The sequence below is a fragment of the Lactuca serriola genome, chromosome 4, assembly GCF_051521515.1.
Source record: "Lactuca serriola cultivar US96UC23 chromosome 4, Lser_US96UC23_V15, whole genome shotgun sequence".
Taxonomy (NCBI): domain Eukaryota; kingdom Viridiplantae; phylum Streptophyta; class Magnoliopsida; order Asterales; family Asteraceae; genus Lactuca; species Lactuca serriola.
This window is the reverse complement of record NC_136411.1, coordinates 121,647,518-121,719,606: the sequence shown is the minus strand read 5'-3', so window position 1 is coordinate 121,719,606 and position 72,089 is coordinate 121,647,518. Positions and strand designations below refer to the sequence as shown.

The following is a 72,089-nucleotide window of genomic DNA, read 5'->3' as shown; positions in this document are numbered from 1 at the left end:
GTGTGAGGTAAATTTTCTCACTATACTATGTAGGATGTTAGACTGTCTTTGTTACTCTTGCATGTATATTGGGTGGGCCCCATTATGCATGTTGGGTGGGGCCCGTTATGTGAGTTGTGTAGGCCATTATACTCTTGGGTAGGGCCTATTATGTAGGTGGGCGGGGCCCATATGGTTTTGTCGTATTTTAGGGAACTCACTAAGCTTGTACTTACGGTTTTATGTTTAAATGTTTCGGGTACTTTTGGTTCCAAAGGGAAGGGTCCAACTTGATCGCAACGCATCCCCTGTAGATTTATTTCCGCATTATTTACTTATGATTTTACTTTGATGTTGTAGAACACATTTCACTGTGATTATCTTGAACAAATGATTGAATGGTTTTGTTGATTGAAAAATTAAATTTTACTTGGTATATTTAGGACGTTACATTATGCCTTTTCTAGTCGAGCATATAAATATTGTGTTGTTTGTTAACTTTTTCTTATTAGTTGTTGATATAACACTTTTAAAAGCTGGTTATATTTGATATAAATCTATATTTATGTGGTAATATAATCATAATTAAATACAAAATCGGAACCTTACATCACACAATGAAAAATGCCATGGCTCGTAAAGCATGAGGCTTAGCCATGCCGCCACGCCATGCCTCACATTGTTTAGAACCTTGGTCCTAGGACCCACCTTGGTATATAATACATTCTACCTTGCTTATTTTCATGCATGCTTTCTCGTATTTTGTTATTTTGCATAAAAACAACTTTTAAAGAAGCTTGTCTCTAGTGGTGAGTTTAAAATAGACAACCATGTGGTTCCTAAAACACGTTCAACCGAGCTCATTCAAGAGAAATCAGGTTCAACCAGAAAAAAACTAGTTCAAGATATATAAAAATGGATGGCTAAAGGATCAACCCCAGATCTCCCATTCCTTAATTTGTTTTTTACTAAAACCACCTTAGACTTGGAGTAAGCAAACCAAAACCAAGGCCAACAAATTTATGGTGTGTAAGAATCTATTTATAATGGAAGACCTCCTCGCCATTTTTTTGGAGTCGTTGTGGAACTTCTTCATGCCATAAAGTATGATATGTCCTCGACTGTTTAGGTTTATACATATTTTCCTTCCTATATTTACAATGTTTTTTTATATATTACTTGGAAATTTATTTTTAATTTAGGCATACACTAGCCTCACCTATGATTATCCCACAATGATACCCCCACTGTTGAACCTATGAAAGGTGAAGGAAACTATAACATCCATAAAAAATCATGCCAAATTCAAACTTTTTAAAACATTTAAAACCATTAAGTTATTACATATTGTTTTCAAAATAGTTTAAACATCAGAGTATCCCTAGAATCAAATCATGAAACTATAAGGAGGTGCACGAACACACCTTTGCCTTCCCGCGATCATCATAAGTACCTGAAACTAAATCAACAACTGTAAGCACGAAGCTTAGTGAGTTCCCCCAAAATGCCAACGCTATACAAATATAACCATATCATATAAACAAATACAACATGCATAATGAGCCATCGGTCTGCATGGACCACCTCACAATTCATCAGTCTATCTGGGCTGCTCTTCGAGCCGTCTGCACGTCTGAACCACCTCTCAGGGCCTTCAGCTTATCCGGACCGCTCGCCGGGCCTTCGGCCTGATTAGTATGCCCTAACCGGGCCTACAGTATATCCGGTCCGCCATGGGTATCTTGGCCTACAACACAAAGTAGGACCCGCCTCAAACCAATCCCCCAAACAAACATACATGTTCACATAAATATGATATGCTAGCTAGCATGTACAGATAGTCATATAGATCTAATAGATCACTAACATGGCAACCATACTACAACCAGGACACCGATCTAACCGATCACAAACATAGCAACCATCCTATAACCAGGATATCGATCTAACCTATCACTAACATAGCATAGTCCTATAACTAGGATACTGATCTAATCAAATCACTAACATAGCAACCATCCTTTAACCAGGATACAAATCATAAAGCATATCATGCAATAAACTTGAATACAAATATGAAAGGGCCGGCATTGGTGCCTTAGACCCCGTTGATATAGTGAGAATAACTCACCTCACAAGTAGCTGGAAGTGATAAAGTCAAGCTCTACCAAATGCAGCTCCAAGTCCTACACCTACATCCACTAATGATCCACTTCCATAAACTCCCAAATTACCAAAATACCCTAGAAGTCAAACAAGTCAAACCTTGGTCAAAGTCAAAGTCAACGGTCAATGTCAACAGTCCATGTTGACCCGAATCGTCGAGTGCAACTAGCAACTCATCGAGTTCCTTAAGAACTCAAAAATCACAAAAACCCTAATTGACTCGCAGAGTTTCCAACCAACTCGTCGAGTCAATGCGTGTCCAGATGTAGGGGAAAACCCTAACTGACTCATCGAGTCCTCTTACTGACTCACCGAGTTCATGCATAATCAAATATGGGCAATCTTCATCCGACTCGCCGAGACGGCTATGAGACTCATCGAGTTCATGCATTCCATTTCTTATCCATATGTTTTAAGCCACCCCAAAGCTCCATATTGTAGATCTAAGCTCGTAGGGCATGGTTTCCACTTAAAGTTACAAACTTTACGTACATACATGGTCCTAAATGCCAAAACCAAGCTAAGGGAAATGTTTAACCCCAAGAAAAGGGCCAATGCTTGCTAAATTTGCTGACTTTATGAGTATAGGGACCAAGAGGAGTCCAAATCTAAAGTTACAACTTTAGATCATGCCCAAAACCCGAATTGGCTCACAAATATGATATAAATGACCCTAAACCTAAGCATGAAAAGATATAGCTAAGGATAAGTCAAGGTAACGACTTAAGCCCTTCAAAATAATGCCAAGATGAAGTAGAGTCAGATCCATCAGCTTCTCTTTGCCCAAGCTCCTTATATCTCAAGCCTTCTTCCCAAAAAGCACCAAAAACACTCTTTAATCCTCACAAACACTCAAGAACAAGATATAGGATGACTAGGGTTTCTTCTGGCCGTCAAGAGGTGATAAAGGACTGGAGGTAAGGACTTAAGGTCCTTCAAATGCAAACCCTAAAAATTAGGGTTTCATCTTCCAGCTCCTACTTGTTGAGTCCGGGTCCTCTGACTCATCGAGTAGAGCCAAGAATCCACACGGGCTAACCCGCCTCTACACGACAAGTTGGGGGCAACCAGCTCATCGAGTAAGTCCATAAACGTGTACAAAATGCTTTAAAACTTATACCTGGGAGTCGGGGAGTTACAATTCTCCTAGGGCTATGCGACTCGCTGATTTCATGCAGTATGTAGACGTTTTTAAGCCAACCCAAAGCTCCATATTGCAGATCTAACCTCCTAGGGCACTGTTTCCACCTAAACTTGCATACTTTAGGTACATGCATGGTCCTAAACTCCAAAATCAAGCTAGCGGAAAGGTTTAACCCCAAGAGAAGGGCTAATGCTTGCTAAATTTGCTAACATTATGTATATAGGGACCAAGAGTAGTCCAGATCTGAAATTACAACTTTAGAAAGGGAAAAGGACAAAAAGCTCCCTAAAACCCACCACCAAAGAAGAAGGCAAAGGTTTATAAATACGATACATGATTTGAGTGTGGTGTTGTGGGCACTGGAAAAGGAACTGTCCAAAGTACCTTGTTGAGTTGAAGAACAAGAAGGATGGGGAAGGCCCCTCAGGTATATCCATTTTCATGATTAAAATGAGACTAGTTACTTTTTCATCTAACACTTGGGTTTTATATTGGATGTGGAACTCATATTTGTAATTCGTTGCAGGAGGTCAAAAATAGTAGGGAACTGAAGACAAATGAGATGGTATTGCATGTGGGCAATGGAGCATGAGTTACTGTCCAAACAATAGGACATTTTGATTTATATTTAGCATATGGTTTGTATTTAACATTAAACAATGTGTGTTTAATTACTTCTATCACTAAAAATATTGTATCAGTTTCCCGTTTAAGAAAATTTGGTTTTAATATTCAATTTGTTGATGATAATATTAATTCCTTCTTGAATGGAATATTATATTTTAAGGCTAGTCTAATAAATGGAATTGACGAATTGAACCTAGATGGTGTTGGGTTTTGAGCATTCTAACACTCCTAAGTGCACATGCAACCCTAAATACCTTGGATCTATGTTTTCTCTATTATACATGCAAATAAGAATATCCAAGGTATCATCCTAATCTATCATACAAAACATGAATATAACAAGATAGAATACATACCTCTTTGATGTAGAAAGTCCTCATGAAGCTTGAGTGCCTAGCCCCAATAGTGTGGAAGCCTCAAATGGAATCACAATCATCAAAACTCTTAGAATAACTTGAGAGAGTCCTACACTTCATGAAATCGGCTAGCCCTTTGTTACACTCTCTAGTGGCCGATTTTTGTCAAGAATAAGATCATTATATAGTGTTACAATTAGGGTAAATCCTTAATTGTCATGACTTTCCATTTCCTTGGATCCATGGGTTCAAATACACCATGGAGCACCCATGGACCATCCTATGGGTTTTAGCCCAACTTGATTATCCATGGAGCATTAGCCCACTATATAAGTATGGATGATTTACACAATCAACCCATATATTTAATTAGTCTTCTTTTGATCACTTAATTAATCCTAGATTAATTCTTGATCAATACTAATTAAATAATCTTATTATTCTTATTATTAATATACTAGAACTTATAATATATTAATAACCATAAGTGTCTTATTTCTCTCATTATAGTCTATCCAAGTGCATGATGGTATGCAACCCAAATGGACCATGCCGGGTCGGGTCAAGTCTTACCAATTATAGTTATGGACTTAGACATTAATCCAACAGTCTCCCACTTGGATAAGTCTAAAACTATTATTGCGTATGACTTCAGGAACCAACCGACAATCGTAGCTCTCAAAAGCTTCTGTCGAACTCTGACCTTGTAGATGAACTCTGATCTTGTCAATGACTTGTCCATTAGATAAGGGATCATATAATCCTCTGTTCTCATGATATCAGCCGGACAAATACATGGAACAACGTCGTACTTATTGTCCAGCAGTTTGTTTCCCGATTTTCGATTTGTTTGACAAAGAACTTAATCGAACACATCAATTCAGTTCTGACCGGCCGGTACATAGGTCACAACAAAATCATCGAGGGGCCCAGATATCGCTTCTATTTCTAGAAGGAACAGATAAACTTCGACTCATATGCTTGTTCTACTACTTGTTGAATTGTACACAAAGGCACGTTTTATAACATCAAGTTACTGATGCGTTTACGTGCAATCAATGCACAACCAACTCATAGGTAACAACTCATATCTCTAGGTTTGAAGATTTATATGATATTATCGTCTCACGATCACTCGAGATAAATTCCATGAAGTGATACAAGTGAGCGTGGGTTTATTCCAATACTCATAACTTATGAGTACTCATGAATGTTGTAGCAACCATTGCCATGACTAAACTCATTTAGCCATCTACAAACCCGATTCATGACAGTCTTGATTCATACCTACTTCCAACATATGAACGACTGTGGAGTGTTTAAATAACTTAGTCATCCGGAAAGAATAACCTAGCTATTTTGGAAGTCAAAACATGCAAAGTGAAATACAATCATAATCGAATCTAATATGGTCTCAGAACCCTTTTGAATATAAATAAAACCACTTTTTATTTATCACCATATTGATTACACATTATTCAATGTTTCAAATAATCAACTTAAGACTTGAATAAAAACAACAGTCGTCCCATGCTCCTAGCATGTACACTTTGTTTTTCTAAACAATAGTTATGCCATACCCCAAGTATGCACACTATGTTTGTCTATGATCCTTACATTGTGATGTAGATCAATTAAACATGATTCCAATGATACTCATTTCACAATCCCAAATCCTTATTGTAAATGCAAGAATTCCAAATTTATGTCATTTACTGAAATCTGTTAGATTCTAAACTTATATGCATTGATCCTCTTGTAATGATTATGCACAAAGTCAGAAAGACTTGACAACAACCATTACAGAGCATTCCAAAGGAGATCAGCTCCTTGGGAACATCCTTTTTGCATTAAGTTTCCTAATCTTACATAGATTGAATCACTTCCACCTATGGAGACATTTCCATAGTCCTATTTGACTATCACTTCCGAACAAGAGTTACCTCTTTTCAGAAAATGTCGATATGGTCCTACCAAAATTAACACTAGACTTCCAAATGTCCCTGAGCAACCAATCTTTGGCGAACCTCAGATTGTCCTCGACAATTGCTTAATCACTTTAGTCATATCCAGTTCTAGACTTTTCCCTTCTAAATGCCTTAAGCATTTGGAAAATTTAGAAAGGATGAATATTATAGCACATGAAATCGATCCTATATCCGAAGCATATGGGATACTATTCATGATGTTTGACATAAAGACATGACACTAGACCAGTCTTTTGCTACAATATTTTTTATTTGCCATGTTTTCAAAATTTAACTATGAAGAGGGATGCCGTAATCATAATCGAATTTTGAAAATGCAATATATATAGAATTTCTTCAAGTTGAACCATTCCAACACAAAATTCACATATATTCTTGACTAAAGATGATTAAAATCTCAATCTAAGCTTTAGAATTGACATGAAGTATAATTTCCTCTCCCTTAATTATAGCAAAACAACTTTTCAACCCCTGCAACTTCACGGATTGAAACTTTGTTTTCTATAATTAACATTGCTAGCTTGCAATACTAATCATAATAGTCATGCTCCCACTAACATGATGATTATCAGCATAACACTTATGCTCCCACTAGCTCTGACACATTTCCAGAAATCTGTTGGACTTCTGAAATTTAGATTCATACACCCTTTCTTAGATAGCTCACATGTGTGTCTAAACAATTTTCAGAACTATGAAAAGGGATGCCGTAATCATAGTCTCAATTGCTTAGGCATTTGCCATTTCTCACAAGTCCATGTTAGTGTGCCGGTTAACCACACGCGCTCCACTAATGACTTTTGAAAATGCAAATGACACAATTGATATCTACTTAAAATCTATTTAGTGAAAGCATTTCCTCACCATCATTTTCATGAATCGGAGAGAAACCTTATGACACTTAGATTTAATAGTGTATGAGTTCCTATCCATGCGAATTTGTCAAAACCATAATCACAAGATAAGGTTAGTGACAAATTCAGCCCTACATGGATTAAACTTATTCAATCTTAGTTTCTTGTCACCTTGGTAACACAAGGCCCACCAATGCTTCCAAGTTGAACTCTGATAACTCACATGTAAATTCAACTTATTTGAAGTAGGTACAGAAATAAGAATTATGTCAACACGATAGGTTGAAAACCTTAAGTCGTGTGCTAGTGATAAATTACAGGTTTTACTCTTGATTAAATCTTGAAACTCTTTCAGGATCTTTAAGGCTCCCACTGTCCTCTTGACATATAAGTTTTTCTAGTCAAGAACCATTCCTTGATAAAACAAATATTCAAGGGATAGTGCGGATTCTTATCAAGACTAACACTTCACACAATTGGTCTTAGTTGGTCTTTGTCTCATCCAAGACATCACAACTTACCAATCTCAAATGTACAAGAGTAGAAAACATTTTACTCTTACATTTGATAAGTGTTTTTAAACCTTCTTTAAGACATGTCACTCAAATTACAATCTTGGAGTATGACTCCAAGACTTGTATTGGAACGAAGTATGATTCATCTTCTTGATTTAACCATTTCAACAATTTCAAGATCCCTTCTTCTTAGTCATAAGAATGCACTAAGACTTTCTTAGAGAACAAATTTTGATATGGTTTCTTAATCATTAAGATGATCACAAAGCTGATACTAAAGTACTCTCCCGTCCTTTCAGATTTGAGAAACTTTTATCTTTCTGCCTAATTTGATTCTTCTTATTCGTTTTCCAATGTTACAAAATTATACTTAACCTTATAAGTATAATCATATTTACTAATCTTTAGTAAATCATGACAAATCAATCTTTGTGGTGGACCTTGACCAGCGCACACCCAGTGTACCTAATTCCTTAGTCCTTCAATTGACTCACATATACATGTGATCAAAGAATTAGTCTTAATTTTTCAAAGATGAAAATTCTCATTCATCATACAATACAACTTGTATGATTCCAAGTTTCTGTCCAATTGAAACTTGGGTGATGAAAAACTTTCTTCATTTGGTAAATTCAGACACTACCACAAATGAAAGAATCAAATCCACTTTCCAATATTGCTATTACTGGAAACATATAAGCAACAATTTTCCACCGATGCCATTGTAAGGATATTTTTAAAATAAATAAAATTAAAACCTTTTTTTCTTTTATTTTAAAACTTTGCGGAAAAACTTATCCTTACAATCCACATGAAAACCTTGTTGTTATCTATTCACAAGCAATATATTATAACTCTTAAGCAACAGCTCAAAATTCTGATTACCGAACCATGCGATCGAAACCCATCTTCGCAATCAGAATCAGCATATACTTACTTTAAGCTTCCTATCTTTTCTTTGATTCTTAAAAGACATCAGCATGTGACCCATTCACATTATGTAATAAGAATCTCCAAATAGGAACTTAACAGAGTTATACAGTGTATTTTACCCGAAGTAGAGTCAAACCTCTTGACTTGATCAACCTTATGACCTTTCAGGTAAATAGGGCAGCTTCGCAACCAATGCCCCTTTCTTTGGCAATATAAACATATGGAGACCCTTTGATAATGGCACATGAGACTATTTCAGACTTAGCCTTTCTCTTTACCATTTGGTCAACCGAGTTGACTATGGCCGATCCCTTTCCATTGGGAAGAGAAATGCTTTTCTAGATATCCAATGCTACCATTGCCAATGTCCATTTAAGGTTTGGGAAGTTGATCTTCTAACAAAATTTGCTTTACTAGTGTTCCAAATCATTGCTGATTCCACAGCACAAAACAAATAGATAAGATCATTAAGGCTCGTGTCATAGTCTGTCTCATAGTAGTCCCAAAGTGACCCGCTATGTTACTAAGAAAGTGATTGAACATCCAACTTTCACGAGACTTTGACACCCAACTCTCCCGTCTTGTCAATATGTGACTACATCTCCAAGATGTGACCACACCAAGACCTTAACTTGCCAATAGGGCTTGAGTGACTTTAAACTTTTCAAGAACTTGTGGGTGAGGGAGAATAATTGGAGGAGATAAAGGAAGTGAAGCATGATGTTGAGGAACATCATCTTCAAGAGATTTGGGAAGATCATAAATGTCTAAACCAGACATGTTTTGGGAGATATTCAAGATGGTTGATTTAAAGTCCTTAATATGACACCCAATATGAAATATTAAGGCTAGGACCCAACAAACTATTTTATAACTTAGAAGAGGGATGCCGTAATCCAAGCTATAAAATATTTGAAGGTAGGCGAATGACGATTCACCAATTTCCACCATGAAAAACGAAATAATTTATTAGGTTTTAATTGGATTTGAAATTCCTAGATCTTTTGAGATTCATTGAAATTTTCAATGGCATGTTTCAATCTCGAGTGTGCCCTCTCAAATTTTGTGACTGGGATGCCGAGGATCACAAAACAAGGTGTGAATAACCATACCAATTCACTTGGTATCCTTAATATTATCACCTAATCAATGTGCCGGTTAACCACACACGCTCCATTGATCTATGACAAACATTAAGTCACCCTTCGTGGTCCTTACTAGTCCAAGTTAGTGTGCCGGTTAACCACACACGCTCCACCAACGACTTGGTAAGGTACAAAGTGTGAATTCCATGGGTTAGCACCAAATTCACATTTTTCCTAAAGTAACTAAGATTGGGAATTATTAAGATTTTAGTTACTTTAGTATTTATCATTAATACTTTTAATGAAGGGAGAATTTAAAGTCATTGTCCTACCCGTTCGGCTAACGACCCTCCACCAGTCAAGCAAGCGGTGGGTGAGAGTAGACACCCATTAAGTCGCCATTTTATAGGCAACAACCTTATACCCACCTTATAGACCGGCTTCGTGAATGAGGCCTACTAACGGTAAAACGACTTGTTCTTATACATATATATAATAATTAACCATTAATGTTATAAATAGTATAAGTGTTGAATTTTAACCTTTTTAAAATTCTAAGGGCTAACTTGGAATTAAAGTATTCATAAGTGAAAACTTTTCAAATTCCAAAACTTGAGGGCAAGTTTTGAAACTATTCAAAACTAATTAATTCCATAACTTATGTGTTTAAAGTAGTTTTAATCCAAAAACTCTTCAAGTTCCATAACTTATGGAAGACTTTAAACTAATAAAAGAATTAATCTTTTCTTTATTTTTATAACTTATGGAATTAATTAAGGTTACACTTTATTTATTTATTTATTTATTAATGAAGTGACTCTTGAATTTCCATAACTTGAGGACAAGTTATGGAGTCATAAAAAAAAAAACAATGACACAAGACTCTTCATTTTGTAACCATTACCAACTTTTATGAGTTTTATGAGTCTTTAATGTGACTCTTCATGTAACTTGAGGACAAGTTACACAAACACATTTTGTACTCAACTCTTAGATTAAAATGGATTGAAAACAACTATTTCAATTAACTTTTCTATTAATCTAAGCAACTCATAAGAACAAGATAATTCATATCAAACTTCTTCATGTAATTAGTCTAAACCTTAAACTAATACAAAACATGAATCTATTGACAATTATCTTTGAAAATGGATTAGCATGAACATTACCACATTAAAAAACAAGTTTATAAGTTCAAAAACAACGTAGGGTAATGTTCCTAGTCCATTTCTAGCCAAAAACCTCGAAAATATGCTGTCTGGGGTCCAAATCGTCGAGTGCATGAACATAACTCGGCGAGTTGGATGCATTTTGCCTTGGACTCGTCGAGTCCCTTCATGGACTCGGCGAGTCTGCTGGGCTGACAGCATCAAAACTCGATTTTTCAGCTTCTATTGCAAGTATAACAAGAAAACAAACCTGGCTCTGATACCACTGTTGGGTTTTGAGCATTCTAACACTCCTAAGTGCACATGCAACCCTAAATACCTTGGATCTATGTTTTCTCTATTATACATGCAAATAAGAATATCCAAGGTATCATCCTAATCTATCATACAAAACATGAATATAACAAGATAGAATACATACCTCTTTGATGTAGAAAGTCCTCATGAAGCTTGAGTGCCTAGCCCCAATAGTGTGGAAGCCTCAAATGGAATCACAATCATCAAAACTCTTAGAATAACTTGAGAGAGTCCTACACTTCATGAAATCGGCTAGCCCTTTGTTACACTCTCTAGTGGCCGATTTTTGTCAAGAATAAGATCATTATATAGTGTTACAATTAGGGTAAATCCTTAATTGTCATGACTTTCCATTTCCTTGGATCCATGGGTTCAAATACACCATGGAGCACCCATGGACCATCCTATGGGTTTTAGCCCAACTTGATTATCCATGGAGCATTAGCCCACTATATAAGTATGGATGATTTACACAATCAACCCATATATTTAATTAGTCTTCTTTTGATCACTTAATTAATCCTAGATTAATTCTTGATCAATACTAATTAAATAATCTTATTATTCTTATTATTAATATACTAGAACTTATAATATATTAATAACCATAAGTGTCTTATTTCTCTCATTATAGTCTATCCAAGTGCATGATGGTATGCAACCCAAATGGACCATGCCGGGTCGGGTCAAGTCTTACCAATTATAGTTATGGACTTAGACATTAATCCAACAGATGGCACATTAAACGATTAGTCCCTTTACCATGTTAACACCAAAAGGATCAAACAAGGTTTGAACCAAGCATATCTATGGCATTTTCGCATTGGATACATAAACAAGAAACTCATATCCCAACTCCAAAAGAGTGAAATTTTGGGGGCAAATGACATTGAGTCATTTGACATATATGAGTCTTGCTTATGTGGCAAGATGACAAAGTCCCCTTTATCTAGAACTATTGAAAGGGCAGGTGTTTTATTAGGCAACATACACACCGATGTATGTGGTCCTTTAAAAACAATGTCAAGATATGATGAGAGATATTATATCACCTTCACTAACAAATTCAGTCGATTTGTTTATGTGTATTTGATGAAACATAAACATGAAGCATTTGAAAAGTTTAAATTGTTTCAAAGTGAAGTTGAGAATCAACTTGATAAAAGATAAAGGTGGCGAGTACTTGAGAAAAGAGTTCCAGTATCATCTTAGGAGTTGTGGGATTATCTCACAACTCACTCTACCCAGAACACCACAGCTTAATGGTGTGTTTGAGAGGAGAAATCGGACCTTACTTGATATGGTTCGATCCATGATGAGTAGGAGTATTATCCCTTTATCCTTTTGTAATTATTCCTTACTTATCGCAACCAGTATCTTGAATATGGAACCAACTAAGAAGGTAGATAAGACACCTTATGAGATATGGTATGGAAAAGCTCCATCCCTGTCTTATTTAATAGTTTGGTGTTATGAAGCCTATGTTAGACAAGAAGCTTCCAGAAAACTCGAGCCTAGGTCTACGAATTGCATCTTTTTAGGATATCATAAAGATAAGTCAAGGTAACAAATTGATACCTTCAAAATGATGCCAAGAAGAAGTAGAGTTAGATCCACTAGCTTCTCTTTGCACCAAGCTCCTTATACCTCAAGCCTTCTTCACAAAAAGCACCAAAAACACTCTTTAATCCTCACAAACACTCAAGAACTAGATATAGACTGATTAGGATTTCTTCTGGCCGTCAAGAGGTGATAAGGGACTGGAGGTAAGGACTTAAGGTCCTTTAATTAGGGTGTAAATCATAGAATTTAGGGTTTCATCTTCCAGATCCTACTCATCGAGTCCGGGTCCTACGAGTCATCGAGTAGATCCAATAATCCACGCAGGCTAACCCGCCTCTACACAAAGAGTTGGGGGAAACCAACTCGCCGAGTAAGTCCATAAACATCTACAAAATGCTTAAAAACTTATATTTGGGGGTCGGGGTGTTACAATTCTCCCCCAATTGAAATAGACTTCGTCCTCGAAGTCTACTGCAGCGAACAAGTTTGGGTAGTGCTCCCGCATTTCTGCCTCCGACTCCCATGTCTACTCAGATCCCCTACTTTTCTCCCATTGTACCACTATCAGAGGTACTTCCTTGTTCCGTAGAACCTGTACCTTCCTCTCAAGAATGGCTATTGGCCTCTCCACGTAATTCAGGTGCTCATCGACCTGATATCGTCTAATGATACCACTTCCCCCTCATCTGTTATGCACTTCCGCAACTGTGAAACATGGAAAGTGTTATGGACCTGACTAAGCTCCTCCGGGAGATCCAGTCGATAAGCCACCTTGTGAACCCTGGCAATTATCCTGAATGGCCCAATGTACCGATGACCCAATTTCCCCCTCTTCCTGTAGCGAATCACACCCTTCCAGGGTGAGCCTTCAGGAGTACCATGTCACCCAACTTAAACTCCATTTCATATCGACGTCTGTCAGCGTAACTCTTCTTCTGACTCTGAGCGGTCTACAACCAATGTATGATCTGCTGAATCATCTCCGTAGTTTGCAGAACTAACTCTGTCCGTCCAATCACCCTATGACCGATCTCACCTTAACAGATTGGGGTGCGACATCTCCATCCATACAACAGCTCATATGGTGGGGCACCAATGTTGGAATGAAAGCTATTGTTGTAGGAGTACTCTGCAAAGGGGTAGGTAGGAGTCCTAACTCCCAACGAAGTCCATAACGCAGGATCTCAACATATCCTCGAGAGTCTGTATGGTACGCTCACTCTGACAGCCTGTTTGCGGATGATAGGTTGTGCTGAAGTGCAGCCGCATGCCTAGTTCCTCGTGGAACTTCTACCAGAAACAGGAGGTGAACCGAACCTCTCGGTCCGAGACAATAGAGACCAACACCCAATAGCGAGCAACGATCTTGAGGATATACAAGTCGGCCAGCTTCTCGGCGATGAACTCTCCCGTATCGCTAAAAAGTGGGCGTTCTTGGCCAATCGATCCACAATTACCTAAATAGTGTCGAAGCCCTTCGCCATCCTCGGCGGCTTGGTGATAAAATCCATCATGATCTGTTCCCACTTCCACATGGGAACCTATAGAGGCTACAACTTGCCATGCGGCCTCTGGTGCTCGACTTTGACCATCCTGCAAGTCAGACACCTCTCTACGTACCAAGCGATTTCTTGCTTTATGCACGACCACCAGTTACTAGATCGTACATCCCGGTACATCTTGGTGGCCCTCGGGTGGATAGAGAAGCGAGACTTATGTGCCTCCTCCAAAATAGTCTGTCTGACCCCCCAAACATCGGAATCCAGACCCGACCACAATGAGTCAATAATCCCTGGCTATCATGCACAAACCAGGTGTTCTCACCCCTAATCCCCTCAAGCTTCCAGTTCTCCTGACGCATACCCTCTGCCTGAGCTTCCCAGAACAAGCTCATAAGTGGAGAATCCACCGATATCCTCATACATGTCACTGGGGTAGACGATCAAGCTAACTTACGGCTCAGAGCGTCCGCAACGACGTTTTCTTTAACTGGGTGGTAAAGGATCTCACAGTTGTAGTCCTTGACTACATCCAGCGATCTGGGCTGTCTCATGTTCAGGTTCGGCTGATCCATGATGTGTCTCAAAATCTTGTGGTCTGTGTATATGGTACATCGGACCCCGTAGAGGTAATGTCTCCAGATCTTGAGAGCGAATACCACCGCTCCCAACTCCAAATCATGAGTAGGGTATCTCGTCTTGTGCGACTTCAACTACCACAATGCGTAGACTATCACTCATCCTCTATGAATGAGGACCGCTCTCAATCCTGTGATGGATGCATCACAAAACACTACAAAATCATCAACCGCTTCCGTGATCCCTTCCGGGAGAGTCAAGATTGGAGCCTTACAAAGTCGTTGTCTGAGGGTCTTGAATGCCCTTTGCTGCTCAGGGCCCCACTGGAAATCCACCCCTTCCTCGTCAGACGAGTGAGGGGTATTGCAATCTTGGAGAAATCATGTATGAATCTTCGGTACTACCTTGCCAATCCTAAAAAGCTCCTAATATCCGAGGGAGATTTCGGAACCTCCTACTGCATAACCGCCTCAATTTTGGCCGAATCGACCAAAATCCCATCCTGGTTAACGAGGTGTCCAAGGAACGAAACCTCCCGTAACCAAAACTCGCACTTTGAGAACTTGTCATATAGTTTTTCCCGTCTTAAAACTCCCAATAGTTCCCGAAGATGCTCCTCATGTTGTTCTTGGGTCTTGGAGTACACCAAGATATCGTCTGTGAACACAATGACCGAGCGATCGAGCATCGGTCTGCATACCTGATTCATCAAGTCCATAAATATTATCGTCGCGTTGGTGAGCCCAAACAGCATCACCACGAACTCGTAATGTCCATAACGAGTCCAGAACACGGTCTTCTCCATGTCCTCCTCCCTAGCCATGAATTGATGGTACCCGGACCTCAAGTCTATCTTGGAGAACCAAGATGCTCCTTGTAACCGAACGAAAAGATCATCTATCATCCGGAGTGGATAACGGTTCTTCACCGTCAACTTGTTCAACTCCCGGTAGTCAATGCACATCCGGTGTGAACCATCCTTCTTCCTGACAAAGAGAATCGGCGCTCCCCACGGAGAACTGCTCGAACGAATGAACTGCTTGCCCAACAGTTCCTGCAGCTGTGACGACAGCTCCTGTATCTCTGGTGGTACCAACCGGTACGACGCCTTGGCAATAGGGGCCGCACCTGACATTAGGTCAATCCTAAACTCGACCTGCCTCTTTGTAGGCACTCTGGGTAACTCCTCCGGGAGCACGTCAACAAACTCCCTGATCATTGGAACCTTTGACACTGAAACCTGATCCCTGACTTGCGTATCCACCACGTACGCTAGATAACCCGCACACACGTGCTGAATGTTCTATCGAGCCCTGGAAGTCGAACAAAACCCTGATCCCAATCTGGTTCCCTTGCCGTAAACAATCAATTCTCCCCCACATGGGGTTCGAACTACCACCCGCTGACCCTTGTAGTCGATCTTGACACTAAAAGGAGTAAGTGAGTCCATACCCACAATCACACATACATCCCCATGGGAATCGGGATCAGGTATATCGGGAAAGATACCCCGAAGATCTCCAATACGCAACCCCAATAGACCGAAGAAGCGGAAACCCCGTGTTCGTTGGTGATAGATACTCGCAATGGACACTCTAGCTCTCCTACTGGCACCCCGAACTCCCTAATGAATGACTGAGAAACAAACGACCGAATCCCCCCCGAGTCAAATAATACCAAAGCAGGTAAGGAGCTCATTAAAACGTACCTAATCACAGGCACAAACATATAAGCATAAAACAGATATAATCAGTAAGATAAGGGATAGAACATACCAACAACCACGTCTGGTGTTGCCTTAGCCTGCTGTAAGCTGGGAGGCATGTACCTGGGCTCTCGGGGGTGCTGCTCTACCCTGACTCCCATCAATAATCCTCAGTGTAGCCAGTGCTGGAGCCTGCGCCAGCCTCACAACGAGCTATGGACAGTTGGTCTTCACGTGACCAACCTAATGACAGTAGTAGCAGATCCTCATATCCTGAATCGGGGCTAGGTGGCGACAATCCCTCGCAAAGTGCCCCTCCTTGTCGCATTTGAGGCATGCGTTATCTAATTTGCAAACCCAAGAGTGACCCTTCCCGCACTTGCCACAAGTGTGGCGCTGCTGTCCCCCTGACTTGGAATCAGCGGTTTTTGACCGCTTTGGCATCGACTGCGACTATGACGGGGCCAATCGCTGCTCCTTCAACCGCAGATCAATCTCCAACTCATGCCGCCTAGCGGCCTTCTATAACTCCAGAAGCGTATCACAACGTCGGGTTACCAGAAACTATCGAATGTTAGTCTTGAGAATGCTCAGATAACGTGTCATTTGAGCCTGCTCCAAAGCAAACTCCGGTCAGAACATTGCCATCTCCGTAAACATGTGGGTGATCTCCATCACCCTCTCACCATCCTATCTCAAATGCAGAAACTCCTAAGCTAGCCGCTCTCGCTTGACTCATGTAATCTAGCGAGCGCGGAACATATCCCTGAATTGCTCTCATGTAACTGCAGCTTTCTGATCATCAGAAAACGATCCAGTCATCAATCTCCACCAGTCCTTTGCCCCAGACCTCAGCAGGTCCAAGGCACATCTGACCTTCTGGTCAGTGGGACATGAGCACGTGAACAAACACCCCTCCACATCAGATATCCACCTCATGGGTTTGACGGGTTCCTGAGTCCCATCAAAAGTAGGGGCTTTGTGCTGTCGAAGTCCTGATACTGAAAACCCCGACTGGCTACTCCCCCTGCCGCTGTTACAGTTGTTGTAGCAGTTGCGACAGCCGTCTTAGTGAGGGCTGCGTAATGCTCATCGAAGTACTCCATCATGGCGGTCTTGATAGACCCAAACATCTCTGGTAACTGAGCTCAGAACATCGCAACAACCTAATCATGCAGGATCTCCCGGATCCTGGCGTCCATCTCGTCTGGCCCCATATGGCCGATAGTCTCGGGCACTGCTGGTGCCTCCTCTCCGCCGTCCCCTGATCCTGACCCTGATCTAGTCACAAATCGTCGAGTAACCACCATGCTGAAAATATACCAAAAAAGATGTCAGATACTCCATATAATAATTCGGGAACCAACTTATGACAACCCGAAATTTCCATCTTGTAAGTCAATCAAATGAATCGGAAGTTCATACTTGTTTCTATTATCTTTTTCCTTTTTACTAAGTTAAGGGTCATTTTATGAGTTCTATGCCTAGTACACTTATAGGATTGTCTGTTAGGAAGTGTTGGCAAGAGATCAGTAGACTGCATTAGAGCCGAAACCACCTTCAAAAAAGGTTCATAACCGCAATCTAGATTCACGGCCGTGAACCCACCCTTGGCCGTAAACTACCCTCATGCCATATATATGAGTTTTGGCTCATTTTATATTCACTTCTCATCTTTCAACCGTAAACTCCTCCTTTCTCTCTCAAGTGCCATCCACAAAAAGGTCTCCTTTCATCTCAAAATCGTAAGTAACTCATCCTTTTCTTATGGTTATTGAGAAGTTCTTTGTTTTCCATATTGATTCATCATCTTTTATTCAAGGATCTTCAAGTGTTCTTGGCCGTGAACCTTTGTCATTGGCGGTGAACCCTTCGTAGATTCAAGATAGGGTCACGAACACTTCAAGTGTTCTTGGACCGTGAACCATTCTAAGGCCGTGAACCATCATTGTTTGGCCGTGATCAAGTTTCAGCCTCCTATTTCGATTCTAACACTTCATTGTAAGTGTTTCTTAGTTCCTAAGGTTATTTCCTTAACATATTAGTCGTTATAGGCGCTAATTTTCATACATATATGTGTTAATATATGCTAAATCGGATCCATTTGTGCTCGGGACTTCACTAGTGATACCAAGCATCCTATATCGATCTTTCATTCGAATCACTCACTACAGGTGAGTTCATACCCCTATAATTACACTTTTAAATGCTTCAAAATACTTTTAGGAGGAGAATACAAGTAGAACACATTACAAAGGTGTTAACCATTTATATGTGTAAACAACAAACAAAAGGATTTCTAATATTCAAAAACTTCTAAAAACTCTTTTAAACTATTTTAAAGTTGTTTTATATCAAATCATATTCAACTATCTATTTGCGTATAAGTATGCTTTAACGGACTTAGGACTATTGCTAAATAACTTGACTCATGTTCCTTGTTTGGTTGTGGGCTTAGGGTAGTATCACTAGTTTGACTTTCGGTTAAATCATAGTTATACTCATCAAATGCATATATGAATATTAAACCCATTTTAAGGATCACACTTAACTTAGTTGCGTATGGTGAGTAATTGAGTCTTTTCTACAAATCAGTAACAGTTCAAACAAACATATTAGTAAACTATAATAGGTATAGTTTAGAGGTTCAGTACATACTATTTATAGAATAGAGAAACATCCAAGAGTCAGTACATTCGTATCATTACTATACATTACAATACATACTATAACAAGAACAGAATAACTAAAATGTGAGCCTCTATTTCATGGCATTACAATATACTTGTTGTGTCACGTTTTATAACCATAGTCTCTTAGAGGGAGAGCATGAGTTTGTGTATAGATCTATACGGGATTGACCATCCTACACCTTAATGCTAGCTACAGTAGGACCTGCAGGTCTATGGGTGACAAATGTCATACCATTTTCAACGTCTGAGGAACGTCGTGTTTTACACTAGTCAATCAAGTATGGTTATAACTTAATCACATTTTTACCTTAATTAACAATTTGGTTTTAAGGTAGTTAGTTGTCACACCCCCAAACCAGAACGGCGGAATCGTTCGGGGGCGGAGGACGTCATATATAGTATCATAACAGTTCATAGAAAGGAAAGTACACGCCACCATAATATAAATATTGTTTGAAAAGTTTACATGATTGTAGATGTTACATATTTGCAAAAGAAATCTAATATAAAATGGTGATCCAAAATATGTTACTAACGCCAGTGCGTTAGTCTTCAGAAGTAGTTGCTACCTGGCTAGCGGTTTCCTGTGAATACAAGTTATTTCAAAGAAAAAGTGTCAACATTTAAGTTGGTGAATTCATAAGTGGTGTTTTGAGAAGATGTATGCCATTCGAAAGTGTTTGCATGTTTTCCAGAAAAACCCTTATTTTCCTATAAAAGTATGAAATGCATATGAATGTTCGTGATGTAAATTGCAACTAATTGTACCGAGAAAATCCCTTATTTTCCTATTAGTTGTTTGGTTTGTATACAGGAAAAACCCTTATTTTCCTGAACATAACTGGCAGTCTTTATGACCGAAAATCGCAAGCAAGCGACGTGCTTGTAAGTCGTGTCATAGTTTTACATAGTAAAGCTATACGAAAATCGCCCTTATTAAATGAAGAATAGTTTTAATGACTACTCGTTCATAAAAGCATAATACCATAATAATTGTATATCCGATGAGTTTTATAACCATACTAAACATAATATGCCTGTAGCGACGTTCTTCAGGCGTCGTAGCGTTATGACAACTGTCACCCCAAAAGACGGACTGTAGCTAACAGTCAGGGCGCGGGATCATGACTTCCCGTATAGATCTATACACATTTGACACGTTCTCCGAACGGGAGACTCTGGTTATAGACAGGACTTGCAACATTATTTTCTAATAAAGAAAGTAACGTTTGAAGATATACACGACTCATGGATTCTCAACTAAGTCTGTAATAAGGTAGTAGTTTGTATGCAAAGTTTAACCTCTTTCACAATGTTTGACAAAGCATAAATCATAAGTTCTTTGAATGCATGAAATGACTTAGTAAAGAATGTTACCCTTGATATGATGTGTTTTGTATGTAAACGTATAAATAAAACATATTTCTATTTATAAACATATTATATCCCAAGAGGGTAAAGCTGTGTTGTGAGGGGTTTTGTATCATAATAACTTCACAAGGTAGTTAAAACAACAGTATGAAAAATATATCAAAAGGTTAATGTTTCACACGATTTTAGTCATGTGTTTACTTGTATTCCTCCCCAAAAAGAGTATAAAACATTTAAAATGTATTTAAAGAGTGTTCGAAGGGGATATGAACTCACTTGATAGTTTGAAGATTGCAAGGTGGAAAACCGGGCAGAGTTTCGGCTAGGGAAACTGATTTTTCTCGGGATTCTCGGGAATCTCGGGAGTAGAATCGAGCCTCGAGATTTGAGCAAAAAGACCAGAGCTTCGGGTTTGAGCGGACACGTAAAACGAGGCAAGGCTGTGAGAGAGAGAGAAGAAATGAGCCCTTTTCTTGGAAACCCTCGCATCCTATTTATAGCAAGGCTGGTCTGCCTCGGTACGCGGGGCGTACGCGCTGCGTACGCGTACGTCATGCATGACCGAAGCCTCGACTGCTTCGGTTCGGATGGGACGGGTTCTTGGGTTCTCGGGTCGGATGGGACGGGTTGCTGGGGAGGTGGGTCGGATGGGACGCCGGGTCGGATGGGACGTCGGGTCGGACGGGTCGGACAGGTCGGACGGGTCGGCTTCCTCGGATATGGCGACGTGGACGATCCGAGGCCAATCCTCTCGGTTACGCGGGGCGTACAGGAGTACGCAGCGCGTACTTCGGAGAAGGACGCTGACTCCTCTTCGGATAATATCCAAATTTTGAATTAAATAAATAATTAATTTATTTAATAAACTTCAAAAATCCATATCTTCTTCATACGAACTCCGTTTTCGATGGTCTTTATATCCACGCGTAGGTGAGACTACGATCTACAACTTTCGTTTAGACTCCGTTGGCAATTTCCAAAATTATTTTTATTATTTATTTTATAACTAATCGTTTTTAAGGAAATTCTTTGAAAAATCATAACTTCCTCATGCGAAGTCAGATTTGGACGTTCTTTTTGTGTACGCTCACGGTTTAATGTTATCCATGACTTTCATTTAGATACCTAAGGCTAAATGTTATCGTATTGAAACTTTGCATTTTTCGTTTGATCGGTGTTGTCGGTTTTGACAGAAATCTTAGAATGGTCATAGCTTCTTCGCCATAACTCAGATTTTAGTGTTCTTTATATATTTGGAACCTTTAAGATGATATCTACCACATAGCGTACTCCAAATCAGAGCTTTTGAATAATTCATTTATCGATGATATTCCCATTACATTCAAAAGGGGGTTACATGACTCGGTTTATAATGCTTGGAAATAACGGGTTGTTACATCATCCCCCCGTTAAACGGAATTTCGTCCCGAAATTTAATACAAGGTAAGAGTTTTAGGGGCTGAGGAAGAGATGCGGATACTTCTGTAGCATTTGGTCTTCCCGTTCCCATGTGAATTCGGGTCCTCTCTTAGCATTCCATCGAACTTTTACTATTGGAATGCGACTCTGCTTGGTCCTTTTAACTTCCCTATCCATGATCTCGACGGGTTCTTCCACAAAGTTAAGATTTTCGTTTAACGCGATTTCATCGAGTGGAATTACAAGTGTTTCGTCGGACAAACACTTTTTCAGGTTCGACACGTGGAATACTGGATGCACTTTGTTAAGCTCGATTGGAAGTTGGAGTTTGTAGGCCACTGGACCAACTCTCGAAATGATTTCGAAGGGTCCAATGTACCTGGGATTTAGCTTTCCACGCTTCCCAAAGCGTATCATGCCTTTCCAGGGTGAGACCTTCAGTAGCACACGGTCGCCAATCTGGAATTCCAAGGGTTTACGTCTCCTGTCGGCATAGCTCTTTTGCCTATCCCTTGAGGACTTCAGTCGTTCTCGTATTTGCACGATCTTTTCGGTAGTTTCTCTGATGATCTCTGGACCAGTAAGGGTGCTTTTAGTGACCAGACCTTTTGCCAATTGGGTGTCGCCCACTTCCGTCCAACACAGGGGTGATCTGCACTTACGGCCGTAAAGGGCTTCGAATGGAGCGGTCTTGATACTAGAATGATAACTATTGTTATAAGAGAACTCGACCAAAGGCAAGTGAATATCCCATGCCTTGCCAAAGTCGATTACACATGCTCGCAACATGTCTTCCAAGGTTTGGATCGTCCTCTCACTCTGTCCGTCAGTTTGAGGGTGGTATGCTGTACTCATGTCCAACCTTGTTCCCATGGATTTTTGCAATGATTGCCAAAATCTGGAAGTGAACCTACTGTCTCTATCTGAGATGATGGACTTTGGTACTCCATGAAGTCGTACGATCTCCCGGATGTATGTTCTTGATAGTTTTTCCATCCTATCGGTTTCCTTGATAGGTAAGAAATGGGCTGATTTGGTTAATCTGTCGACGATTACCCAAATAGTATCTTGGCCACTCTGAGTTTTGGGCAGTTTGGTTATGAAGTCCATGGAAATCTGCTCCCATTTCCACTCAGGTATTTCAGGTTGTTGGAGTAGGCCTGAGGGTTTTTGGTGTTCTACCTTTATTTTGGCGCAAGTTAAACACTTGCTCACATACGTAGCGATCTCTGCTTTCATGTTTGGCCACCAGTAGAGTTGCTTGAGATCTAGATACATCTTGTTTGACCCTGGGTGTACGGAGTATGGGGTCCTGTGTGCCTCGCTCATAACTACCTCTCTGAATCCCCCAAACTTTGGTGTCCAGATCCGGTTCATGAGGTAGCGTGCTCCGTCACTCTTGATTTCTAAGTTCTTGCCCATCCCCCTAAGGGCCTCACCTGCCACGTTTTCGGGTTTCAAGGCCTCTAATTGAGCTTCCTTGACTTGCGTTGATAGGTACGAATGGATCGACATAGCTAAGGACTTCACTCTTCGGCCTGAGTACTCCTTTCGACTAAGGGCATCGGCTACGACGTTGGCTTTACCCGGATGATAACGAATATCGCATTCGTAATCATTGAGTAGCTCGACCCATCGCCGTTGTCTCATGTTGAGTTCCTTCTGATCGAAAATGTGTTGTAAGCTCTTGTGGTCGGTAAAGATAGTGCTCTTCGTTCCATACAAGTAATGTCTCCAGATCTTCAGAGCAAACACTACTGCTCCTAGCTCAAGATCGTGGGTCGTGTAGTTAACCTCATGTGTTTTCAACTGTCTCGAGGCGTAGGCGATGACCTTACCTCGCTGCATCAGAACACATCCGAGTCCTTGGTTTGATGCATCGCAATAAACTACGAAGTCTTCTATTCCTTCGGGAAGGGATAGTATTGGTGCGGTGCACAAGGCTCGTTTGAGCGTTTGGAACGCTCTTTCTTGTTTCTCTTCCCAGTCAAAGGCCACACCTTTCTGGGTTAGGGTTGTAAGAGGCTTCGCTAATCGCGAGAAGTTCTGAATGAACCTGCGGTAGTAGCCAGCGAGACCTAGAAATTGACGAATTTCTGTAGGAGTCTTCGGTGCTGACCAGTTCTCAATGGCCTTAATTTTGGATGGGTCCACGTGGATTCCCTCTTTGCTTACCACGTGTCCTAAGAATTCGACTCTTCGGATCCAAAATTCACATTTCGAGAACTTCGCATAAAGTTTCTCTTTTCTTAATGTCCCTAGAACTTGTCGCAGATGATTGCCATGTTCTTTCTTACTTCGGGAGTAGATCAGGATGTCGTCAATGAAAACGATGACGAACTGATCCAAGTAAGGTCGGCATACTCTATTCATCAGATCCATGAAGACTGCGGGCGCATTGGTGAATCCGAATGGCATCACTACGAACTCGTAATGTCCGTAACGAGTTCGGAAGGCGGTCTTCGGCACATCCTCCTCTAGCACTCGTAACTGGTGATACCCGGATCTCAGATCAATCTTAGAAAAATAGTTCGCCCCTTGTAGTTGGTCGAATAGATCATCTATGCGTGGTAGAGGATAACGATTCTTGACCGTCAGTTTGTTGAGTTCTCTATAGTCGATGCACATCCTGAACGATCCATCTTTCTTTTTCACAAACAACACGGGTGCTCCCCAAGGTGAGAAGCTCGGTCTGATGAATCCTTTTCCCAGTAGTTCATTCAGTTGACTGGATAGCTCCTGCATCTCTGCTGGGGCTAATCGATAGGGTGCTTTGGCTACTGGGGTAGCTCCGGGAATCAGATCGATTCTGAATTCGACTTGTCTTACGGGTGGTATCCCTGGAAGGTCCTCGGGAAACACATCGGGAAAATCGCAAACGTCGGGCACATCCTTGATGTCCCGGACTTCGCGTTTCACGTCTACAACATGTGCAAGAAATGCGTGACACTCCTTTCGTAAGTGCTTATGAGCTTGGATACTTGAGATGATTCTAAGAGTGGTACTAGGTTTGTCGCCCAAGACAAAGAAGGTTTCGCCGGTTGGCAGATTAAGGCGAACGACCTTATCGTAACATAGAATGTCCGCACGATGTGAACTCAGCCAATCCATGCCAATGATGACATCGAAACTCTTAATCGAGACTGGCATGAGGTTGATTTGAAAGGGATTATCGTTTAGAGTTAGGGTGCAGTTTAAGTATATCTCTTTAGTGCCTTCAGTTTTCCCGTTGGCCATTTCTACTATGAACGGTTCACTTAATGATTGTGGTATTGGTTTTAGCATGCTTTTAAAGTCGTGACTCACAAAACTCCTTTCCGCTCCACTATCAAACAAAATGCATGCATACGAGTTATCGAGAAGAAACGTACCCGTAACAACAGTAGGGTCCGCAATGGCTTCCTCTTGTCCCATTGCGAAAACTCGGCCTCTTCCGCCGGTATTCCTGTTGTTTGCCTTCGGGCAGTCCTTGCGGTAGTGCCCTGTGCTCCCGCACTCAAAGCAAGCGCGGCTTACTCCGGTATTAGCAGTGGGGGCGGATTGTTGGGTTGGCTCCTTGCAATAGCGGGCTGTATGACCCTTCTTATTGCATCTGGTGCATTGAAGGCCATGACAGAGACCGTGATGGTGGAAGTTGCACTGGTTACATTTCGGCAGCTTTCCATTGTATGAACTTGTGGGGGCAGAGTTGGTAGGTACAGTAATAGCGTGGGTCGCTATCACTTGTTGTTTCTTGGGGTTCTCCTGGAGGGTTTGTCCCCTCCTCTTGTTCCAAGGCCTACTCTGTCCCTGAGCCTCCCTAGGTGGATTTGCGGCTGTTGTGATGGTACCCTGTTTTGCTCCGTGATCGATGAGTCGTTGCGCCAGGCGTTTAGCGCTGTTGTAGGTGATAGGGTTGGAGGCTAGGACATGCCCTTGAATCTGGGGTGACAACCCCCAAATGTACCTTTCGACCTTCTTTGATTCTGGGTTGACCATGGTAGGGCACAAAGCAGCGAGATCGTTGAACCTAGCTGTGTAAGCGACTAGGTCAGATCCGACCATTTTCAAATTCCAGAGCTCCTGCTCAAGCTTTTGCACTTCACCCCTTGGGCAGTATTCTTCCAGTAGTAGTACCTTCAGTTCTTCCCAACTCATGGCGTTAGCGACAGTGAGCGTTACTGAGTTCACATGGCTTTTCCACCAAGTGAGGGCTCGATCTATGAAGGTGCAAGCAGCGAACTTAACCTTGCTTGTTTCTTGGCACGAGCAGATCTCGAAGACAGTTTCGGTCTTTTCGAACCATTGCATTAGTGCAATGACTCCGCCACTGCCATTAAAAGTCTTTGGCTTCGAGTTGGAGAACTCCTTGTAAGTACACTCTCTAACATGGCCCTGGCCGGTGCCACGATTGGGATGATTCGTGCTGCTTCCTGTACCTCCATTGGCATTGGAGTTTATTTGAGAGAGGGCTGCTGCTACTGCTGCTGTGATAGCAGCCTGGACCATTGCCGGATCATAAGTTAGTGGTGGAGGTGGTGGTGGGGTTGCGTTGGTACGTGCTGATCTACGAGGAGGCATTGCTCTGTCAAAAGGAAAAAAAATGAGATATTATGAGTTTTGGTGGTTGTGAGTTGAATGATATTGAGTTAACTGCCTTAAAATAGATTAAGAATTTGGTTTGATCAACAATGGGTTTTGAGCTTGATTTATTAATAACGTTTGAATGGCTGCACTTATGAGTTGAACGGAATACACATATTTAAAACCAGAAAAAAGGGGGGTATGCCCTATATATATAAAACATATAGTTGTGTTACATCCGGGTTTAGACAAAACTTTTTGACCTATCTAAAGGTCTCCGATTACAGAAAGTTTTAACGAAAAGAACATTCTTATCCGAAGTCCTAATTTATAACAAAATTTGAAATCCTGGCAGACACTATTTGCGACGTAGGTTGCGCTTGGAGCTTGACTCCGCATCTGACTGCTTCGATTCCATTAGGCGCCGATCAAAAGCGGCTTGTTGCTCCCTTAACTCGGCTAGGGCTGCAATTATCTGTGCCTGAAATGCCTCAGACTGGAGTTGAACATTATCTTGTATCTTGTCCAGCCTACGGATATCAGAAGTGTGAACCTGCACTTCCACGTTGATATCCCGGAGTCGGCTTGCTTGTACTCCGGACTGATAGGACTGATTGGCTAACTTACCCACCATTACCGGGAGTGCTCGATCAGCCGAACTTCCACCGCGGACATCGTAGAAGTCCCGACACATGCCGTAGGGAGGGCGTATGCCTTGTTGTTGGCTCCAATGATGTAGGTGACTTCCCCAGACGGGAGTGGGTCCTTGGAAGTTCCTCACATGGACAGGAGGTTGAATGGGTGGTGGATCGATCACTTCAGGCTTTGAGTCAGTACCGGAGTCATCACCCAATTCTATGGGTTCCTCATCCTCTTCGGGATCATCTTCGATCCATCCTCCGTTGCCTTGGTTGGGAAAGTAGGGGTCATTGGGGTGGTGAAATCCAGCCATTTGACTGTACGAGAAATAGGGTCATAAGAATTGAATAAAGTCGGAACATGCAAGACATGTAAATTAGTTTAGATAGCAAATACTCCTATAGTATTTAAATTACTGTGTTTGATTCTAATAACGGTTTGGTAAGTTTTTAAAATTTGTTGTCCACTGTAGACACCCCTCGGCACACGTTAGTCGGCTCTCGGACAAATATAGTTGATCAGGCTATATCCTTCCCAGTTCCGATTACGTGTCCCAAGGCGTACCTGTACTGCACAACTTACTAATAATACTTCTAATATGGTACGATGTGGAACTGTTATTTATTACTAAATGAATGCATGCTTACTTTACAAAAACTAAATAGATTTAATTTCAAAAGTATGACTCTTCTCAGAGTGTTTTTGCCCAGTTGAGTTTATAGTTGTATAAAAAAAAATGGTTTTGATATACTTAATTCACTATAAACGATGCTCTGATACCAATCTGTCACACCCCCAAACCAGAACGGCGGAATCGTTCGGGGGCGGAGGACGTCATATATAGTATCATAACAGTTCATAGAAAGGAAAGTACACGCCACCATAATATAAATATTGTTTGAAAAGTTTACATGATTGTAGATGTTACATATTTGCAAAAGAAATCTAATATAAAATGGTGATCCAAAATATGTTACTAACGCCAGTGCGTTAGTCTTCAGAAGTAGTTGCTACCTGGCTAGCGGTTTCCTGTGAATACAAGTTATTTCAAAGAAAAAGTGTCAACATTTAAGTTGGTGAATTCATAAGTGGTGTTTTGAGAAGATGTATGCCATTCGAAAGTGTTTGCATGTTTTCCAGAAAAACCCTTATTTTCCTATAAAAGTATGAAATGCATATGAATGTTCGTGATGTAAATTGCAACTAATTGTACCGAGAAAATCCCTTATTTTCCTATTAGTTGTTTGGTTTGTATACAGGAAAAACCCTTATTTTCCTGAACATAACTGGCAGTCTTTATGACCGAAAATCGCAAGCAAGCGACGTGCTTGTAAGTCGTGTCATAGTTTTACATAGTAAAGCTATACGAAAATCGCCCTTATTAAATGAAGAATAGTTTTAATGACTACTCGTTCATAAAAGCATAATACCATAATAATTGTATATCCGATGAGTTTTATAACCATACTAAACATAATATGCCTGTAGCGACGTTCTTCAGGCGTCGTAGCGTTATGACAACTGTCACCCCAAAAGACGGACTGTAGCTAACAGTCAGGGCGCGGGATCATGACTTCCCGTATAGATCTATACACATTTGACACGTTCTCCGAACGGGAGACTCTGGTTATAGACAGGACTTGCAGCATTATTTTCTAATAAAGAAAGTAACGTTTGAAGATATACACGACTCATGGATTCTCAACTAAGTCTGTAATAAGGTAGTAGTTTGTATGCAAAGTTTAACCTCTTTCACAATGTTTGACAAAGCATAAATCATAAGTTCTTTGAATGCATGAAATGACTTAGTAAAGAATGTTACCCTTGATATGATGTGTTTTGTATGTAAACGTATAAATAAAACATATTTCTATTTATAAACATATTATATCCCAAGAGGGTAAAGCTGTGTTGTGAGGGGTTTTGTATCATAATAACTTCACAAGGTAGTTAAAACAACAGTATGAAAAATATATCAAAAGGTTAATGTTTCACACGATTTTAGTCATGTGTTTACTTGTATTCCTCCCCAAAAAGAGTATAAAACATTTAAAATGTATTTAAAGAGTGTTCGAAGGGGATATGAACTCACTTGATAGTTTGAAGATTGCAAGGTGGAAAACCGGGCAGAGTTTCGGCTAGGGAAACTGATTTTTCTCGGGATTCTCGGGAATCTCGGGAGTAGAATCGAGCCTCGGGATTTGAGCAAAAAGACCAGAGCTTCGGGTTTGAGCGGACACGTAAAACGAGGCAAGGCTGTGAGAGAGAGAGAAGAAATGAGCCCTTTTCTTGGAAACCCTCGCATCCTATTTATAGCAAGGCTGGTCTGCCTCGGTACGCGGGGCGTACGCGCGTACGCGCTGCGTACGCGTACGTCATGCATGACCGAAGCCTCGACTGCTTCGGTTCGGATGGGACGGGTTCTTGGGTTCTCGGGTCGGATGGGACGGGTTGCTGGGGAGGTGGGTCGGATGGGACGCCGGGTCGGATGGGACGTCGGGTCGGACGGGTCGGACAGGTCGGACGGGTCGGCTTCGTCGGATATGGCGACGTGGACGATCCGAGGCCAATCCTCTCGGTTACGCGGGGCGTACAGGAGTACGCAGCGCGTACTTCGGAGAAGGACGCTGACTCCTCTTCGGATAATATCCAAATTTTGAATTAAATAAATAATTAATTTATTTAATAAACTTCAAAAATCCATATCTTCTTCATACGAACTCCGTTTTCGATGGTCTTTATATCCACGCGTAGGTGAGACTACGATCTACAACTTTCGTTTAGACTCCGTTGGCAATTTCCAAAATTATTTTTATTATTTATTTTATAACTAATCGTTTTTAAGGAAATTCTTTGAAAAATCATAACTTCCTCATGCGAAGTCAGATTTGGACGTTCTTTTTGTGTACGCTCACGGTTTAATGTTATCCATGACTTTCATTTAGATACCTAAGGCTAAATGTTATCGTATTGAAACTTTGCATTTTTCGTTTGATCGGTGTTGTCGGTTTTGACAGAAATCTTAGAATGGTCATAGCTTCTTCGCCATAACTCAGATTTTAGTGTTCTTTATATATTTGGAACCTTTAAGATGATATCTACCACATAGCGTACTCCAAATCAGAGCTTTTGAATAATTCATTTATCGATGATATTCCCATTACATTCAAAAGGGGGTTACATGACTCGGTTTATAATGCTTGGAAATAACGGGTTGTTACATTAGTGCTTCAGTAGACTATTTTTATATAAACATTACTATACATCTTCATTTTCCATTGCATTCATACAGTGATATTCTCACATAAGAATTGCATACTATTTTTCGTGTAAAGATAGTTTTACAAATATGGAAAACCCACATTTATACTATTACAAGTACAAACATACATCTTACATCATTTTCAAAGATAAACAATCATACAAAACAGTTGAGTCTTAGTAGAAGACCACTATTCATTTTAGAAGAAAATATAGGATTTTCTAGGAAGTATACTAACATTTACATCAAAACACTTACAAACATCTTCATGAAACAGATGCAAACTATTGAAACAAAAGTACTTATGCACTCACTCAACTTTTATGTTGATACTCTCTTTTCAAAATAACTTGTATTCTCAGGTCACCAGTAGACAGGTACACTGAACCAGGTTTTGAAAACATGGAGCATGTTCAAGACTCGTCTTTTATTTTGATATATTTTTGGTGTCTTACAAAATATACACAGAACACACATGTATAAACTATATTATTAATGCAATGGATGATGTTGTTGCTTGTTTTACTATTGTGCATTGTTATGATACTATACATGACGTCCCCCGCCCCCGAACATTTCCGTCGTTCCGGTTTAGGGGTGTGACACAACTCCCAACAAAACCCTAGGGGTTGTGACTTCCTTGCTACGTGTATGGGTCTTGTGCTTTCAGTAGTACGAGCCCATTCTACCTTCCACACCTACCCATATTTGTCTCAAGTATCATCACAATTCCCTAACACTATACGTAACATGGCATGCGCTCACTCCTCACCCCTAGAGGAAGGCTAGGTATCTCATAACCGGCAGACTAATACCAAACAACCCATCCATGAAACTTCCACCAACCTCGCAGCACTAGTGTATGCTAGCCATACATAACGCTGGATCCTATAAAAATTTGAATACTCAGTCCTACTCGAAACCCACAACCAGAAAAGGAACAGGAAACAAAGCAAATATTCTCTGGCTATAAGATCTTAATTATGTACAACCTATGATGCATACACTGAGCAACTACAGTAATGATGTCAATTTCATATATGGAAAACCCTAGGCTACTAGGCATCATATAATCAGGCATTTATGTCATGCAATTTATGAAGATCCATAGCCTAATACTAGCATGCTGTTCTAACGTATCACAAAATCAAATAATCTGTAAAGTACTTTGGGGTCGATTCGTGAGCTCCGACTGATCCTACACTTGCACCCTCCTTTATTATTTTGAAAACCATTTGAAAAATCATTTTAAAATCTTGTCCTTAGTTTGAGACTGGAGACACACGAGTGTTTCCTCCAATTCACTCAAACCAAGGCTCTGATATGAACTTGTAACATCCATAACAAATCATGCCAAATTTGAACTTTAAAAAAAATATAAAACCATTTAAGTTATTACATCTTGTTTTGAAAATAGTTTAAACATCAGAGTATCCCCATAATCAAATGATGAAAATATAAGGAGGTGCACGATCACGCCTTCGCCTTCCCGCGATCATCAGAAATACCTGAAACAAAATCAACAATTGTTAGCCCGAAGCTTAGTGAGTTCCCCCAAAATACCAATGCCATACAGATATAACCATATCATATAAACAAATACAACATGCATAATGAGCCATAAGTCTGACTGGACCGCCTCACAGGCCATCAGTCTATCTGGACCTCTCTCCGAGCCATTGGCTCGTCTGGACCGCTTCTCAGGGCCTTCAGGCTATCCGGACCACTTGTCGGGCCTTCGGCCAAACTAGTATGCGCTAACCGGATTTGCAGTCTATCCGGTCCGCCCTGAGTATCTTGGTCTACAGGACAAATCAGGACATGCCTCAACCCAATCCCCCACACAAACATACATGTGCACATAAATATCATATGCTAGCTAGCATGCACAAATAGTCATACACATCTAACAGATCACTAACATGGAGACCATCCTATAACCAGGACACCGATCTAACCGATCACTAACATAGCAACCATCCTATAACTAGGATACTGATCTAACCGATCGCTAACATAACACAATCCTATAACCAAGATACCGATCAAATCAGATCACTAACATAGCCGCCATCCTATAACCAGGATACGAATCATAGAGCATATAAGCATATCATGAAATAAACCCGGATATAAATCCGAAAGGGCTGACATTGGTGCCTTAGACCCTGTTGATATATTGAGAAGAACTCACCTCATAAGTAGCTCGAAGTGATAAAGTCAAGCTCCACCAAATGCAGCTCCAAGTCAAACACCTACATCCACCAATGATCCACTTCCATAAACTCCCAAATTACCAAAATACCCCCAGAAGTCAAATTGGTCAATCGTTGGTCAAAGTCAAAGTCAACAGTCCATGTTGACCCGACTCGTTGAGTGCAGCTAGCAACTCGTCGAGTTCCTTAAGAACTCAGAAATCACCAAACCCCTTACTGACTCGCCGAGTTTCCAACCAACTCGTGAGTCCATGCATATCTAGATGTCGGGGAAAACCCTAACTGGCTTGTCGAGTCGTCTTACTGACTCGCCGAGTTCATGCATAATCAAATACGGGCAATCGTCATCCGATTCGCCGAGACGACTATGAGACTCGTTGAGTTCATGCAGTCCATTTCTTATCCATACGTTTTAAGGCACCCCAAAGCACCATATTGTAGATCTAATCTCCTAGGGCATGGTTTGCACTTAAAGTTGCAAACTTTACCTACATGCATGGTCCTAAATGCCAAAACCAAGCTAAAGGAAAGGTTTAACCCCAAGAAAAGGGACAATGCTTACTAAATCTGCTGACTTTATGACTATAGGGACGAAGAGGAGTTCGAATCTAAAGTTACAACTTTAGAACATGCCCAAAACCCGAATTGACACACAAATATGCTATAAATGGCCCTAAACCTAAGCATGAAAAGATCTAGCTAAAGATAAGTCAAGGTAACGACTTAAGCCCTTCAAAATAATGCCAAGATGAAGTAGAGTCAGATCCATCAGCTTCTCTTTGCCCAAGCTCCTTATACCTCAAGCCTTCTTCCCAAAAAGCACCAAAAAGACTCTTTAATCCTCACAAACACTCAAGAACAAGATATTGGCTGACTAGGGTTTCTTCTGGCCGTCAAGAGGTGATAAGGGACAGGAGGTAAGGACTTAAGGTCCTTTAAATAGGGTCAAACCCTAAAAATTAGGGTCTCATCTTCCAGCTCCTACTTGTTAAATCTGGGTCCTCCGACTCGTCGAGTAGATCCAATAATCCACGCGGGCTAACCCGCCTCTATACGACAAGTTGGGGGCAACCAACTCGTCGAGTAAATCCATAAACATGTACAAAATGCTTTAAAACTTATACCTGGGAACCAGGCTGTTATAGAAACTCTTATTAGATCTACACATATGCATTGCATCCTACATATCTATAAAAAAATGCCCACATATTTTAGTGTCACCAACAATGCAACCCTTTGAAAGATCTAATATGCTCAAGAGTCGTATTAGATAAATATTGCTAATTAACATATGATTATAGGGGTCACACTAACAACAACTCAATACAATTGATTATTTATTAGAAATTGATTTTGATAAATATTCATAATATCTTATAATAAATTAGGAAAATAGTTATTTCATGAAAATAATTATTTTACAATTACAATTAACACAATATTTCATATGGTATGAATTAACATGTCATGTACAACATTTTGGACTAGATAAACCATTTTGTCTTTTACCAAGAAGTTAAACTTTATATCTTATAATTGAGTTTATAAAATTTAAAAGTTTGTATTTCTTTTTTCTTGCTAAAACCGTTGGTTGGCTAGGAGACAAGGGTATGGTCCTTTGATTTGTTTAATCAAAAGATCATGTTTTAAGAATGCATGCATGAACATGATTATTAGCTAGGGAAATGTTGACCAAAATGTGCAAAGAACTCTAGGTTAAGGACCTTTCTTTAAGACCTTAAGAGAGGCTTTTCTTTTTGGTTATTCATTCTTTCAATTAACGAAAATTCTAGCTCCCTCCCTCTCTTATTCTCTCATGATTTAAGTCTTAAAGAATTAAGTTTCTTTCTTATACTTTCTTGGAACAAATACATGGGTATTTGTTTCAAGCTTAAGAGCTTACATAGAACTAGCACACTCATCAAGTGGATGCATTTTTAGTGTCTTTTCGGTTCCACATTCTTCATCAAAACTCAAGCCTCCAAAGAGGATTCAAGGAACAAAAAAGGTTGTTATCATCTTCCTTCTTCTATGGTTGTGTTTTTATCTTTCCATAACTTGCACGAAGATCGTTGGTGGGCTGTAAATGTTATCATGATCGAAAAATTTTCAGACTTCCGTTGCTATTATTATGTGTCAATTAGTATCAAGAGACATCTTGCAAGTTGGGATAGATTTATGGATATCTTAGTTTTTGGAAAATATGGATAAATTGATTTTGTATATAAACAAGTTCATACATATTTTCTTTGACAACTTTTTTAATTGTTATTTTTTGTTACAAAATCTTACATGCATTTTTTGTCACTTAAACTTGTCTTAGAAAAACAAAGGTTGTTTTATGTTTATATGTATTTTAGAGTGCATAAACAAACCGTGGACCATTTGTGTTTTTGTTTGTATGATTTGTTTGAAAATGGTTTGTAATATTATTTTATTCATAAAAGTATGTAATAAAAGTAGCTAGTTTTTATTCATGTCATTTTTATGTAATAGATTAGTTTTACACTAGATTTATTTTATGAAAAATATAACAAGATAAAGATGGAGGCCATTTTTGAAGATTACAAGACGAGGCCACAGTTTTTGTAAAGTTTTTATAAAATTTCATAATCGTTATAAAAATATTATAAAATGGAGCAAAGTTGGTTGTTATTGCAAGTGGGAGCTTAGAGATCACATGAAGAACAACTTCTATTATTTGGTCCCTTTTTCTCCTAAGGAAGGACTTAACACTTTTGTGTTGGCACACAAAAGTGTTAACTATTTTAAGGCTTATTTATGTCAAATGCATGCTTGTATTGTTTATTTTTCAATTAAATATTTTGTGAGGTTGATAATTTAGTTTTTCACAAACTCAAACTATTTTTTGGGCAAATTAAACATCACATGGATTTTGGTTTTCAAAATTTAAGAGTCGAACATAAGATGTAACAAGTTAATGCTTCAAAATAAAAACCGGTTTTATTAACAACGTTAATCACGAAAATTTTTGAAATACTAAATTATAATTGTAAAAATTGTGATTTTGAAACTTATACAAACTCCAAGTATTTTTTTAATGAAATAACATTTTAGTACACGATATTAAAAGGCTCTACAAGACTCAAGCACAAACTTAGTATTTGGATATAATCGTTAAAATTGAGCCGGTCAAAATATAAAAACCAGGTTTTATATTTAAACCTTAAATGTGATTTTTTGAAAACTGAGACCATTATTATTTGGATGCATGCAATTATCATGATATCAAATGTTTAAAAATAGAATAATAAAACATTCAGGTAAGTCTATGCCATCAAACTTTAGAAACATTTGCACACCATTTGTATAACGTTTGTGGGATAAAGGACACCTAAACCCTTTGTATAATGTTTGTGGGATAAAGGATACCTAACCTTTTGTGTTATCTTTTGGTGGCCAAAGTATTTTTGCGATTTCTATAACCAAGTTATAGGCCAATTATACAAGTTTCTATACTTGGATGACTTGATTAGAAGCCTCTTGTGATAAAGGTCACCTAAACAAGTGTGTTCCAAGGCATACATGAGACCAAACATGTCAAATTAACAAATGGATTGTTAAGGGTCTCATACATCTAGGAATTACAAATGGTGTAATTAATAAAAGCTATTTACCTTGTTAAAATTGAGTAAGTGGGATAAAGGTCACCTAACCATTTATTTAATTTGTAACTTGGATCGTAGACGTTAAATAAATAATGTTTTGGAAATAAAAAGATATTATTTTTAAATAATTAAATACTAAGTAAAACTTTGTTAAAATTTTGTAGATGGCTCCATCAACTATTGTAACACACCACCACCCAATGAACGTTCGATCAATGCTTGGCAAAGAAAAAATGGGTTACTCTAACTTTTTGGATTGGCACATAAATTTAATAATCATTTTGCAAAAAGAAAAGAAAGACAATGTCCTTGAATCACAATTCCCAAAAGAACCACCCTCTGTCCCAAAGGATGCACATGATACATGGCTTACGCATGTGGATGATACACTTGATGTGTCATGACTTATGCTTGCCATAATGATTCATGATCTTTAGTGGGATCTAGAATTCTTCACCGTCGTTGGCATGGTTGAACATCTCAAGTAGATGTTTGGTCAGCAAGCTAGGATTAACAGATTTGAAATTGTTCGAGCCCTTCATGCCTGCAAAATGGAGGAAACCGAGAATACAAGCACTCATGTTCTCAAGATGAAAAGTCATCTGGGTTAATTTAAGAGATTGGGCTCTCTATATCCACCAGACTTGGCCACATACTTAGTTTTGAACTTATTTACAAAGTCTTATGAGACTTTCATCATGAACTACAACATGAATGGGTAGGATAAACCTATCTATGAGTTGCACGGGATACTCAAAACTACAGAGAAAAACATTCTAGGGAAAACCCCCTAGTGCTCATGATCCGGGAGGGATAAGTCAAGAAGAATCAACAAGGCAAGAACATAAAATGGAAGCCACATGTTGGATAGGGAAAGGGAAAAAAGCTCCCCAAAACCCACCACCAAAGAAGAAGGCAAAGGTTGCTAAATATGATACATGATTTGAGTGTGGTGTTATGGGCACTAGAAAAGGAACTGTCCAAAGTACCTTGTTGAGTTGAAGAACAAGAAGGACGGGGAAGGTGCCTCAGGTATATCCATTTTCATGATTGAAATAAGACTAGTTACTTTTACATCTAACACTTGGGTATTTTATATTGGATGTGGAACTCATATTTGTAGTTCGTTGCAGGAGTTCAAAAATAGTAGGGAATTGAAGACAAATGATATGGTATTGCATGTGGGCAATGGTGCATGAATTACTAACCAAAGAATAGGACATTTTGATTTATATTTAGCATATGGTCTGTATTTAACATTAAACAATGTGTGTTTGATTACTTCTATCACTAAAAATATTGTATCAGTTTCCCATTTAAGAAAATTTGGTTTTAATCTTCAATTTTTTTATGATAATATTAATTCCTTCTTGAATGGAATATTATATTTTGAGGCTAGTCTAATAAATGGAATTGAGGAATTGAACCTAGATGACACTTTAAACGATTAGTCCCTTTATCATGTTAACACCAAAAGGATCAAACAAGGTTTGAACCAAGCATATCTATGGCATTTTGGCATTGGATACATAAACAAGAAACTGAGTCATTTGACATATATGAGTCTTGCTTATGTGGCAAGATGACAAAGTCCCCTTTATCTAGAACTATTGAAAGGGCACCTGGCAACATACACACCGATGTATGTGGTCCTTTAAAAACAATGTCAAGATATGATGAAAGATATTATATCACCTTCACTAACAAATTCAGTCGATTTGTTTATGTGTATTTGATGAAACATAAACACGAAGCATTTAAAAAGTTTAAATTGTTTCAAAGTGAAGTTGAGAATCAACTTGATAAAAGATACAGGTCGCGAGTACTTGAGAAAAGAGTTCCAAGATCATCTTAGGAGTTGTGGGATTATCTCACAACTCACTCCACCCAAAACACCACAGCTTAATGGTGTGTTTGAGAGGAGAAATCGGACCTTACTTGATATGGTTCGATCCATGATGAGCAGGAGTATTATCCCTTTATCCTTTTGTAATTATGCCTTACTTATCGTAACCAGTATCTTGAATATGGAACCACCTAAGAGGGTAGATAAGACAACTTATGAGATATGGTATGGAAAAGCTCCATCCCTATCTTATTTAATAGTTTGGGGTGATGAAGCCTATGTTAGACAAGAAGCTTCCAGCAAACTCGAGCCTAGGTCTACCAAATGCATCTTTTTAGGATATCCTAAAGATTGTTTAGGATATTACTTCTACATCACTAGTGAGAATAAGATCTTTATTTCATGAAAAGCTGAATTCTTAGAAACCAAGTTTCTAATGGATGAAGAAAGTGGGCGGTGCATGAACCTTGAAGAAGATCAAGAAACAGAACCCCATGTAACTCAAGTTGTCACTAGTACCTAACAAGGGGTTATTGAAGATGAAGAGATGATTACTCTTCAAACATTTGAAACATATGGTAGAATTGGTCATGAACCTAAGAGATATGGATTTCTCATTGACGAAAGCTTCATGATGATGAATGTTGATGAGCCTGTCACTTACCGAAATGCAATGGAAGATCCTAAATATGAAAAATGGCTTCAAGCCATGAACGCGGTGACAAAATCCATGAGAGAAAACAAGTCTCGAATTTGGTTGAGCTTCCTCCGCAATGTAAGATTGTAGGGAGGAAGTAGGTCTTTAAGAAGAAGATTGACATGAATGGAAATTTACACACATTCAAAGCAGGACTCATTGCTTAAGGATTTACTCAAACCCAAGGGTATGATTATGATAAAACCTTTTCACTGGTTGATATGCCTAAATCTATTAGGATTCTACTTGCCATAGCTGCATATCATGACTATGAGATATGGAAAATGGATGTCAAAACTGCTTTTCTATATGGAAAGTTGGAAGAAGATGTTTATATGGTTCAACCCGAAGGTTTTGTCGACCAAAAGAATCCTAATAAAGTGTATAAGCTCATGAGATGAATTTATGTGTTAAAGCAAGCATCTAGAAATTGGAATCATCATTATGATGATGAAATCACAAAGTATGGTTTTGTTACAAATAAAGATGAATCTTGTGTTTACATGAAAACTAGTGGGAGCTCGCTGACCTTCTTGGTCCTATATGTGGATAACATAATTATAATTAGAAATCACATTCCAACCTTACGAGGTGTAAAAGCTTGGCTTGGAAAGTGCTTCTTAATGAAGGATCTAGGTGGGGCTCAATATATTATTGGAATCAAAATCTATAGAGATAGATTAAAACGATTGATAGGTTTAAGCTAAAGTACATACATTGACAACGTCTTGAAACGGTTCACGATGGAAAACTGTAAGAGAGGATTTATACCTATGGCGCATGACACAATACTAAGTTCATACCAATTTCCTAGCACAAAAGTTGAACTGGACAAGATGAAAGATGTTCCATATGCTTCGGCAGTTGGATCCATAATGTATGCCATGAACTATACTAGACCTGATCTTGCCTATTCTATGAGCATGATAAGAAAGTACCAATAAAATCTAGGGGAGAGTCATTGGATAGCTATGAAGAACATCCTTAAATACTTGAATAGAACTAAGGATATGTTCCCCGTCTATGGAGGCATGAAAGAAAGCTTAAGTGTAAAATGCTACATTGATGCTTCCTTCACAACTGAACGAGATGACTGCAAGTCACAATCACGATATGTATTCATTATCAATGGTGATGCAATGTCTTGGAAAAGCTCTAAAAAGAGTGTTGTTGCACAATCCACTACAGAGTCAAAATACATCGCTGCTTCAGAAGTTGCACAAGAGGCTACTTGGATGAAGAAATTCGTTGGAGATCTAGGTGTATTTCCTTCCATTTAGGATCCCCTAGAAGTATTCTATGACAATGAGGGTGTAGTTGCTTTAGCAAAAGAACCCATATCACTTAAGAAGACCAGACATATAATTCGGGGATTCAGCTTTATTTTGTATAAAGTCAAAGATGGTGAAATCAGTATTTGCAAAGTTAACACTAATTGAAATTTGGCGGACCCTTTCACAAAGGCCCTTCCTCAAGCAAAGTTTGAAGGACATGCTCGAGGGATTAGACTTTGTTATTCTAGTAATTGGATTTGATCTATGTATTAGTATTAAGTATCATAACACTTTATATCATCGTCTATTGTAATGACTATCATATATATGGTATATGATATTTCCATTAAATATTTTTTGAGTTCTTTATTAATATCTTTAATCCTTGAGTAAATTTTTTCACTCTAAAATCCATAGTCGGTTATTATTACGGCAACAATAATAAAATAAGACTAATATGAATTGCAATGGTTGAGAAAGTGTTGTAACCAATTTCATAGGTACTTGATAGAGAACAAGTATTATATAACCTATTCAAGATCACTTCATAGATTGTTGTCATGAATGATACTTGATAAAAGGTAATATATGTATGTCCTTAACATCTGAGATACATATATGGATCTTGAGTGTGGGGAGTGTTGTGCTTTGATATAGTCAAATGTTGTTATTTAACCAGACAATTATAAAAGCTACTATCATGTATGATATGAACTATGCAGAAGGCATATGTTGTCAAGATGTGGTTTGTTCCTCTTAATCGTTGAGAGTTAGACATCTAAGGCCTGATGTAAAGTTAAACACTTATATGATATTGAATACGACCTATATATCATGTTCAACATGATCTCTATAACAAAATGATAACTAATAAACTTACCTTATACACCAATTGTAGCCTTGGGCATTGATAGAATGACACAAAGTCGTATGTTGATGTGTGACAACCCAAAAATTTCTGTTAGTTTTAACGTCGAAATTAATTACGTCAAAAATTAGCCAAATTTATCCCAAAAATATTTTTGACCGGATTTAAACCCGTTGGAATAATTTAAATAATATTCGTCAAGCGAACCAAAATTAAGGCAGTATAATTTTAAAATTTGCCGTGATTAGCGATAGTCATGAAAAACCCCGTTCGCAGTTGGTGTCAGGTGAACCCCAACCAGGCCATAAACTCCACCCTATATAAGGGTTGAGTGGGTTTCAGCCCCACCTTTTTCCCACCTTAGACTCTCTCTCTCTACTTTCTCTCTCTACAAATCGGGTTTTGGTCAAAAATCACCCATTCGAGCTTCAAATCGGTAAGTTAACCTCCCTAACTTGTTGTTTAGCTCATTTAACTTACAAATTCGTGTTTAAATTACCCAAAAACCTCAAGAACATGAGTTTACGGTCCAAGAACACCTTCATGGACCGTAAACACTCATACATGGGGTTTAATGCTCAAAAACCCTTCCAAACCACTTCTACTGCTTAACAATGACTTAGGGGTTTGCATGAAAGGACTTAGAACACCAAAATCTTAGCAAATGTGGAGTAAACATGAGTTTACGGTCTAAGAACATTCTTAGACCGTAAACCCATCTTCAAGGACCATAAACACCTTTTAAGGTGTTAAACTATCCCTCAAACACCTCCAAAAGCTTCCATGAGTGCCTAGAGCCTTGTAAACCTTCATTTGATGCACCAAAACATAGGATTCATGGACAACATGAGTTTACTATCGTAAACTCATGTGTTTAAGGTAGTAAACTCCCCATGAACACCTTCTTAGACCGTAAACACCTTTCCAAGGTGTTTAAGTGCCTTTAACACCTTCCTATGCTCACATAAGTGACTAGAACCTTGCATGCATGAGTTAGAACCACCAAACAACAAAAGAAATGGGCTAACATGAGCTTACGACCGTAAACTCATGTGTTTACGGCCGTAAACTCCTCAAGGAGTGGTCAATGGACCGTAAACTCCCTATTGTGTCCATTTTGAGCCCCAATCAATTCCTTAGCCCTTGATTCGACTCTAGCGTGATTCTATGAGTGAGATAAGACCTTAAAGCATCCAAGAACACACCACCCATGAGTTTACGGTCGTAAAATCATGGGGATATGGTCTTAGGGCCGTAAAATCTATAAAGAGTTTACTCTTGAAGAGTAAACTCCCTAACTAGGCCATACACTCCCTTAGATGTTACTCGGGACACTCCTAGCACTTGACCAAAGTTTTTTCCGCTCATTAGGATGCGTATACGTGTTTAAGTAGTATTATAATTACTAATTGTATGTAAACATATGTCATCATATGTTAATAGGTCACTAAGTGTGTTCAAGTCTTCACTTGACACCGAGCACCCAACCAGCATCTCCGTCCGATACACTTACAACAGGTGAGTTCATACCCCTGAATTAACCTTTTAAATGTTTTTACATGCTTTTATGGGGGGGGGGGGAATACAAGTTAAAACATGCCAGTTATCATATCAATCATATGTTATTAATAACCCGCATGCACAAGGATTTATTACACTTTCATCTGTTTTACCAAGTATGATACTATAAATGGTTTTCCAAAACGTCTTCACTTGTTTAATTCTTTTCTCAAATTGTCTCTCGCGCTGTATGTTTACTTCAAAACCAGTTACAACATTATTTTAAACAAATGTTTTTCTTTACTTATATTGTTTTATCAAAGTTATATTCAAAACTTGTTTATGGAAGATTTTCAAGGATTTCAAAAGGTCTTCAAACTTATTTTACAAAAGGATATCAAGTCATGATTTTCTTAAGTGTAATGGTTTTCCAAAGTTTTCGTCAAAGTTTTCTTCCATGCTTCTATGCTTCTACTTCGTTAAATGCTTCTACTTCGTTAGATGCTACTACTTCGTTATGATTCTACTTCGTAGGATACTACTACTTCGTTATGCTTCTACTTCGTAAGATACTACTACTTCGTTATGCTTCTACTTCGTAGGATACTACTACTTCGTTATGCTTCTACTTCGTTAGATGCTACTACTTCGTTATGTGCTTCTACTTCGTTAAATGCATGCCTGTACTTGTATAGTTATATAAATAATGTTTAAAGGACTTAGGAAGGCTAGTTCGCCCTATTTCCTTTTCCTCGTTTGGATGTGGTCTGGTGGGATCGGATATCCGTCCGAAGGTTGTTTAATCATTAATTACATATCATGTATACATGTATAGACATAAAGGTTTACATCGATCAGTTCATGTTCCTTGGGTAGCAAGGGCATCCTCCCACTCGTCACTCATAGATCAGAGACACTAGTAACTATTATAGGAATATTTAGGAATCTCTATTCACTCTGTCTAGTACGAGAATTCCACAGGAGTCAGTTCATATGCGAGTCTATATCATTTCTCCAGCGCCTCTAACAAAATTCAGATTACGAGATGCATCTTCAATACATAGATCTCCCCTTCGTCGAGTTGGTAACAGAGTCTCCTGTAGGGAGAGCGGGCATTGTGTGTATAGATCTATACGAGACTGACACTCCCGCACCCTGACTGCTAGCTACAGTCCACGGCCTACCAAGCCAAGGGGTGACAAATGTCATATTTATTCCGACGCTTGCAGGGCGTCAAGTACTCTAGTGTCAATCTGTATGGTTACGAGTATCTCCATGTTTACCGTATAATTAATGGCCTTAAGGTAACGAGAATTAACAATGTATTATGGAAACAACACTCTTAGGATTACTCTTTGTTTTAGACCTTGCTAGATGTATCTTTCATTTGATACTGTCTGGGGTCTGTGTTCCTTTGTCTTAGACCTTGCTAGCTGTATCTTTCATTTGATACTGTCTGGGGTCTGTGTTTCTTTGTTTTAGACCTTGCTAGCCGTATCGTACATTTGATACCGTCTGGGGTCTGTGTTTCCTTTTGTTAGACTGAGCCAGGCGTATCATTCATTCGATGCTCTCCTGGAGTCTATGATTTCTTTGCCTTAGTCAGCAGTATTTTCTGCTGAGGCATATGTTATTTTCCCTAGTACTTTTACTAGCGATATTCTCCTACTTTCTTTAAAGTCAAATACCGTATTTTGGTAATGATAACATTTCAAGGAAAATTTCTCTTTAAAACATAACACTGTCGAGTCTTGGTAGAAGACTGCTTTTAATTAGAAAATATTGGATTTTTTGGAAAGGACGCTAATACACCGTAGATTCTAAACTACTACTTTTATAAAGTTATTTTGAATAAAATGTTTACTTACACAAATGACACTAAATACTTATGAACTCACCAGCATTTATAAAAATGCTGATACTCGCTTTCAAAATAACTTGTATTCTCAGGTCAGCAATAGACAGGTACATCCCAGGAGCTTTGTTGAAGACAGTTTAGTACCGAGCTGCATCTATACTAGTTTCTGTATTACTTTAATCTCTTTATGAAATGTAACTTATGTAAAACTATTAATATCAATGCAATGGTTGTTGTACCTTGATTACTATACTGCATATGTTGTGATACTTGACATGACGTCATCCACCCCAGAACGTTTCCGCCGTTCCGGTTTTGGGGTGTGACATGATGGGGGTAGTGAATTGTTGCTAGATGTTCACCATTGTCTATATCAATCTAATATGAGTGTTGCACAAGTGGGAGATTGAAAGATCTAATATGCTCAAGAGTCATATTAGAATGATATTGCTAATTAACATATGATCCTAATGGTCACACTAACAACTTGATATAATTGATTACTTATTAGAAATTGATTTTAATAAATATTCATAAGCTCTTATAATAAATTGGGAAAATATTTATTTTATGAAAATAATAATTTTAGAATTACAAATAACACATTATTTCATATGGTATGAATTATCATGCCATGTACAACATTTTGGACTAGATAAATCATTTTGTCTTTTACCAAGAAGTTAAACCTTATATCTTATAAAAGAGTTTATAAATTTTTAAAGTTTGTATTTCTTTTATCTTGCAAAAACTGTGGGAAGTCTAGGAGACAAGGGTATGTTCTTTTTGATTTGTTTAATCAAAATATCATGCCCTAAGAATGCATGCATGAACTTGATCAAACCATCAGAGGACGACATGGAACTACGGGCTTGGGAACGTTGTGATGCTCTAATACGGGTGTAACAGCCCAAAAATTCAAATAAAAACTTTCATTTAATAATTAGAAATCTCATTCATATTTGTCTCTCCAAAGTTCCATTACATAAATATATTATTCAAGATCAGAGTTTCCAAAACAACTAATGTGGAAATACTAGTGAGTGCATGTTGCACCATCAAGCCGGACCCTTGCCCTTAAAACCAGAAGTACCTGAAACACCCAACAAAACTGTAAGCACACACTTAGTGAGTTCCCCAAAATACAATAATCACATAGTCATATAATGTCATGCACATATACACATAAAACTGCCATGGACTCCCTCCATGGTCTTCAACCGGGATGTTATGGGCTACCCCCATGGTCTTATACCCAAGTTCCATGAGCTCCCCCTCATGGTCTTACCAGGTGTCACGGGCTCCCCATGGTTTTCACCTAAATCAATACACACCAAATAATAGACCATTTCATAATACATAATAAAGATTCACACTTAGTAATGGGTCGACATTGGTGCCTTCGACCCATGGGTATAGTGAGGAGACTCACCTCAAAGATAGCCAAATCCTACGAATGATGCGACTGTTGTGAATCGGCTCCTAGCACTGAGCCAAACCCAAAGCTAAACTTAGTAAATAACTATGGCTAGATTCAAACACTAGGCACACAAATGGCCCAACTAACCAGGCCTACCAATGGTCAAAGCCCAATGGGCCCACTAAGGCCCAAAATACAGTCCTAGGCCCAATAGGGCAAGCCCAACAAGACAAGCCCAAACAAGAAGTCGAACACCACAAGAACCTTCAGTCAAAACTAAGCCCAACGAACAACACCCAAACCAAGCCTAAAGCTCACGAGTCCAAAAGATGGACCAAGGAAAAAGCCCACTGATGGACCGAACATTGGGCATTCGTTACCAGCCAACAGATCGCGAAACTTAGCCGGAACGCTAGGCGTTCCTCAAGCCGATGTTGGGCGTTCGCATGCTAACTCCCAAAAATGATTATTAAGCACTTAATGCATAAAGCCACATGACCAAAACATAGATCCAAGTGCTAAAGAACATCTAGAACCATAAAGTCACTGACTTGGTGACTTTGCATGCCCCAAAAGGTCCCAACTTCAAGATATAGCATTCAACTTCCATAAAAATGGTTAAATCGCATGCATGTGGCTTATACAGCTCTATAGATGCAAACTTTATGAATCTAGAACCTCAGAAACACCAAGAGGAGCAACTCAAAGCTTCTCGAGTGATCACAAACTACTAGACCTCAACCATGGGACCAAAAAGGGGAAAAAATCCATTAAGACTTAGATCTAAGCTTCAATTGAGCAAGGTTAGAGCTTTATACCTCAAATGAGCTGGAAATGGAGCAGAGAACCAAGATCTATAAGCTCCTACTTGAACCACCAGGTTACACTAAGCTTCTCTTCCTTGAAGGAGCTTCAAACACACACACAATGAGCACACAACACTCTTGGAGGCTTTAGGGTTTCGAGATTAGAGTTTAGGAGCTATGGAGGCTGGAAATGAGGCAAACACATATGAATTAAGGTGTTTAAATACAACTGAAACCCTCAAAATTAGGGTTTGAGATCCATGTGTAAATGCCCTGCATTCGATCTCTGCCTCCAAAAGTCCAAACTTGGCAGAAATGGTCCCTCCTCCCCTCAAACTTGCAAAACAAGGCCAAAAAGCACTAACCTAATATATAAGGGACCAAAAATGAATAATACTTGGATCGAGCGTTACTATGGGGGTGGATGGCAGCTGCGATGGATAAAGAGATATGAAACAGTGATAAATATGCTAACACATCCCAAGAAATTTGGGAAGATCTTGAAGATCATTTTGGAAAAGAAATTATGCCTTGCACGTATAAAAAAATGGGCACTAACAATGCTGAGACAAGATAATGCTACCATATCAACTTATTTCACTAAATTGAGAGCTGTTTGGGATGAGATCCATACGGTTTCACTAATTCCAAGATGCACTTGTGGAAAGTGCACATGTAATGTTGGAAAATGAATCGTTGAGTCCAGAGTAAGAGACCATGTCTATGAATTCCTTATGAGACTCGATGAAGTCTTTGGAACCATTAAAATCCAAATCCTGAGCACCAAACCAATACCAAGTCTTGGAACCACATACCACTTTGTATCAGAAGACGAGCAACAACGAAGCATATCCGCTTCAAGAAGATGTTGGGTTTTATGTACTCTAACATTCCTATGGTGCACATACAACCCTAATGCTTTGGATCTAAGTTTTCTCTAATTATACATGGAATAAGCATTTTCAAAAGCATGAAGCCTAAACTAGCATGCAATATGATATTTGAATCATAAAAACTAGTTAGAATATTACCTTGTGTAGTAGCTTGAATGACTTGGCCTCAATAAAGCTTAGCACCCCAAGTGTGATGCCTCAAATAGAATCACAAAATACCATGAACAATTAGGATGAACATGGAGAGGTTATGGAGACTCTAAAATTGGTTCTTACTCTTCAAAATACAAGTGGTAGGTGTGTATCTCTCTAACCAATTTTAGCTTATGAATACATATATGTGTGTAGAATATCAAGGGACATGCGTAACCCTAAATCCATACCCATAAGGTTATGATCCACCCATTTGATTTGGATAACCACTTCATGGACTAACCCATAAGCCCATCACAAATCCATCATGGATCACTAGCCCAATTAATATGTATCAATTAATTAGTCTCTTTTAATCACTAAATTAAATCTTATTCAATACTAATTAAATAATATGATCCCTCAATTAATATATTATACTTATAATATATTAATAAATCATAATTAACCTTTTACTCATATATCCTTCCTAACATATTGCTTTGATGAATGCAACCTAAATGGACCATGCTACTATCGGGTCAAGTACATACCAATTATAGTTATGGGCTTAGACAAATTTTCCAACAGTCTCCCACTTGGATAAGTCTAATTACTGTAATTGCCAATGTAACTTAAAATTCGATTAGGAATTGTAGCTCTCAAAAATCCATTGTCGAACTCTGACGCATCTATTAGATAAGTGATCATATAATCATATGTTCTACAAGATATCGTGTGGACAAAGACATGGAATAAAGTCATACTCATTGTCCAACTTTTTGTTTCTTGATTTCTGATTTGTTTGACATAGAACTTAATTAAACACATCAATAGAGTTCTGACCGGGCCCGATACATAAGTCAAAACAAAAACATTGAGGGGCCCAAGATATCGCTTTTAATGCTCTTAGGATAAAAGGAACATATAAACTTTGACTTATATGTTTATGATAACTATTCCTTGAATCATACATAATAGGACGTTTTATAACATCGAGTTACTGATGCATTAAAATCAACAAATAATCGCCAACTCATATATCTTGGTTTGAATATTATACAATATTATCGTCTCACAATCACCCATGATAAATTCCATGAAGTGATCTGTGAGCGTGTGTTTAGTCCAATACTCAAATCTTATTTCAAGAGCACTCATGAATGTTGGTAGCATTCTTTTTCTATGTTTAAAACCTTAGACAATCATACAAAAAACCATTCATGATAGTCTTCTTTCATAACCTACTTCCAAAGTATGATCGACTGTGGATAGTTTGAATAATCTTATTATTCAGGAAGTCAAAACATGCAAAAAATGAAACGATAGTAAATAATTAACACAAGACAGTAACTTTACTTATAAATAAAACACCTTTTATTCAATCATCAAATGTCAACTACATTTTAACTATTACAAGTTTCCAAATGTCTATTTAATCACTAAAACTAATGCCGTCCTTCAGCCAGATACTACTAGCGTGCTGCAAGTGCTTAACCTTACTCAGTCCCTTCGTAAGAGAATCTACTATATTTTCTTATGATGATACCCTCTTAACCACGAGGAGTCCCTCTTTTACTTGGTGTCTTATGAAGTGATATTTTATGTTGATGTGTCTTGATCTGCTATGATCCCTTGGTTCCTTGGATAAGGCTGTTGGGTTATGAGCATTCTAACACTCCTAAGCATATATGCAACCCTAAATACCTTGGATATATGTTTCACTATTATACATGCAAATATGAATATTCCAAGGTATTACCATATCTAGCATACAATCGTTTGATACTCGGGTAATATAACAAGTTAGAATATGTACCTCTTCATGTGTCTTGACTCCATGAAGCTCGAGAGCCTAGTGCCCCAAGTGTGACACCTCAAATGGTTCACACAACATCATCAACACTTGTAATAACCATGAGAAGAAGAAACTCATGCTCAAATCGGATAGCCCTTATATATGTATCACCAGTGCCAATTTATTGAGCTAAAGGGGTCCTTATATAGTGTGCACATTAGGGTTACACCATGTAACCCATGACTTTACCCATTCCTTATGCTCCATGGGTTTTAACCTCCATGGAGTATCCATGGGTCACCACATGGGTTAAGCCCACCATAAGGAATCATGGATCATAAGCCCACATATATAAGAAGGAATGATTTACACAATCAATCCCTATATATTTAATTAGTCTCTTTTGATCACTAAATTAAGTCTAAATTAACTCTTGATCAATACTAATTAAATAACATGATTTCATATTAATTTATTAGAACTTATAATATATCAATATGTCAGAAATGTCCTCTTCTTACAAATGGTCTATCGAAATGTTCCGATGCCATGCAACCCAAATGGACCGTGTCGAGTCAGGTCAAGTACATACCAATTATAGTTATGGACTTAGACACTAATCCAATAGTCTCCCACTTGGATAAGTCTAAAACTCTTATTGAGTATGACTTCAAAACCTAACTGGCAATTGTAGCTCTCAAAAGACGCTGTTGAACTCTGGCCTTGTCGATGAATTCTGACATTTGTCAATGACTTGTCTATTAGATAAGGGATCATATATTCCTCAATTCGAGATATCATATGGATTGAGAAATTGAATAAAATCATTCTCTCTGTCCATTTGTTGTTTCCCGATTTCCTGATTTATGATGACTGACTGATTGAACAGATCAAATCAGTCCTGGCTTGGCCAAGCACTCACATGTGTCATCATTAAATCATCGAGGGGCCCACATATATCGCTTTTATGCATTAGGTAAAAAGGAATGGATAAAATTCAACTCATATGGCTTGTTATACTACTTGTTGAATCATACACAAAGGCACGTTTTATAACATCGAGTTACCAATGCGTTTTCATGCAATCAATGTATAACTAACTTATAGTAACAACTCATATCTCTAGGTTTGAAGAATATAAGATATTATCGTCTCATGATCACTCGTGATAAAATCCATGAAGTGATTCCAATGAGCGTGGGTCGAATCCAATAATCAGAACTTATGAGCACTCATGAGTGTTGTAGCACCGCTTTGTCCAACATCTCAGACCTCTACAAGCCAACCCATGAAAGTCTTGATTCATATCTACTTCCAACATATGACCGAATGTGGATGGTTTGAATAACTTAGTCATTCAGAAAGAACGACCTAGTTATTCTGGAAGTTAAAACATGCAAAATGAAACACAAGAATAATTAAATCCAATATGGTCTCAGAACTTATGAATATAAATAAAACATCGTTTTATTTATTACCATATTGATTACACATTATTCATTGCATACTGTTTCAAACTATCAACTTTATACTTGAATTAAAACAATAGTTGTCCCATGCTCCAAGCATGTACACTATGTTCTTCTAAACAATACCTTTGCCATACACCAAGTATGCACTCTATGTTTGTCTATGATCCTTACTTTGTGAACTAGATCGATTGAACAAAATTTCAATGATTCTCTTTTCACACTCCCAAATCCTTATCGAAAATGTAAGAATTCCAAATTCCTATCATTTATCGAAATCTGTTAGATTTTAAACTTATATGCATAGACCCTCTTATAATGACTATGTACAAAGTCACAAAGACTTGTCAACAGACATTACAGAGTATTCCAATGGAGATCAACTCCATGTAACGAAGTCTTAAATTCAAAGTACATTCCTTTGAACATCCTTCTTGCATTAAGTTTTTCTAATCTTACACAAATTGAATAACTTCCACCTATCGTAACATTTCAATATTCCCATTTTGACTATCACTTCTCAACAAGAGTTACCTCTTTTCAGAATATGTCAATATGGTCCTTCCAAAATTAACATTATATTTCCAACTGTCCCTAAGAAACCAATCTTTTGTGAACCTTAGATTGTCCTCGACAATTGCTTAATCATTTTAGTCATATCCAATTGTAGACCTTTTCCCTTCTTAATGCCCCAGACATTCGGAAAATTTTAGAAAGGATGAATATTATAGAACATGCAATCGATCCTATATCCGAAGCATATGGGACACGATTCATGATGTCTCACATAAAGACTAGACCAGTCTTTTGCTATAATATTTCTCTTTCTATTTGCCAAGTTCTCATAATTCAAATTATGAGAAGGGATGTCAATCATAATCGAATTTTAGAATGCAAATAATGGACTCTTATATAGAATTTTCTTATGTTGAGGCATTCCAACATAAAATTCATATATATATATATATATATATATATATATATATATATATATATATATATATATATATATATATATATATATCCTCGACTAAAGATGATTAAAACCTCAATCTAAGCTTTTAGGATTGAAATGAAGTATAATTTCTGCTCCCTTAATTATAGAAAAACAACTATTCAACCCCTGCAACTTCACAAATTGAAACTTTTGTTTTCTATAATTAACATTGCTATCTTGCAATAAGAATAATAATTGTCATGCTCCCACTAACATAATGATTATTAGCATAACACTTATGCTCCCACTAGCTTTGACATGTACTCAGAAATCAGCTGGACTTCTAGAAATCAATACTTTATTTACTTTCTTACTAAAGTTCAGACTTTTGATACGAGATGCTTTGATAAAAACTTTATCAAAATCATACACCTTTCCTTAGATAGCACACATGTGTGTCTAAACAATTTTAGGACTATGAAAAGGGATGTCTTAATCATAGTCTCAATTGTTTAGACCTTTGCCATTCCTCACAAGTCCATGTTATTGTGTCGGTTAACCACAAACGCTCCACTAACGACTTTGAGAATGCAAATATCACAATTGCTATCAACCTAACATCTACTTAGTGATAGTGTTTCCTCACCATGATTTTCATGAATCGAAGAGAAACCTTATGACACTTAGATTTTATGGTGTATGTGTTCCTATCAATGTGAATTTGTCAAAACCATAATCACAAGACAAGGTTAGTGACAAATCCAAACACTTATGGATTGAACTTGTGTAGTCTTAACTTCTTGCCACCTAAAAGCTCAAGGGCCTGACATTGCTTCTGTAACGCCTTTGTTTCTGGGCTTGTCATTAATGTTGATATAATAGTCTAGGTTAACCTTTGTAACCCATTTTGAAATAATAGAAGTGTATTATTTGAGTATTATGTGTTTTGTTCTTAATTGTGTGTCTTAATTTAATTAAGAATAAAAAATAAGCGTCTAAATGAAATATTAGATGTGACACCCCTAAACCGGAACGGCGGAAACGTTCGGGGTGGATGACTTCATGTAGTACCGTAACAATTGAATACATAGTAAAGAAAGCAATATAACCATCATATATATAATTGAAAGTTTACATTGTTAAAAGGTACATGTTCAAAACCAATTACAATATGATGCCAAAATATGAAATTAACTTGCGCTGCAGCGTCCCTTCTTCAAAAGCTGTTTGTTACCTGTACTAACTGAATCCCTGGGACATACAAGTAGTTTTGAAAGAGTAGATCAGCATTTTAGCTGGTGAGTTTCATAAGTATTAAATGACAATGTTTGTATGAACTAAAATGAAATGGTTTGTTTTTGTTTGTTTGTTCCTAGAAAATTCCATATTTTCTACTGGTATAAATGAAGCCTTCTATCAAGACCAATGTTTGTTTCTAGAAAATTGATGTTTTTCCGTATGTGGATGGTAGTTTAGAAGTTCCAAAACTGTAACACAATAATGTTTTTCATGCCTAAAGTAGTTAATTTATGTACGTGTAACGTCGCCAAGACGTCTGAAAAACCCAGTAAATCAACGTGTTTCTAATACTCCATGTGAGTTTTATAACCATGCTATTGACTAGGACGGCCTATACACAACGTTCTTCAGGCGTTGGAATGTTCTGAAGTTTGTCACCCCAAATGGTGTACTGTAGCTAACAGTTAGGGCACGGGGTTGTCAATCTCGTATAGATCTATACACAAACACCATGCTCCCCCTCCAAGGAATTCTGGTATATAATACACGACTTGAAATGTGTACTCGAACGTACGTGAAGTTTAATGTCTCACAAAACTTAGTATAAAAACAACGTATGAAACTGTTCGTTTGTTCTTGTATAGGAATGTATCTCTTTGAAATAGTGTTTCTAGCATGTAAAAGTTCGTGATGTTCTCGTAAATCTATACCTATTATAGTTTTCTAAAAGTGTGTCTCGTTTGTATAGTAAACCCTAGTGAAATGCTCACTTGTTATGAAAAGTATAACTTTTGTAGTGCCAAAGATGGACACATATACATATAGTATAATCAGAGTGTTTGATTTATATATATATATATATATATATATATATATATATATATATATATATATATAACAACATTTTTCATTTCAAAATGCAAGGTGTTATCGTGATATATTTTGCATATGAAAGTTTCCCTATAATAGTTATGATTCACATATGATTCAATTGATAAAAAAGTGTATAATGAAACTTTATATAACATACAATAATAATTGTGTGTTTTACTTATATTCCCCCCTCCCCCCCCCCCCCCCCCCTTAAAAGCATATAAAAACATTTATAAAACATTTAAAAGGTTGGATTATAGGGGTATGAACTCACTTGAAAGATCGAAGAAGGCGAGATGAAAACCGAGTAGAACTTCGACTCGGGAAAGCGGATTTTCTCGGGATTCTCGGGAATCTCGGGAGCACAAACGACCCTCGGGGCTTGAGTATGGAAACCGGGGCTTCGGGATATCACGTGCACGGAAAACGAGTCAAGAACGCAAGAAAGATGAGAGGAATTGAGCCTTTTCTTCGGAACCCTCGCATCCCTTTTATAGGGGTTGGGAATCGCCTCGGTACGCTGGGCGTACGCGTGCGTCATGCGTGACCGCATCCTCGACTGCCTCGGAGCTTCGGATGGGACGGAGCATAGCCTCGCATAGGGGGCGACGTGGATGATCCGAGGCCTAGTCCTCGAGTACGTTGGGCGTACGAGGGTACGCTGGGCGTAACTCGGATTGGCCTGGTGACTCCTCCTTCAGATAATACCGAAATTTAATATAAATTTATATTTTTATTATTTAATAAACATCAAAAATTCATATCTGCTTCATACGAACTCTGTTTTCGACGTTCTTTATATGCACACGTAGGTGAGACTACGCTCTACAACTTTCGTTTAGACTCCGTCGGCAAATTTTGAAATTATTTTTTTTAAAAGGTCGCGGTAAGAAAATTTCGTTAGAAATCCATAACTTCATTATCAGATGTCTATTTTTGCCAGACTTTTTACCATTGAAAAACCATTGTCGAGACCTTCGATTCTCATTTAGCTCATTCCGGCCAAAAGTCGCTCGATCTCTGTTTCGAGTTTTTAGCTGTCTGTCGCTATGCCGAACTTGGAAAAATCATAACTTCCTTATACAAAGTAAGATTTGGACGTTCTTTTTATGCACGATCACGATTTAATGATATCTAACATAGTAGGTAATCAATTAGAGACTTTTGAACATTTTATTTTCGAAGTAAATTTCATTATATCAAAAGTGGTTACAATACTTGACTTTTTAGGTCATTACATAGAGTTGAAATATCGGGTTGTCACATCATCCCCCCGTTAGAGGGAATTTCGTCCCAAAATTAAAAGTAAGACTGATACTTGACTCAGAGAAAAGATGTGGGTACTTTTGTTTTATCTGATATTCGCGTTCCTATGTGAATTCAGGTCCTCGCTTGGCGTTCCAGCGAACCTTCACGATGGGTATGCGACTTTGTTTCGTTTGTTTGACCTCTCGGTCCATGATTTCTACCGGTTCTTCCATGAAGTTGAGGCTCTCGTTGATCTCGATCTCGTCGAGTGGAATAACAAGAGTCTCATCAGACAGACACTTTTTCAAGTTTGAGACGTGGAAGGTTGGATGTATGTTACTAAGTTCACGTGGTAGATTAAGTTTGTAAGCTACGAGAGAATCTCGAAAGGCCCTACGTATCTTGGATTTAGCTTTCCACACTTTCCAAAGCGTATCAAGCCTTTCCAAGGTGAGACCTTCAATAGAACGCGGTCTCCTACCTGGAATTCCAAAGGTTTCATCCTTTGGTCAGCGTAGCTTTTCTGTCGGCCTCTAAAGGCTTTCAACCGTTCACGAATCTAAACGATCTTCTCTGTCGTTTCTCGTATGATTTCCGGACTGGTGAGAGTGCTTTCAGGAACTCGTCCTTTAGATAACTGAGTGTCGCCAACTTTAGCCCATCACAGAGGGGACCTGCACTTACGGCCATAGAGGGCTTCAAATGGAGCAGCCTTTATGCTCGTATGATAACTATTGTTGTATGAAAATTCGACAAGGGGTAAATGGATATCCCATGCCTTTCCAAAGTCAATCACACAGGTTCTTAGCATATCTTCCAAAGTTTGTATCGTTCTCTCACTTTGCCCGTCTGTTTGTGGATGGTAGGCTGTACTCATGTCCAGCCTAGTCCCCAGGGAACCTTGTAGTGGCTGCCAAAACCTTGAAGTGAATCTACTATCTCTATCGGAGATAATGGATATTGGAACTCCATGCAGTTGTACTATTTCCCTTATGTAAGTTCTTGTAAGCCTTTCCATCTTGTCAGTCTCCTTGATTGGTAGAAAATGCGCGGATTTGGTCAATCTGTCGACGATGATCCATATGGTATCGAGTCCACCCGTTGTCTTGGGTAACTTGGTTATGAAGTGCATAGTAATCTGTTCCCATTTCCATTCCGGTATCTCCGGTTGTTGTAGTAATCCTGAAGGTTTCTGATACTCGACGTTAACCTTAGCGCAAGTAAGGCATTTACTTACGAAGGTAGCAATCTCTGCTTTCATGTTAGGCCACCAGTACAGTTTCTTAAGATCCAGATACATTTTATCTGAACCTGGGTGAACGGAATATCTCGTGTTGTGTGCTTCGGTCATGACCACGTCTCTGAAGCCACCATGTCTTGGTGTCCAGATACGGTCCATGAGATAATATGCTCCGCCACCCTTGGTTTCTAGATTCTTTTCCATTCCTCTCAGGGATTCACTCGACACATTTTCAGGTTGCAAAGCTTCCATTTGAGCCTCCTTAATTTGTATGGATAAGTGGGAATGGATAGTCATAGTCAGAGATTTGACTCTCCGACCAGTGTATTCTTTTCGATTGAGGGCGTCAGCTACTACATTGGCTTTGCCAGGATGATAACGAATTTCGCATTCATAGTCATTGAGTAGCTCAACCTATCGTCGTTGTTGCATGTTGAGCTCCTTCTGATCGAAAATGTGTTGAAGGCTCTTATGGTCGGTGAAAATAGTACTCTTTGTTCCGTACAGGTAGTGTCTCCAGATCTTCAGAGCAAATACCACTGCTCCTAACTCAAGATCGTGTGTTGTATAGTTTACTTCGTGTACCTTAAGCTGACGGGAGGCATAGGCAATAACCTTCTCTCTTTGCATAAGAACACAACCAAGTCCTTGATTTGATGCACCGCAATACACTACGAAATCTTGTATCCCTTCGGGGAGGGATAGTATCGGTGCGGTGCACAAGGCCTGTTTCAGTGTTTGGAACGCCTTCTCTTGTTTTGCTTCCCAGTCAAAGGCCACGCCTTTCTGGGTTAATGTTGTAAGAGGTTTCGCAATGCTAGAGAAGTTCTTTATGAATCTGCGATAGTAGCCACCGAGACCTAGAAATTGACGAATCTCTGTAGGTGTCTTCGGTGCCGACCAGTTCTTAATGGCCTTAATTTTGGAGGGGTCCGCGTGTATCCCCTTTTCGCTAACAACGTGGCCCAGAAATTCGACTCTTCGAATCCAAAATTCGCATTTAGAGAACTTCGCATAGAGCTTCTCTGATCGTAATGTTTCTAAGACTCTTTGTAGGTACTGACTATGCTCTTCCTTACTTCGGGAGTAGATAAGTATATCATCGATGAAGACGATGATGAACTGATCCAAGTAAGGACGGCACACCCTATTCATTAGGTCCATCAATACCGATGGTGCATTGGTTAATCCGAACGGCATCACTACAAATTTGTAGTGTCCATAACGAGTTCGAAAGGCTGTCTTGGGAATATCCTCCTCTAGTACTCGTAATTGGTGATATCTGGATCGTAGATCTATCTTCGAGAAGTAGTTTGCTCCTTGAAGCTGATCAAATAGGTCGTCAATGCGGGGCAAAGGATAACGATTTTTGACAGTAAGTTTGTTCAGTTCTCTATAGTCAATGCACATACGGAACGATCCGTCTTTCTTCTTTACAAACAATACCGGTGCTCCTCAAGGTGACAAGCTTGGTCTAATGAATCCTTTTTGGTGGAGTTCGTTAAGCTAACTGGAAAGTTCTTGCATCTCTGCTGGTGCCAGACGACAAGGTGATTTTGCAACCAATGCCCCTTCGTTTGGCAAGAGAAACATACGGACTCTTTGGGAATGGTACATGGGACAATCTCATACTTAGGCTTTCTCTTTACCATTTTGTCAATCGAGTTGACTATGGCCAATCCCTTTCCATTGGGAAGAGAAAGCTTTTACTGGGTATCCATTGTTATCATTTTCAATGTCCATTGGGAAGGTGATCTCCTAATCAAATTTGCTTTACTAGTCCTCAAATCAATTTGATTCAGCAGCACCAAGCATATAGATAAGATCATTAAGGGTCATGTCATAGTCTGTTTCATAGTAGTCCCAAAGGAAATCACTATATGACTTATAGAGTGATTGAACATCCAACTTACTTAAGACTTTGACACCCAACTCTCATGGCTTGTAAAAATGTGACTTCATCTCCAAGATGTGAGCACACATAGACCTTGCTTGCCATTAGGGCTTGAGTGACCATGAACTTGTGGGTAAGGGAGAAGAATTAGAGGAGGTGGAGGAAGTGAAGTTCCAAGAGATTTGGAAAGATCATAGATGTCTGAACTAGACATCTTTTGGGAGATATTCAAGATAGTTGATTTAAAGTCCTTAATATAACACCCAATATGAAATATTAAGGCTAGGACCCAACACAATACTTTTATAACTTGGAAGAGGGATGCCGTAATCCAAGCTATAAAATATTTGAAGGTAGGCAAATGACGATTCACCAATTTCCACCATGAAATCGAAATAAGTTAATTAGGTTTTACTTGGATTTGAAACTCCTAGATCTTTTGAGATTCATTGAACTTTCAATGGCATGTTTCAATTTCGAGTTTACCCTTCAGGTTTTGTGACTGGGATGTCGAGGATCAGAAAACAAGGTGTGAAGTAACCATGCAAATTACTTGGGACCCTTAATATTTACCCCTTAATTGATGTGTCGGTTAACCACACACGCTCCACCGATACTATGATAAATATTAAGTTACTGTTTGCCTACCTTGTTAAATCAAGCTAGTGTGTCGGTTAACCACACGCGGTCCACTAACCGACTTAAGCAAAGTGCATAGTGTAATTTCATGGGTTAGCACCAAATTCACATTTTCCTAAAGTAACTAAGATTGAGAATTTATAAAAGGTTTAGTTACTTTATATTTATCAATAATACATTTAATGAAGGGAGAATTCTATTCCTTGTCCTACCCGTTTGGCTAACGACCCTCCACCAGTCAGGGAAGCGGTGGGTAAGAGTGGACACCCACTAAACTGCCATTTTATAGGCAGTAACCTTATACCCCCTCCCCCTCTTATAGACCAGCTTCGTGAATGAGGCCTACTAATGGTAAGACGACTTGCTCTTATACATATATATATAGATATTACTAACTTATAATATTATAAAGTATAAGGGTTGAATTTTAACTTTTAAAATTCTAAGGGCTTAACTTGGAATTAAAGTATTCATAAGGGAAAACTTTTCAAATTCCAAAACTTGAGGGCAAGTTTTGAAACTATTCAATTCCGTAACTTATGTGTTTAAAGTAGTTTTAATTCTAAAAACTCTTCAAGTTCCATAACTTGAGGACAAGTTATGGAAAACTTTAACCTATTAAAAGAATATGACGTTTCATTCATTATCTCATTCCACCTCAAGAACATTTCCAAATCCTCTCAAGTATCATCCCGACTTTCATCCTAGTTCATCAAAAGTTGTAAGTGTTCTTCCTTTAGTTTTATGTTAATCCTTCTTAACTAGCATCATCTCATGATTTCATCCATGGAAATCATGTTTTCTTAGATCTTCAAGAAACACCAAGAAGACACACTAGTGTTCTTGGCTAAAATCAACCATTTCAAGCCTCTATATCGTAAGTACTCTTCCCTACACTTCATATCTAATAGGAGGCCTTGAATTTCAACATTGAAACACACCTTTTCCCATGAAGATCATGAGTTTACGCCCCAAGATCTTCCTTGGCCGTAAACTCCATGTTATGGCATGGTTGGGCCTTCAACTCTTCCAGCAAGCAAACCTTTGACCTTGAACCCTTAATGGATGTTAATAGGACCTTAAACTACTCTCAAATGCATAATGACCATGAGTTTACGACTGTAAATTCCTTTGGGCCGTAAACTCATCAAAAGCCTCCATTGGTTTGGTCTTTCTCATCCTTATGTAGAGCAAAAGTCCCTCAAGCTTCCCTAGCCTTCAAACAAACACTTATGTATGTTTGACCATGAGTTTATGGCCGTAAAATACCTTTGGCCGTAAACCCATGGTAGTAAACTCTTGTCAGTGCCATTCCACACTCCTTAGTCCAATCACATGTGATTCCAACACTTGGTCAAAGTGTTTCCTAGTCCCGGAAGGTGTTTCCTTTCACAAAGTTGCTTATAAACACTATATTCATGCCAATATATGTCATTTAGGACTTATTGTGTCTCGGGTCTTTATTCATGGAGCTTCTCATCCTTACGTGCGTATTTGTTGAATCACCCACATCAGGTGAGTTCATCCCCCATACTGAATCTTTTAAACTATTTTAAATGCTTTTAAGTGGGGGGGGGGGGGGGAATACAAGTTGAACACAATGATAATTGTGTAATTGTTTGTTATAAATATCTTTCAAAAGGTTGCTTATGTCTTGTATAAGTGATCAAAACATTTCAAAAACTCTTTTAAAGTTATGCTACTTCATAGTTTAACAAAACTCCGTTTTTAAAGTACAAGCATAACTTTGTATATAAATGAGTCTCTTCAATAACAGTTCGAGTAAAACATTAGTAAACTATAATGGGTACAGTTTAGAGATTCAGTTCATACTTGATGCAATACATGATAACAGAACGAACATACTAAACGAGAAACAGAACATACTATATGAGAAACAGAACATACTAAATGAGAAACAGAACAAACATATTAACTTGCTATAGCATTGAACTACTACATGATCTAATTATACCAATGAATCACTAACTCATTGTTCTAAACAAAAGGTGATAGTTAAATTGGGTATACATGATCACATAACTTTAATGTGGATGTACACGATGCAACAGCCAGTTTGCCAAAGTCATGTTTGGTTCCCGGAATCTCCTGTCAGGGAGAGCGTTTAGTATGGGAACTAGCCATCACATTATACCTTAATAATCAATTTAAGGCTATTAGTACAACAATAGTTACTATATACAATACTACAGTACTTACATTTTCCCATTCCTTTCAATAAAGTGACAGTTCCACTTGAAAGTTAATGCAAACTATTTTTCGAGATAAGATAGTTATAAACTAGGGGATACTTACATCTTTTCAAAGTGACAAACAGAACAGTCGTGTCACACCCCAAAATCGGAACGACGGAAACGTTCTGGGGTGGATGACGTCATGTCAAGTATCACAACACATGCATTATAGTAATCAAAGTACAACAACCATTGCATTAATAGTAATAGTTCTTACATGGTTTACATTACAATACATCAAAGTAATACAAGTAATAGTATAAGTGCAGCTTGGTACTAAGCCACCTTCATCAAAAGCTCCGGGAATGTACCTGTCTAATGCTGACCTGACAATACAAGTTATTTGAAAAGCGAGTATCAGCATTTTTACAAATGCTAGTGAGTTCATAAGTTTTTATTGTCATTTTATTCAAATAACTTTAATAAAAGTGGTGGTTTTAGAGTATCCATTGAATTAGTTTCCTTTCCAGAAAATCCTATATTTTCTTTAATAAAAGCAGTCTTCTACCAAGACTGGATGAAGTTATGTGGTAAAAAGTAGTTTTCCCTTAATCACTATCATTATCAAAATACAAAATTTGATTATTAAGGAAAGCAAGAGAAATCAGGGAAAATAACATACGCCCCAGCAGTGAAGATTGCTAACTAAGGCGAAAGGAACCATAGACTCCAGGAGAGTATCGAACGAACGACACGCCTGGCTCAGTCCAACAAAGGGAGACACAGACATCAGACAGTACCAAATGAAAGGTACAGCTGGCAAGGTCTAAATAGAGAATGCAGACCCTAGACTGTATCAAATGAAAGATACAGCTAGTAAAGTCTAAAACAAAGAATACAAACCCCAAACAGTATCCGATGAAAGATACAGCTAGTAAGATCTAAAAACAGTGTGACTCTGAGAGTGGGTTTCCAGCATACAGTGTAAAATACCGTTACCTTAAGGCCATGAATTATAAGGTAACCTGGGATACTCGTAACCATACTAACCGACACTAGAGTACCTGACGCCCTACAGCGTCTATAAAATGTGACATTTGTCACCCCTTGGCTTGGTAGGCCGTGGACTGTAGCTAGCAGTCAGGGTGCAGGGGTGTCAATCCCGTATAGATCTATACACACAATGTCCTCTCTCTTTACAGGAGACTCTGGTTACCAATTAGACGACGGAGAAGGCCGTGTCCCGAAGATGCATCCCAAATAGTGGGTAGTGGGTTTCCAATATAAGTGCTGAACTAGAGGTAGAGACTCATAACTGAACTGAGTAGAGTGAACCTATATGTCTATGCTCGTATACATAATATATAACTAATGAATCAAACGACCTTCGGACGGACATCCAATCCCACCAGACCACATCTCAACGAAGAAAAGGAAATAGGGCGGACAATCCTTCCTAAGTCCTTTAATCATTATTTATATGCATCCATACAAGCACAGACATACATCTAACTACGTTTGAGTGTGTAACAAGTGGAATCATATCGTGAAGTATAACCAAATTATGATGTATAACCGAATCGTATGTAATAACCGAATTGTGAAGTATAAGTGTACAGTGTGGAATAACCGAATTGTGAAGTATAAGCGTACAATGTGGAATAACCGAATCGTGAAGTATAAGTGTACAATGTGGAATAACCGAATTGCGAAGTATAAGCGTACAGAGTGGAATAACCGAATCGTGAAGTATAAGTGTCACCAAATATAAGTGTATCACGAAGTAGAAGCGACAACAAGTGAAGTAGGAGCGTATCGAGTATAAGTGAAGTAGAAGCGATATCAAGTATAAGTGAAGTAGAAGCGTATCACTAAGTAAGAGTGTAAGCAAGTATAATAATTTAACTAAGTAGAAGTATCCACTAAGTAAAAGTATAACAAGGCAGTGGTATATAACGAGTGGGGTATCAAAACATGGAAGAAAACTTTATACTTAAGAAAATCACGACTGGGTATTCCTTTGTAAAATAAGTTTGAAAACTTTTAGAATTTCTTTGGAAACCTTTCATAAATCAGTTTTAAATGAAACTTTGATAAAACTATATAAGTAAGAGATTTGAACAAGTGGAAACATTTTAGAAAACCATTTACAGTATCAAACTCGGTTAAACAGTTAACAGTGTGGTAAATCCTTGTGCATGCGGGTTATCAATCACATGTGATTGATATGATAACTGGCATGTTTAACTTGCATTCCCCCCTATAAAACATGTAAAAACGTTTAAAAGGTTCATTCAGGGGTATGAACTCACCTGTAGTGAGTGGTTCTGATGACAATGTTGGATTTGTTGCTAAGTATCAAGTGGTGACTTGAGTACACATGTGAACCCTATTTAGCACATATTGATACATATATGAATATAATTAGTGTTATAAACAACTAACTATTGAATTGGGACCACTTTAGGGACTAGTAAACACTTATATTGAAGTGTTACAACCATAAATGATTGTACCAAGGGTTAAAAGGCTATACAAGAGAGTGTACGGCCTGAATACACACTATATGTGTGTGTGCGGCCATGTGTGCGGCCAGGTGTGCTGCCAGCACGTGTGTGCGGCCAGGTGTGCTGCCAGAAAACATGGTGTTCTTGGTGTTCTTGGTGAAAGATGTTACCTTTCCGGATGATACTTGAGAGGATTTTCGAGTCCTAGCATTGTAAGAGTGTAAGAAATGATCAAAATGACCAAGGATAGTATATATAGGAGGGTGTGTGTGGTTGGAGGTGTGTGTGGTTGGCCTGTGTACGGATGGCTGGCTGCACACACCTGGTTTGGTGTGTTTGGCCCGTTTTTCCAATGCTACACCCAAACTAACCCATCCTCCGACGTGTATTTCAATTATACTAAACCTTAAGCACTCTTTTAGACTCGAAACTTCATTATAAAATAACAAAACGAAGCTAACTTTGATAAAAAATGAAGAATGTAAACTAGAAATTTCGGGTTGTCACAAGTCGGGTCTAGTGCATTCAGTAGAAAAAGACCATAATGCTAACCTTATGATTCTTTAATGTATACATCAAAGGACATATATATTAATAGGATCTGACAGGTAATAGGATGTGTGCTTTCCGCTTCATTTCCCATTCCTTGTTTGGTTGTGGGCTTAAAGCGGATTCACCCAGCCTATTATCTATTCGATCTTAGTTATATATATGTTCCGTATACATTAAGTCATCATAAGGGGTACCAGGTATGGGTCAAGTCATAGGACACTAATTCAATGCACAATTTCTAGTACAAAGCATACTTTTCAATTCAGAACTTTTGGTATACAAAACTAGAACTTACCAGTAAAGGGTTTAATCCATTTTATTAAACCAGTATAAACTTAAAGGAATTTAGCTGATTGACTCTATAATACCTTAGTTTATACATCATGGTTATATATCATTAATACCCAACAGGTAGTTGGATGTGTGCCTTCCGCCTTACTTCCTGTTCCTTGTTTGGTTGTGGGCTTAGGGCAGATTCACCCAATTAGCTATCTATTCGATATTAGATCATATACAGCCAATATAAACTAAGTGATTATAGAAATAATCACTGTGGTCACCATTTTATTATAAGAAATAAGGGTTTTATTAAAGAATCTTTTCATTAAATATAAAGGAACTATTACAATTAACTCCATGAGTAACAAGTGAATTACGCCAGGGCTATATACAACAATGATCTAACGAACAATGGGATGTGTGCTATCCGCCTTACTTCCTGTTCCTTGTTTGTATGTGGGCTTAGGGCAGATGCACACAGTCAATTGTTTGTTTACTCTGAGTTTTATATGACTTGTATACATTTAGTACTCACAGAAAGCATTGTAGAATCATTTTTACATATCTTTCATCAAAGTAGGAAATATAGGATTTTCTAGAAGAACAGGCGAACTTTTCTAAATCAGAATTTATAACTTACTATATTTCAACTACATTTATCAACAACTTTCTACAACTTACATACATCACTAAAATCTTATGAATTCACCAGCTTAATTGCTGATCAACTCTTTTAAATAATTTGTATTCTCAGGAAACTAGTAGACATGTACTCGCTCTGGGAAATCAGAAGATGGAGCAGTATAGCTTCAAGTCTTGTTTTGTTAATTGCATATGTATTCTATGTTTTGTGAACACACATTGTAAACACTTTCTTTCTAATGAAATGGTTGTTCATTACTTCCTTACTATGATGCATTGTCTTGTGATTCTAAACATGATGTCCTCCACCCCCGAACGTTTCCGTCGTTCCGGTTTTGGGGTGTGACAATGCGCTTCTTGTTGACATGTCCAAGACGACAATGCCATAAGCATGCTTTATCCAAATCATTGGATGAATTAATATGCAACACATTATTTCCTAAGTTATCTACAACCATCACAATTTCATATATGTCATTGCAAGGTAATGCTTCAAAATAAAATACACCATCAAAATAAGCATTTATTGAACCAATTTCATTTTTAAAAGAAAATGTAAAACCTTGTTCATAAAAACTGTGAAAGGAAATAATGTTTCTTGCCATATCAAATGAGTAGCAACAATTATTCAAATCTAATTTTAACTCACTAGTAAGCAATAAAGAATAAACTCCAATCTTGGTGATATGTGACTTTTTCCTATTCCCCATGATTAAGTTCATATTCACGTGCTCCACATCCCTAATTCTTTTTAGATCCTGCAAATCAGAGAAAATGTGAAAACCACATCCTGTATCAAGGACCTAAGAATTAGCATGTGATGAGTTATTAGATAGAATAGTATAAATACCTGCAAAGGAGGGTTTGATCTTCCCATCCTTTATGTCCTCCAAGTATTTGGGGAAGCTTCATCTCCAGTGCCCTTTTTCATGGCAATGGAAGCACTCAACATCCTTTGGATTGGAAGAGGGTGTGACATAACCAAATTTGGTTCCACTAGAAGAGGATCCATCATGGGACTTTCCCTTATGTTTCTTGGAAGGAGTCTTCCTCTTATTCACCTTTCCATGTCCAATTTCCAGGGTAGGGGCTGTTGTAGTAGGAGTAGGTACAATAGATTTGCCTTTCAAACTGCTTTAAGCAGTTCTCAAGAGACCTTCAAGCTTGCTTAGAGTGACCTCCTCCTTGTTCATATGATAAGTCATATGAAACTGATCATAACAAGGAGTGAAGGAGTGAAGGATAATGTCAATTGCCAATTCTCCATCAGAATTGTCATTCAGTTTTTGCAAGCGATCCACGAACCTTTGCATCTTTTGCAAGTGGGTCGTGATGGACTCTCCAACCTTCATTTTGGTCGTGATCATGGAGGTAATGATCTCATACCACTCCTGCTGAGCACTTGGATGGTACCTTTCCATCAAGTCCTGGTGCATTTCATAAGGCCAAAAGTCATATGACTTTTGGAGCTCAGCAGTCATGGTCTTGATCATTATACACGACATTTTGGTCGCGTCACTCTGATGAGTTGTGACATCCCCATTTTCACGGCAAAAAAAAACCGATTTTGATAATGCTTTATAAATATCAGAGTATCATTTTTAGTAAAAACGTTATGGAATTTGTTCCCTGTAAAACATGATAAATACGTTATCAAAGCATTTCTGAGGAAAAGTATTTTTATCATTTTAAAACATTTGGGATGTCATTGTCAATACAGAAACAAAACTTACATTCATTATCCCTAGTGATTTACATCTCCTTAATCTCTCAGTGTAATGTGACATCATAACAACACCTGTGATCAAGGTTGCAAAAATTGTTCGGCGTTAGCAAGTCGGTGGACTGGAGTCAAGGGATTAATCGGCTAGGCGGAGATTAATCGGGGACCATTAATTGCTAATTTGTTGAATTTAAAAAAATTAAATATGACTAATATCACATCAAAGTTCATAAATACCACTAATATGATAACAAAATAGGTTAATATGATTAATACAACACTAATCATGCCTCAAATAGTTTCCATTGAGATAAGACTTCTTCAAAATGCTAAAATTTCATCATTTTATAATGTTTCACTCATTATGTATGCAATGATATGTCGCTAGGCGCCCTCTAATCGGTCGAGTAGCGCCTAGGGATTAAACAGAGATTAATTGGGATTTTTACAACAGTGCGTGTGATATAAATAAACTAAGTGGGTCGGGTTGGGAAACCTGGTGAGTACATAGGGTTTTCAAACCACAATAATATAATTATTATGTTTAGACAATTAAGCAATCAACCCAATTACCCATCCCAATTATCTTCTTTATTCTTAAGGATCTACCCTAAGAATCAGCTATTTCTCGTTCACTCATTCCTAAGGATCATCCTAACGAATCGGCACAAAGTCCATCGTTTCCACAGTTTACACAACGGGCACTAAGTCTGCATAGTCGCCAGGGTTTAGGCATCAAGTTTGCATGATCACCAAGGTTTAGGTATTAACTCTGCATGGTCACCAGGGTTTAGGCATCAAGCCTGCATGATCAGTAGGGTTTAGGCATCAAGTCTGCATGATCACCTAGGTTTAGAGTACACCGGGTGAACACATCGTTCACAACACCTACAGGTTGCGAGCCTGCTAGTGTTCCACTGGACTGTCTAGAATAGTCCGTGGTTGTCATCCATACTCTGCTGAATGACGGGGCCATCGTTTGGGAAAATGCTTCTCACATCATCCACCTCTCAACTCATCATCCAACTCATATTCCATCTATTACATCTACCCAAGTTTTACCCCAACATTATCGTCTATATAAAATACATATACAGTTTATATCATTTCAAACATGTATAAAATCGTTCATCCAGCATAGACAACAAGTATTCAGATAATATGCACACATAACACGTAATTTATATAAAATACTTCATATATATGTGTAAGATGAAAGTAACTATGCACTCACTTGATTAGGTGGTGTCTCGGTACTCGGACAGCACTTCGTTACTCTTAAAATAATTTTCCTGGACAAAACCTAGTATCATTACCACTAGAGTTTAATCTAACGTTAACCGCGACTAATTAATAGTCTAGCTATTATTATTATTATATAAGCGTAAAAAAACACCTTATATAACTCATAATAATGGCCCAAATAATTATTTTAAGGTCCTAATAACATTACTATATTGAAAAATAAGCTATACTAAAGATAGGTTAGGCGTAGCTCACTTACATCGGGTTTTCTCGAAAACCGGGCATCGTTGGAGCAGTGTTCCCGAAACGAAAGACCCTTTTCTCGGGACTCCGGGAGCCTCGGGGCTTCCTTCGGGTGCTAGGGGGTTTTCCTAGACTTTAGGGGCATAAGGAGGCTTAGAGAGAGATTCTAAGGAGAGAAAGAAAAGTTGGAAGGTGTGAGAAATGAGGATGCCCCAGCACCCTTTTTATAGGCTGGAAATCACAAAAACTTGTCTAGTTTACCTCAAACTCATCAAGTTTTATGGCCAGGTGTCACCATCTGGTGGCTAGCCTTGGGGAGGAAGCAACGGCCATGATTGCGCCACGTCACCCGATTTCGCACAGCAGCCTCCCGACTTAGAAAAATCATAACTCTCGCATAAGAGCTCCGTTTTTGAGGTTCTTTATATCCACGTGTAGGTAAAATCAAGATCTACAACTTTCGTATAGACTCCATCGGCTAATTCTCGACCGATCTTCAATTTAACAGTAGGAGGAGATTAGACTGCTAAATGACCGCGAAGAATTCGTAATTCCTTCACACAGAATCCGTTTTCGTTTGTCTTTTTATCGTTGAGTTCCTATTAATGAGATCTTCAACTCTCATTAAGGTTGCGTAAGCCAAAAACTGCTCGAACTAAAATTCGAGTTTCGGGCCGTGCACTGCTATGCCAAATCTTAGAAAAATCACAACTTTCTCATACGAAGTCAGATTTGGGCGCTCTTTTTTTGTATGTTCTCGGTTTAATGTATACTACAAATTTTGTTTAGATAACTAAGGTTAAAAAGTCCTCTATCTTAAATTCACTATTTACGTCTCCCGGTGCCGTGCCGGTTTTGCCGAAAAACTTCGATGGGCCATAACTTCTTCGTTATAACTCGGATTTCAGCGTTCTTTATATGTACGGAACCCTTGAGACATATTATACAACTGGGTTAATATTATTTATTCTAAATAATATTTTGTCAAAAAGTCATTTTCGACCCCTATTATCTCTAAATTGACTAGCCCGGATCTACGGGCGTTACAATTATCTCCCCCTTAGGATGATTACGTCCCAGAATCATCAACGAAATGGGCTCACATGATGACTCCATACGTTATCTATTCATCCTAAGTAATAACCGTAACTTTGATGTTTCTTCGAACGAGTATCTAACTCTGAGACTTCCTGACTGCATGCGGTGCCCGATCTTTGACCCGCTCCCTATTTCACGTTGGACTCCCAATTATGACCTTCAAGTCACAATCTTGATCCTTACTGGAGATTGTTTCTTCCTCTTAACAATCTTAGGATTACTACCATGGACCGATGTGTCGTATTGTAATGACCTAACATCGTATGTTGCAACGCTTGGACTCAAGTCTTTTAGAGTCAAATTTCCAAAACAGACTATACCTCCCTCCATGTTCTAATGTGATATAATCACATCTTAAAAGGTAGCATTCCTAGATACAAGCAACTATCCCGATACCTCTATTGATCGCTTTAATTGTCTTTCACTTCAATATTCTAGCTTAAGTCAGGTACTACATCAGACTTGGTTCTCTAAACCACGTATCATACTCATCGTATTCGGACTCAATTTGATATGACCACTAGGTTCAGAAAAACAACAATCTTTTTAGTCATTACCGAAATGATGGTAACGACATGCTTGAATAAAACGGACTCAATTATTGGCTTCTTGGTAACGTTGTGACTTTCCCTGATCCAAGTGTGAGTCCTGTGCTTCCGGTAGTATATACATCTACTACCTTTCACACCTACTCATACTCGTCCCAAGTACTGTCTCGCAATCCCCAAGTCCTAAAATCACAAAACAATTTAACACATACGAGTGTGTCCAAATAATCATAAAATTTTCCCTTGACTCTACTAGGACTTCTTCCATGCGTATCTTCAATCATGAATTCTGCTTCAACTCGGTTGGTGATGGAAATTCCAGATGATAGGAAAACTTTAGGAATTACACCAATCGTTCTATCATCCCGCCAATCAAATGTGTACATTCAAATGTACCATACTTCTCTAGACGTACTGCTATTTTATCAGATGTATTCTAAAGGCAAGATACCTCTCTTATGATATCTTCCGATATGTATCATTCACTATCGTAAGCCATCTCATTTCCTTTATTTTCTCAGTTTATCATGGTTCGCATCACTTCCTGAACTTCTGCCATTATGATAGTTTCGGGTGCAGGCGCAACGACCGATGCATGACCCATCACATTCTTAGGCTCAGGTTGTCATATTCCTCTTGTTTTGTACACCCAAGCAGATGTTCGGTGTACCGAGACGAGAATTTAAGATAGGAAAGATCTTATTTACGATAGACATATAAATCACCTTATTACTCTGAAACGTTACATGCTAGTTCTACTATCGTAATCATACGCTTAGAATCCTGAACACATAAGCTTTCCAGATCCGGTCGGTAACAGACCATAGATTCGGATCAAACTATAGCATAAAGCATAAAAAATCATTTAGCACGTAAAAGCAATTTAGGCATCATTTCTAAAATAAGCTAGTGCTTGTGTCTATTCAGGTGTATTACCAAAATCTATTAGACACACTCCTCACAATCATTGCTTAGCATTCTAAGTTTAAGTCTAGAAATAAATCCATATTCCTAGTTCGCTTAAACTAATGCTCTTATACCAACTGTGACATCCCCATTTTCACGGCCATAAAAAAACCGATTTTGTTTATGCTTTATAAAAATCAGAGTATCTCTTTTAGTAAAAACATTGCGGAATTTGTTCCCAGTAAAACATGAAAAATACGTTATCAAAGCATTTCCGAGGAAAAGTATTTTTCTTCATTTTAAAACATTTGGGATGTCATCGTCAATACAGAAACATAAGCATAAATAGAACTTACATTCATTATCGCTAGTGATTTACATCTCTTTAATCTCTCAATGTAATGTGACATCATAACAACACCTGTGATATAAATAAACTGAGTGGGTCAGGTTGGGAAACCTGGTGAGTACATAGGGTTTTCAACCCACAATAATATAATTATTATGTTTAGACAATTAAGCAATCAACCCAATTACACATCCCCATTATCTTCTTTATTCTTAAGGATCTACCCTAAGAATCAACTATTTCTCGTTCACTCTTTCCTAAGGATCATCCTAAGGAATTGGCACAAAGTCCATCGTTGCCATGGTTTACACAACGGGCACTAAGTTTGCATAGTCGCCATGGTTTAGGCATCAAGTTTTCATGATCACCAAGGTTTACGTATCAAGTTTGCATTATCACCAGGGTTTAGGCATCAAGTCTGCATGATCACCTAGGTTTAGAGTACACCAGGTGAATACATCGTTCACAACACCTACAGGTTGCGAGCCTGCTAGTGTTCCATTGGACTGTCTAGAATAGTCCGTGGTTGTCATCCATATTCTGCTGAATGACGGGGCCATCGTTTGGGAAAAGGCTTCTCACATCATCCACCTCTCACCCTCACCTCGTGGTCTATAACACCTCTCAACTCATCATCCAACTCATATTCCATCTATTACATCTACCCATGTTTTACCCCAACATTATCATAGATATAAAATACATATATAGTTTGAATCATTTCAAACATATATAAAATCGTTCATCCAGCATAGACAACAAGTATTAAGATAATATGCACACATAGCACGTAATTTATATAAAATACTTCATATCTATGTGTAAGATGAAATTAACTATGCACTCACTTGATTAGGTGGTGATTCGGTACTCGGACAACACTTCGTTACTCTTAAATTAATTTTCCTCAACAAAACCTA

General features: G+C 38.4%; 1 protein-coding gene across 1 annotated transcript; it reads left to right on the top strand.

Annotated features, from left to right (window-relative positions):
- Positions 1 to 39,765: 39,765 nt before the first annotated feature.
- On the top strand, positions 39,766 to 40,074 carry LOC145098773 (secreted RxLR effector protein 161-like). Its single transcript, XM_079036382.1, has one exon. It carries the CDS (start codon positions 39,766 to 39,768, stop codon positions 40,072 to 40,074), a length of 309 nt encoding a protein of 102 aa, XP_078892508.1.
- Positions 40,075 to 72,089: the final 32,015 nt, after the last annotated feature.

Excerpts from the sequence above, each read along its gene's own strand:
- LOC145098773 (XM_079036382.1), top strand. The coding sequence starts at position 39,766 with ATGAAGAACATCCTTAAATACTTGAATAGAACTAAGGATATGTTCCCC.